The sequence below is a fragment of the Schistosoma mansoni genome (assembly GCF_000237925.1).
Source record: "Schistosoma mansoni, WGS project CABG00000000 data, supercontig 0097, strain Puerto Rico, whole genome shotgun sequence".
Classification (NCBI taxonomy): domain Eukaryota; kingdom Metazoa; phylum Platyhelminthes; class Trematoda; order Strigeidida; family Schistosomatidae; genus Schistosoma; species Schistosoma mansoni.
This window is the reverse complement of record NW_017386031.1, coordinates 855,845-916,792: the sequence shown is the minus strand read 5'-3', so window position 1 is coordinate 916,792 and position 60,948 is coordinate 855,845. Positions and strand designations below refer to the sequence as shown.

At 37.0% G+C, this 60,948-nt stretch overlaps 1 protein-coding gene across 1 annotated transcript; it reads left to right on the top strand.

Moving 5' to 3' along the window:
• Positions 1–310: 310 nt before the first annotated feature.
• Positions 311–32,794, top strand: Smp_128050 (importin-alpha re-exporter (chromosome segregation 1-like protein); the record flags this gene model as incomplete). The annotated part of the gene is made up of 18 exons (XM_018790462.1): positions 311–535; positions 1,485–1,738; positions 2,135–2,225; positions 4,282–4,395; positions 5,896–6,168; positions 7,083–7,212; positions 9,951–10,222; positions 13,432–13,516; positions 16,811–17,015; positions 17,879–17,979; positions 19,676–19,773; positions 20,342–20,492; positions 21,867–22,147; positions 25,161–25,350; positions 27,239–27,409; positions 28,153–28,440; positions 30,801–30,931; positions 32,108–32,794. 18 exons carry the CDS (start codon positions 311–313, stop codon positions 32,195–32,197), a joined length of 3,150 nt encoding a protein of 1,049 aa, XP_018646276.1. The 3' UTR covers positions 32,198–32,794.
• Positions 32,795–60,948: the final 28,154 nt, after the last annotated feature.

Below are 60,948 nucleotides of genomic sequence, written 5' to 3'. Positions count from 1 at the left end.
CATCTTATATTTGTATTCTTGAGTTGCAGAATGACGTTCATTACTCATTTGATTTCACAGCCTTTTTGTTAATATGAATGTCCATCTAACTCAGTAGGCCACACAATAATATTCTATACTGTCCACGTTAAAATCAGTAGTGACTAAAAATTTGAAGATTATTCAGATTAGAATACCAGGTGTAATACAAAAAATTCGAATGAGAAACTGCATATCTTCGCACAAACTTCCTATTGGACGTTGGACCTAGCGCAAAACATTCGAATTTGCTTTCAGGTGCTGCGCACGCTTCTCGATTTTGGGTTCTAGTATGGATCCATCGTTTATAAATGAATTGACTAACTGTTTACAACATACCGTTTCACCAGAAAGAGAAACCAGAAGATCAGCGGAGGCATATCTTAAAGCTGTGGAACAACGCCCATCTTATTGCTTATGCTTGCTCCATATTCTTCAGGATCCCAATATCCCTTCCCCAACTCGAATAGCTGCAGCTATCACCCTAAAAAACTTCATCAAGAATTACTGGCAAGTTGTAAGTACCAAATGCTTTTGTGTCTACCCGTGTGTAATCTCTGTTATTACATAGTCGTTCAAGTACGAAAACCAGCTACCTAGGTAAAAAAAAAGACTAAATAATTCCGTTTTATCTTTCACTGGCTTTTTCACTCTCTCGATGAGGTCGTGCTAACTTTTCCCCTACCTTTTTGTATAGTCAAACTATTGGTCAACACCACTTACAGAACTCCGAGGCCATAGCAAGAATGTTCACAAACCACGATCTGGTAATCTAAATGTGCGGTCCCGTTTTTTCTCATCGAGTGGCAAATGATTGGAACGCCTTACTCGAACGTGTATCAGCCTCATCAGTGAACATTTTCAAGGGGAAGCTGGACCTTCACTGGAAGGAAATCTGCCAGAATTAACATAGGTTCACCAACCTATTATTCTTATTACTGAAGGCTGATGGGATTGCGACAAAAAGATAACTGCCACCAAGTTTTTTCAGGCGATGATTTATACGTCGTTAAATGTTTGACTATCAGGTCTAGGAAGGAGATTTCGTATGCTCAAATCGTCTGTGGCATACTGGTTAGGTTGAGTTTCACCAGAGTCAAGCTTCATCTGGTCTTGCCTCTTTTTATCCAGTCACAGGCGTATAAATGATAATTCTTTTATTTTTTACTCTCGTACTTCGTATCATCTTAGCTTTTTTACACGAATCTATATCACTTAACCTGGATCGTTATATCCGAGTTTTGTATAACCGCGTCTTACGCATCATCTGTTAATTGGTATTTTGTAAGTTACATATTCTTACTATCATTTCCGGCCATGACGATTATTATAATGAGTAAATAAATAATGGATTTCGTGGGCGTGTACCCAGTGTTTAAGACCACCAGCTGTTTATATAACATAATGCCCTTATATGATAGTTACTGTATCACTCTTATGAAGATGTATCATAATTCATTTTCTAGGACTCAGATGAGACAGATCGTATACAGGCATCTGATCGTCAAGGATTACGTAATCAACTTATTGGAGCTATGCTTTCTGTAGCAGGGAATATCCAATCGCAACTTTCCGAAGCCATAAGTACAATTTGGCGAGAGGATTTCCCAGAAAAATGGCCGAATTTGATACCTGAATTAGTTCAGAGAATGGCACAACTTGGTGCAGATTTAAATATGGTCCATGGAGTTCTTTATACAGCTCATACATTGTTTAAAAGGTGAGTATCTATGGTTTTATATTTTATTTCAAACAGAACTCTAATCTGTTAACTGTCTACCATTTGTCTACTATTCATTTCTTTAATGATCAAAGCAACCATTTGTACTGGTTTGGCCACAAGCTTTCACTCAACAAACAGTATTAGACAGCTAAGTCACAGTTTCTCATTTATTTTAAATCATGTGTACAATGTTTTTGCTTTATTAAGTCATTATAACTAGTTAAATCTAATATTGGAGGGCTGATTTTCACCAACCCAAATATAGAATTATATATGTGAAATGGCACACAAGCACAACGTATCCTTCAAGATTATCTAGACCTTTTTTATGCTTTCGTTACATACATTGGGACGCAGTATTATTCTATTCTTCTCTTTGTTTAATCTTGCCAGATATCGTCACGAATGCGCTGGTCCAGATTTGTACAGAGAAATGAAACTTGTGATTGGTCAATTTGGTGCACCACTTACGGAACTTGCCAAGGTATATTTATGTCATCATTAACAGTGAGAGCTTTATATACGTGTTATTATGTGATTTTGTATTCACTAAAATTCAACTTGATCATGTAAATATTTATCGAGCTTGAAATTCTTTATGTATAACTCTTAGTTATTTCCCCGTAGCTTCGAACTTCAGAAATGTGAATAGGCCAAAATACCTTTTTCCCACATCAAGTTATATGTGTAATTTCTATCTGATGGTTAACTCGACAACGAATATTTATAGTCATCTTATCATTTTTAAATTGTCTTCTGTTTTTAAAGTTAATCTCTATTACATTTTTCTCGAGTATGTTTATTTGTCTACAGAATTTTACTGTATTCTGCTTCCCTATAGCAATTGTACATTGCTCTCAATTAACTTAGATGTTTATTTCTACTTACAAGTCATTATCTATAGTTCGAATTTAATCTTCCTAAGCTGTGGGGCGACCACTAAGCAATACCAAAGTGACTCTGAGAAAATTCAACCTACTAGGATCTAATGAGCTTTCTAAATTAGTGTGAAGAATCAGGATTTAGAGTTAAAAGTTAGGATTATTCTCTTTATTTATTTATTTGAACACAAATATTAGTACAAAACGGTATCGAATATAAATGCGCCACACAAGTCACTTGGTTTGTATGTGCTCCGTTATACTGCCCGAGTGCCCAGATCGAAGCAGGTGGTTTTCTTAGGGGGTCACGCCCGGAGCCTTCGATCTAAAGGTCTGATCTACAAGGCAGTGGAGCAACTGGAGTATAGCCCATGTCCCAGTACCTGGTAAATAGCTTTATAAATTAAATGTTTGAGTAAAATAAAATCCAAAACAATGAACATAGTTGAGTTTGATCTCTATAGTGGTCGTTTTATTCTAATTATTGGAAATTCTTTGAAAGGTTATAGTCTAATTATTCGATTTATAATGATTAGGATAATCCCGTTGTTTATATTTTAAGTGGTTTGGTTGGTCTTAATTAAGATGCGCGCATCCTGTGCGAATTCCCTCATGACGCAAGTTTATATAGAATAGATGAATTGTGGCTAGCAGCGGAATACAAGACGGGAGTTTTGTCATATTTAGGACTAGTCAACTAAATGTACCTGGACTTCAGAGTTAAGTCTTGGAGTTGACATCACCTCTGGGATGCACGGAAATCCAACTGATTAGTCCGGAATAGGGCAGAACGCGCGTCCTAGATTTTCCCTGCTAGCCACCTTCATCTATGATATGTAAATTTTTAGTCTATATTAACTGACTTAAACTCAGGTTAGATAAATATAAATGACGAATCTATATTGTAGTTGTTGGTCAATGTGATCACTTAGTATTTAGTACTATTACACACATGATATATAGGATGGACCCGAATAAATTGGCCAGTATTTGTCTATTGAGTCATTTTTACCTTCATACAAACTATTCTATAAGAAATCATGACTTTTGGCTCATATCCCTCTTACATTTCATGCTCTTGTAAGTCTACACTTACGCATTTCGTATGTACTTATGTGTGTCTGTATACCTATTTTTTATCCAATGCCTGTTTCCTTTCCTCATTATACATAATCTATTTTAATTTATACTTACTCTTGTAATAATTAGTATTTTAAGTAGACATGTATGCCCTCCACACTTCTTATTTCTTCGCCTGTCTGCTGAGATGAATGCATGAAATATGAACATCCGAAACACTTGTATTCAACTTTTTATATCCCCGATGTTAGTAACTGGATTTGTCAATAGTATATACCAAATAATTGGGATCTATTTTTCGTCTACATCACTAACAATCGTATTATAGTCAGGTAGATGATGGCTAGCAGTAGTATTCAGGACGCCCACTTCGTCCTGTTTGGAACTCGTCAGTTGGGTGTGCCTGCATCCCAGAGTTGGTATCCAGTCCGGGACTCGCTTTAAACGATCAATACAAGTGAATCCAGTCGTATTGTTTGAGAAAATTATTTCCGGAAATATTTCAAACTTCTATTGTATATAAATGCTGTTAATTAATCTTAATTTTTTTTAATTCCCTTAACTGCAATATGTATTCAGAATCTACTTGGCCTGGTTATTGGAACAAATCGAATCTCAGATGCTTCACGTTTAACTACAGTTCTTCAATGTTTACTACTAGTCTGTAAAATATTTCTTAGTCTTAATTGTCAAGTAAGTGACTTCTGTATTTATTTATTTATTTGAACACATAAATATTGGTACAAAGAGGCACCAAATATATATGCGCCAAACAAATCTCATTTGATATGTGTGGGGGTTGTGATACTGCCCGGGTGCCCAAACCAAAGCAAGTGGTTTTCTTAGGGAGCCACACCCGGAGCTTTTGACCTTAAGATGTGATCCACAAGGCAATAGAGCATCGTGAGGAGATGCAGTCCCATGGTAGCCGATGACCAACAATTGGTTCATAAGCCATTTGTTCTCTCAGGATCCTGGAGCCCATGTGCATGATTGATTTAGAATCAGGGTTTTTCAGCTCTCCTAGGTGGACTTTCCCTGTCCACCAACCCGGTTAAAGCACCGGACATTCTCTTTTCGTCCTCTCAATTCCGTAAACAACACCCCCTCAGTGTAAGAAGGCAGTGAGTAGGACTTGTGTGGCAGAGGCTATATACGCGTGGCCATATGAGAGCATTTGGAGAGGGAGAGCGGACTCTCCCCGCTCTCGACCGTACTAGGGCATTTGGGGGCGTGAATTTTGTAATAATCTATTGTTATTCTTTTCAGATTTATCCTTAAAAATTACTTAGACAGATTATGTAGAGATCAGTTTTTTACAACCTGTTCTAATAAGATTTCATTATCTATTCGATAATACTGAGACAGTTACAACGGAATAGATATTGCAAAGGTTGGAACTGGTTTTTCGAATTATTATGATGATTTTGTTGTATGACTATTAAGTAACTGTATTCCGGTTATCATAAGCTTCTGGTTGACATACTAACCATGGTTATATGATTTACTGTTCCTACCAAGACAGGGCATAGAGAAGGAGGAGCTTTGGTGCGTCTGCTCAAGGACAGTAGTGTTGTTAGGGCGTGTAATTGATCAACTTGGGAATATTAGGCTCTCGAGTAAATAGTAGACGCAAAATAAACCAAATTAAGATTGGGATTTTGATTGGTAACTTGGCATGTGACACTAATCTGAGGTTCCATGCCGTGTTACAGTGGACGATAATATGAAAGTGTATAACCAGTCATGCATAGTCAGCACTAAACCTGGTGTAAATCCATATCGATCTCTAAGTTGCCTCACACTTTACATTAACATACCAAGAGAGAAATTTGACAGAAGGAAAAACAATGAAATCGAAATAATATTTGTATCATGCGGTTATCTTTATTGTACTTTACCCAACCTACTGGTACACCAGTCATCACCTAAATTGGTGGACGTCTACTCGTCTTGATCAATAGATTTGGGGTTTCTATCGGAAAATCTACTCATAATCTTACCTAGTGTCTTCATACATCAGTATTTTTCGAGGATATCTGTGATCTAATACTATCGAATACCTATCCATATCCCAACACCATAAGCCATGAATAAATGAAAAGCGGACGGAGGCTTCAACCTATCACATCTCGTGTTTCTGTCTAGTACCCATTCATATCCTCTCTTATAATCTTTTTGTATATGTTCTAGGACTTGCCAGAATTTTTTGAAGATAATATGCAAGATTGGATGACATTTTTCCGTAGTTTATTACAAATAGATGCATCAACTTTAAACTTAACTGATGGAACTGATGAAAATAGTGGTACAGTTTTAGTTGAACAAATTAAATCACAAGTTTGTGATAATGCCAGTTTATATGCATCAAAATATGAACCGGAATTTGCTTCATATCTTCCTGGTTTTGTTACTGATGTATGGGAAATGTTACTAGGTATTAGTGCTCAAACAAAATATGACTTGGTAAGTATTGCTATTTTTATAATCGATTAACACTTTTTTTTCTTTGCAATATACTAATGGGATTATAATTGTGCATGGATTATTAGTTTATGTTAGTGATGAAAGCACTTGTGCTGTACTGTCCAAGGTCATTTACCAACTACTTATGAATGGTTTATTGCTTAGTACCCCAACCAAGTGGTCTGCACCTACCAACATGGTTCAAACCAAAAGTTAGCGGCTGGGACATTTATCACGTATGCCCGACCACCGCCTACCATGACGGTCGATGTTTTCTGGTGTGGGGATAAGTTGGAAGAAAGCTAGAGACAGCCCAACTAATACTAGGCATCAATCTATGATGTCATTGACAACTGGACTAAGTCATATTAATAGATGTAGACTATCTGATCGGGGTCCCCGTGATTATCGTAACCGATGGTCAGAGAATTTGAATGACATGGTTCAAGTCCGTTTGGAATGGTACAAGTGCATTCATTGCTTGTCTTCATCTAAGTTCTGAGCTTCAGAACTTCTCATAACTTTTCATGTTTTTATTCCACTAATTTATCCTGAATCTTCGATGCCTAGTCCATTCTATCACTACTGATACTGTTATTACCTCTACTGCTGTGTAATTCCTCCTAACAATTTCATCCTCCGTGGTAATGGGATATGACAATATAAACCGATGTAAATACACCCCAGATTCTACGTTGTAACTGACTGACTTATGTACGTACATGTAATTGTGAGTAAGACAGCGGCCTAGTCGACTGAGTCACTTGACTTCCAACCACTTTCAGTTGTACGGCTGAATACTATTAGTAAAATGACTGAAATTTACACACAAAATGAAGTTTACTTCAAAGCTGAATCTTTTGTTAAATATCTATGCTTCCTTTTTTTCATTCCTTCCTAAAATCATCATTTAGCTTATTGGAAATGCAATTGGATTTTTAAGCTGTGTCATATCTCGTCCACAGCATAGATATTTATTTGAAAATCCTGAAACATTACAGAAACTTTGTGAAAAAGTTATTCTTCCTAATATGCACTTTAGAGGTAAGCAAATAGCCTAATGGTCATTTAATGTGAAATATTTTTGAATTTATACCAGACAAAGTGATATATTATGTGAGTGTATGTATTTTACTCTTATCTGGTAATCATATCGCGGTAACGTTAAAGCTTTGATCGAGATCATAATAGTTATTCTGAATGTTATCAGAAGTAGACCTCCAAATGCCCTGGCACGGCCGAGAGTTGGGAGAGTCCGCTCTCCCTCTCCAAATGCTCTCATATGGCCACGAGTATATAGCCTCTGCCACACAAGTCCTACTTGCTGCCTTCTCGTCAAGGAAGTGTTCTCTACGAAATTGAGAGGACAAAAAGAGAATGTCCGGCACTTTAACCAGGTTGGTGGACACGGTGAGTCCACCTAGAGGAGTTGAAAAACCCTGATTCCAAACCAATGGTGCACATGGGCTCCAGTATCCTAAAGGAACAAATGGCGTATGAACTAATTGTTAGTCATCGGCTACCATGGGACTGCATCTCCTCACGATGCTCCACTGCCTTGTGGATCAGATCTTCGGGTCAAAGTCTCCGGGTGTGGCTCCCTAAGAAAACCACCTGCTTCGGTCTGGGCACCCGAGCAGTATCACAGCCCTCACACAAATCGAATGAGATTTGTGCGGCGCATATGTATCTGGTGCTTCCTTGTACCAATATTTATGCGTTTAAATAAATAATAATACATCAGAAGTAGAGACTGGACAACAATGAAATATGTTTGTTGAAGAAGAATGAATCGATAGCCATATGTGTATATATTGTTATATCAAATAAAAGGAGTCAAATGACATCCAACCGTAGCAAATAACTAAGTAATTTAGCGTACGTTAGTTTTCGACAGTTATAATGTAAAGCGGTGACTCCGCGGTAACGGGACTCGACTTTCAGCCACTACGTCACAGAACCGAACCTTCATTACCCTCACTTTGGTTTGACCAGTCAAGTAGTATCACTAGCCCAAAGTTGGACTCGCACAGAATGTGCTAGTCTATGTCTACGATTGACTGTTGAAGGATCATCCAAGCTTCTTCGAAATCAATTTTATGTTCCCCACATGTTCTCAAACTTTCTGAGCATTTCAAAATAAGTTTTCAACATTGTTGTTCATTCCTTCACTCTTCCATTCAATGGTCTAGATACCTCCTATGTATATATATACAACATTACATTCAGTATATTTGATTTGATAGATACGATTTATTTGTCCCTTTTTTTAGTGTCACATCCATGACTTTCTCTTAGATGAAACTAGAAGTATCATCTGTTTATAAGTAAACCCTTATATTATTTTGATTTCTGCCATATATTCCCATTACTCAGAATGTTTCGTATATTTTGTAAATCGATCCATGTTCTAATTAGTCAAACATTCAAGTTGCTACTCATTTTAAGATCTTTCTTCAGAAGTTTCAAAAACTTTTACCACCTGTTCTGTTCAACGTTTATTTTATTTGTTTATTTGAACACATAAATATTGATACAAAGGGGCACCAGATAAATATGCGCCACACAAATCTCATTTAATTTGTGTGAAGGCTGTGATACTGCTCAGGTGCCCAGACTGAAGCAAGTGGTTTTCTTAGGGGACCATACCCGGAGCCTCTGACCTACAGATCTGTTCCACAAGACAGCGAAGCATTGTGAGGAGGTGCAGTCCCATGGAACCGGTGACAGAAAATTGATTCATATGCCATTTGTTCCCTCAGGATACTGGAACCCATGTGCACCATTGATTTGGAATCAGGGTTTTCCACCTCCCCTAGTTGAACTTTCTGTATCCAAGAGTGATTTTAGGTTAGATACTAACTGGAAAGTCACCATCGTAAGTACTTAATGTACTAAACTCATCAAGAATCCGCATGAAAACAAATTGTTTTTTGTTGCTAATACGTAAAATGTATTTACTTTCTTGACTGCCAATGAATTAATAATTATGTAAAAAGTCAAACATACGTTTAGTAAAGTAAATGGTACTACATGTACTTACCAGAATATTTAATGCTAATGTCATTTGTTTTACTGTATTTGACCAACAATCTTGAGTTATTGTGGAAGGAACTGGGAGTTTAGTCCAAGCTAATACTTTGTATCCTTCAGTCTTGTTTATTATTATTATTATTATTATTATTATTATTATAACTCAGCGACCAGGTTCAGATTTGTATACTTGACTTTAATCCATACTGGTGATATTTGAAAGCTAGTGATACACTATCCGATTGTTCAAATCAAAGTAGGCTGAGTAGGATTCTAATGTGAGATCTATTGGTGGGAAGTTGAACCACTACTGAACTATCTTGATTATTCTTGTTTTCTAGTTCTAGTGAGAAGCAGTGACCAGTGGAGTTCAAACCACGTCTGTTGTGAGATATCAACTTACTGAAGATAATTGGTGAACGGTTGCTCAACTTCGTGGATTGGTTAAAGTTAGACATAAACGCCATCGGATGCCGACTCAGTAGTCTATCGGTTAAGTGCTCTGGCGCGAAACTGGTAGGTCCTGGGTTCGAATCTCGCGAGGCGAGGTCGTAAATGCGCACTACTGAGGAGTCCCGCAATAGGACGAAACGACCGTCTAGTGCTTTCAGGTTTTCCATGGTGGTCTAGCTTCAATTGACTCACGCTTTCAACTTTTCTTGTTTTGTTTACAATTATTATAACTAGACAATCTGGTCCATTAACTTAAGATTTTTATACATTATATCACAATTTTATTCTTTTTCAAGCATTAGATGAAGAATTATTCACTGAAAATCCTGATGAATATATTCGATTAGATTTAGAAGGTTCTAATGCACAAACACGTCGTAGAGCAGCATGTAATCTAGTTCATGTATTATGTGAAGCATTTGAAGGTGCTGTTGTAACAAATTTTGCTACATATATTGAACATTTATTAAATGAATATACAAATACACCAAATGGTGGAGCATGGACTTCAAAAGATGCAGCTTTATTATTAGTCACTTCAGTTGCTAGTCGTGGTAAAACAGAAAAGGTATGAGTATTTGTTTTTAAAAAAAAATGTAATTGAATGAAATAATATTGATTTATCATCTTTGTAAATGTCTCAACTGTTATCACTTACTGAGTACCTGGTAGCTTCATCTGTTTCACCTCAAGATTTCAAAACGTTTTATCCATGTTCAATGTTGGTGAAAATATGATAGGGTTTTTATAGGTTAAAGAAATCCCCAAAAACTTTTGATAGGGAGTGAAATAGTTGAGCGTGTTGATCGCTTCACTTATCTTAGGAGTCTCATCAGCCCTTGTGGTCTGGTGTGTGACGAAATCTCAGCACGGATATAGAAGGCTCGTCTAGCTTTCGCCAACTTGCGCAATTTATGGCGTGGACGAGATATCTGTCTAGCAACAAAAGGACGGGTTTACTGTGCAGCAGTTCGTTCCGTCCTACTTTATGGAAGTGAAACATGGCCGATAAGAGGAGAGGATATTCGTAGGCTACTAGTATTCGATCATAGGTGACTTCGAATCATTGCTCGTATATCCTGGGACCACCGGGTAAGTAATGCAGTTGTTAGGAAACGGGTACTAGGTAAGGATGGCTGGGACATGTGTTACGTATGCCCAACCACCGACTGCTCTGACGTGTAATGTTTTATGGTGCAGGAGTAGGTTGGAAGAAAGCTAAGGGTGGCCAGACCAAAACGTGGCACAAATCCATGAAGTCACTGACAATTGGACTGTACCATGCTGGTAGGTGTGGACTACCTGGTTGGGATTTGCGATATGATAGCAATCGATGGTTACAGACTTTGAATGATATGGCTCAAAATCGTTTGCAATGGCGAAGGTGCATCCACTCTTTGTGTTCTACCAAATTCTAATCTTCTGAATTCTTCATGTCCCTATATTTTTTCTCCTTCCAAATTTATTTCACTGTATTATACTCCTTCAATAACATCTTCAAATCCTAATCTTTCGGATTACTGCTTATACTCTTACTACTTCTACCACTATGGGATTTGAATCGACAACTGCATCTCTGTACTAATGTGGTATGGCAACTCGAACTGATGTACGTACGTACAAAGTTCTACGTTGTAACTGACTGACTGACTTGGTATTTTGTCAGTGATAACTACTAAAATAATCGAATAAGTAGTATTTAAGATCATAAAATAAGAATGAATAGTAAAGCTGTAAATCTTTGTTGTTAAAGACAGTTATTGCATATTGAACACACACACGCTCTCCTATGCATTATCTACTTTAATAGATAATAGTCGAATGAGAGATTTTAAAAAAATAACTAGTGACAACCAAATGTGAAATATCAAATCGATTGATAAAAATCATTCAAAGTATTAAACTGAGTTGTATCGATAGGTTCTCAGTTATTCTCGTTACTTTTCTGAGCGAAATAATACTGATCTCTAGTTTGAAGCCCGAGGTGACGTAACTCATTCGATTTGTATTACTTACTTACTCCTGTGGAGGAGCATAGACCGCTCACCAGCATTCTCCATCCAACTCTGTCCTGGGCGATTCTTTCCAGTTGTTATTTATCCTTTTCATATCTGCTTCTATTTCCCGGCTTAATGTGTTCTTTGGCCTTGCTCTTTCCCGCTTCCCTTCCGGATTCTAAGTTAGGGGTTGCCTCGTGATGCAGTTTGGTGATTTCCTTAATGTATGTGATTTGTATTACTAGTGTAGACTAATTTATTCCTTATCTCTTACGAAATCACTTAAGTTGTGTGATATAACTTTATCATTTGTTTTTATTCTTCAAATGAGATGCCATATATCCTTAATTTTCCATTGTCATCATTTCTACTATTTTTCGCTCTTTACACCTTATTAATTTTCCAATCTGATTGTGATAATATGATAGGCATGGAGACTATATGTGCCTTGAGAAGCCAGTTGATATCACTTTCTAAGTTTACCAATCGGAATTCCGATTAGAATTCTTTTCTATTCCGAGTCTGCTATTCCGTCTACATCCTAGCGTCATTAGCCTTGTTATTTATTTATTTATATAAACACATAAATATTGGTACAAGGAAGCACCAGATACATATGCGCCTCACAAATCTCATTTGATTTGTGTGAGGGCTGTGATACTGCCCAGGTGCCCAAACTGAAGCAGGTGGTTTTCTTAGAGGGCCACACCCGAAGCTCTGACCTAAAGATCTGATCCACAAGGCAGTGGAGTAACGTCAGGAGATGCAGTCACATGGTAGCCGGTGACCAACATTAGGTTCATACGCCATTCGTTCCATCAGGATCCTGGAGCCCATGTGCACCATTGGTTTGAAATCAGGGTTTTCCAACTCCCCTAGGTGAACTTTCTGTGTCCACCAACCCGGTTAAAGCACCGGACATTCGCTTTTCGTCCTCTCACTTTCGTAAACAACAGTAACGCCACGAGAAGGCAGTGAGTAGGACTTGTGTGGCAGAGGCTATATATTCGCGTGGCCATGTTAGAGCATTTGGAGAGGGAGAGCGGACTCTCCCCGCTCTCGGCCGTACCAGGGCATTTGGGGACATTAGCCTTGACCATTGATACTCTCTGACAGATACAATTAACCTTAACTTAAACTGAAGTAAACTTCACTCCTAAGTGTCCGTCAATACACAATATCTTCTATCCTCAGTCTTGAGTCCGAAGAGAATATCATAACCAAGCTCAGTACCTATCTTAAAGTCATGGGTTTATATACATGATACACTGGACTATATTACTTCATAAGATAGGAAATCATAGTTATACATAAACAGGTCAAAACGGGCAGTGAAACTGGGCAAGTTGAATTAACAATGAAGTAGGAATAATTGATATGTTTTAATTATGACAAAATATCATGAATCCAATGTGGTATAGCAACTCGAACTGATGTACGTACGTACGAAGTTCTACGTTGTGACTGACTGATCATGCATCCAATTACCCAGTACATACACATAAATAAATAAATATCTTATTTAATGGTTTCTTTTGAAAATTTTCAAGTTTACCTTCATTATCTCATTAATCTATTTATTCATTAATGAGTGTATTCATTTTCTTATATATACATTAGTCTAAATACTTACTTACTTACTTACGCCTGTTACCTCTCGTGGAGGAGCATAGGCCGCCCACAATAGTCTAAATAGAAATTTAATAAATGACTACTTATTCTGTTTTCATTCCTGTTATTATGATTATTCATGTTTCTACTTCTACTACTAATATTTCAGCATGGTGTTACAGTCTCCACTGAACTAGTTAATCTAACAACATTTTTTGAAAATCATGTTCTACCTGAATTACAAAGTCCTAATGGTAAGTTGATTGATTTATTTTTTCTGTACTACTTACTTACTTACTTACGCCTGTTACTCCTCGTCGAGGAGCATAGGCCGCTCACCAGCATTCTCCATCCAACTCTGTCCTGGGCAATTCTGTACTACAGTTATCGTAATATTGGATAACAGCGATGAGTCTCCACCAACTTGCTGTCACATTATTCATTCTAAGTTAACCAATTGAGTGGTAGTACAGTCCCCATATATTCATAAGTGTCTATGACTTAAAACTTAGTCAGTTAAACTAATATGTATCTTTCGGATTACTGCTTATACTCTTACTACTTCTACCATTATGGGATTTGAATTGACAACTGCATCTCTGTGTTAATGTGGTATGGCAACTCGGACTGATGTACGTACATACGAAGTTCTACGTTGTGACTGACTGACCTCAATGTTCCATAGACTTTATATACAGGTATTTATTTTATCTTCTCACATGCTAATGATAGAATTCAATTATATAGATATATCCACTCTCCCCATTCTTGTTTAACTTTGTCATTGACATACTTTTAGAGATAGCACTTTCATCAGCTAAACCTCCAGGAGTTGAACTTTTACCGGGAGGCTCACTTGTTGACTTAGAATACGCCGACGACATAGTTTTACTCGGTGAAGACGCTGACAACATGCAGAGTCTTCTGACCACTATAAGCAACTATGCAGGCATGTTCGGAATGCGATTCTCTCCCTCGAAGTGCAAAATAATACTTCAGGATTGGGTTGCAGCGACACCTGAACTAATGATAGGGAGTGAAGTAGTTGAGCGTGTAGACCACTTCACTTATCTTGGGAGTCTCATCAGCCCTTGTGGTCTGGTATGTGACGAAATCTCAGCACGGATACAGAAGACTCGTCTAGCTTTCGCCAACTTGCGTCATTTATGGCGTAGGCGAGATATCTGTCTAGCAACCAAAGGACGGGTTTACTGTGCAGCAGTTCGCTCCGTCCTACTTTATGGCAGTGAAACATGGCCAATAAGAGTAGAGGATATTCGTAGGCTACTAGTATTCGATCATAGGTGTCTTCGAATCATTGCTCGTATATCCTGGGACCACCGGGTAAGTAATGCAGTTGTTAGGAAACGAGTACTAGGTAGGGATGGCAAATCGATTGACGAAGTAGTGAAACTTCATCAGTTGAGATGTCTGGGACATGTGTTACGTATGCCCGACCACCGACTGCCCCGACGTGCAATGTTTCATGGTGTAGGAGTAGGTTGGAAGAAAGCTAGGGGTGGCCAGACCAAAACGTGGCACAAATCAATGAAGTCACTGACAAGTGGACTGAGCCATGTTGGTAGGTGTAGACTACCTGGTTGGGATTCGCGAGATGATAGCAACCGATGGTTAGAGACCTTGAATGACATGGCTCAAAACCGCTTGCAATGGCGAAGGTGCATCCACTCTTTGTGTTCTACCAAATTCTAATCTTCTGAATTCCTCATGTCTTTATCTTTTTCTCTTTCCAAATTTACTTCACTGTACTATACTCCTTCAATAATTTCTTCAAACCCTAATCTTTTGGATTTCTGATTATACTCCTACTACTTCTACCACTATGGGATTTGAATCGACAACTGCATCTCTGTACTAATGTGGTATGGCAACTCGAACTGATGTACGTACGTACAAAGTTCTACGTTGTGACTGACTGACTGAATGAATGAAAATAATTGAATAGAATAACCAGTGCCAATATGTTAATTTTCTTACTTGTTTATTTGGTATCCGTAGTTAGTCGGTCATAAGCAACATAGAACCCTACATAAATACTATGCATCGAGGTGAAAGTACTAAGATCAATATCGGAGTAGTAGAAAGCATAATTTGATAAGAAGTAATAAATATGTATAACAAAGAGTTTAAAATGATGGGAAGACAAAAAGTGTATACATTCAATCTATTACAGTCGATTCTGAACCATGTCACTTAACCTTCCCAACAGTTGGTTACAATAATCGCACGTATGTTAACCAAGTAATCTACGCGCCTATTTACGCAACTCAATCAGACAATTAATAACTTCATGAACTAACTAATGCCTTGGAGATTAATTATGAATACAGTGACCTTGAGTGCTGTTAGAGGTATGAGGGCAGTTATCACTTCCCGGCTGCCCACGCCGTGGAAGGGTTCTTCCAGAGGTATCTGAAAAGGAAATTGGGTTAGAAGTGGTCTTAATGACCTGAGACCGTGATCACAGTGCCCAAGGGACAACTGCTTGAGGTCGGTCACACACGACGTTTTTGTGGGTAGCTTTTGTGTTAGCTCCGTACTTGTTGGGACCTTACCGCCGGAGACGGATATCCATGGGATAGGGCGAGATGTGCATTTTTAGGGTCGACCTTTTCTAACCCCACCCCTCCTTGTGGGAAGGCAGCATCGCTGCAGATGCTGGTTGTCTGAAGGAAATACCTTACTGCTGTCACACCTCTGTACAGTCAGCAGTACGACTTTGCCTTCGGACCTTGGGTTTGCTGCTTTTAGTCTTACCGCTTTTCAACCGACCTGTCTGGCATGGTAGGACCTTGAGGAACGATTGTTTCAGCCAGTATAGCTCGATTGGTTCATCACGATAGGCAAGCCCGACCACCACGTCAAGGTAACAGCAACGGTCGGGACTAACTAATGCCACATCTTGATCTAATCGCGTTCAACTTTCTTCCAGCTTGTTCTTCTTACACTAACTAACTTCAGCATTCTTCACTCGGCCTTCCAATGGTGAGATTAGACCCGGGGCACTAATATCCACATTTTATCACAATTCATGCTTACTCTATACCTATCATGGTATATGTTTTATGTGTTCATTTTTCACATATTATTTCTTGTTAGTAAATAGTAGTCAATCGATAAAAAGCTCTATATATTAATTTCGTTAATCCTAGAATAATTAACACCTTGCTTCGCGTTACTTAGCTTAATCTAATCTCTAGCTATTCGATCCCTTTATGTGTCTCTCCTTTGTTGTAATTCCTTGGACACTATACTTCAATTATCTCTCCCTAAATCAGAACAAGAATCGGCGAGGTATAATTTATATTCTAATGAATCTGAACTATAAAGAAACTGTTAAAAAAAAACACATTCGAGTTTCCATCTTAATATACGTCCGCCTGCGCTAATTGATTGGGTATGGATCAATTAACGTATTCTTTGATTCGATTCAGGAGTCTATCTGTTTAACATATTCATCTACTTTACCCTATTATTATTGTCATGAGCAATGCACTACTCTTTAATTGCTTTTTTGTATATTATAGTTAATTATTTGCCTGTAATCAAAGCGGATTGTTTACGTTATGCTATTGCATTTCGTTCACTACTTCCATCTGTGGCCTTAATCAATCTATTAAATATGACTCCAGTGTTACTCACTGCTTCAGCACCAGTTGTACAAAGTTATGTAGCTTCATTAATTGATAAATTATTGGCTATGAGACGATTAGATTCACCTACAGATCCTGTGTAAGTCTACCATTTTTTATCATTGATATATCTGTCTGTTAGCCGGTATACATCAGAGTGGCTTTAATAAAGTAGAGATAAGATCCATGCAGTTATCAATATGTATGATGGTACTAATCGACCTACTACTGCACCAACTATTTCTGAGTTCTTTTCCTGATTATTGTTGCAACTGTCGTCATTGTTTCTTGTGTAATCTTAATGAACTAAATTTCTTGTCCAAGATTAACTATATGCATCTAAATCCAATTAAACTGTGATGTGGTCAGTATGGTAAACTTTTCTGTGCAAAAAAAGACATTTTTATTATGAATAACCTAATGGCACATAATCATTTGAATAGTTATGCACGATTGTAAAACCTGGTGATCCAGTTACTAAGTCACTGAATTCTTTCACTCTCCACTGCATTTACTCTGACTTGAAGTAGTTCTGAGTACTAACATCTATTTGAACACTAGATAATGACCAATGTCATCGTTCTGTAGTTCTTAACGGCGGTAGAATTTTATCAATCAATTTGCGATTTGGATAATATTTCAGGGGACTTGGCATCATAGTCACTTCGTCCTGATGTAACACGGTTGAAGGTATTTATCAGGATGCTCTCAAACCTTAATCTCATGCTAATTTAACTTACGTCAACAAAATATACCTGAAGTCTTGAGGAAGTTGATACTCCACGTGGGATTCAAACCCACACACTACTTAGATATTACCACTGAATGGATATCAAACCATCTAAACTTATTTATACTTTGATTATTTATTGTGATTAATTGTATTAAATTCCAAATTAACAATGTTGATCCCTAACATTTAACAGATCTCATCATTTATTCTTGCTCAATGATTGATTTCAGAATACCAAAAGAACAAGTATCAGAACCTCAATTATTAATTGATAGATTATTGAATATTTTGAATAATCCTGAATATGGTGAAAGTGTTTATGTGATACGAGGTAAGTGGGGGTTGACAATCGTATTCTGTGTAATGTGATAACTAAATCAATCACATAACTTTGTTTGTGAAAACTATGCTTAGTAATCCATAGGGAGAAAATTATCTGTAAAAGATGATTAGTGCAAATGAGATTTAGGCCACGCGAATATATAGCCTCTGCCAGGGAAGTCCTACTCACAGCCTTCTCGTGACGGGGGTGTTGTTTACGAAATTGAGAGGACGAAAAGCGAATGTCCGGTGCTTTAACCGGGTTGGTGGACTGCATCTCCTCACGATGCTCCACTGCTTTATAGATCAGATCTTTAGGTCAAAGGCACGGGGTGTGGCTCCCAATGAAAACTACCTGCTTCGCTCTCGGCACCTGGGCAGTATCACGGCCCTCACACAAATCAAATGAGATTTGTGAGGCGCATATTTATCTGGTGCTTTCTTGTACCAATATTTATGTGTTTAAATAAATAAAAACCCATTCACTTACTAAAGCATAAGTTGTTCCAGTGTATACACAACTCGTGATGTTTGGCCACGTGTTACGTATTCCTGAACACCGATTACCACGACGCGCTATGCTGACCAGTATTGGCAATAGTTGGAAGAGAGTTAGGGACGGCCAAATTAAAACTTGGCATCAGAGCTTGAAGTCACTAACTTCTAATCTGAGCCATGTTGGTAGATGCAGACTACTTGGTTGGGGTCCTCGTGGCTATCGTAACCAATGGTTGGAGACTCTAGGTGATATGGCTCAGAATCGATCACGATGGCGTAGGTGTATACACTCTTTATCTTCCCTTATACCTTGAGATTAAAATTGCTTCATATCTGTCTTTCTTCCTATACTATATCCTTATATACAACCTATCTTTTATATATTACCACCATTAAATTAACTACTTCTATGAATCCGGTGATCATCTTATTGTGCTAACGAGGTATGGCAACTTGGACCGATGCATAAATGTGCCTGGTTCTACGTTGTAGCTGACTGACTGACAAGTAGAGAATATGTGTAGGTTGTTAGTATTTGATTGGAAATATTGTTCTCATATACGATTAAACCGCTTAGTGAATAATTCTAAATGTAAACGTCGTTTACTAGATGTAGAGACTAGAAGTCGGTCACTACAGTTACGAAATTTTATCGACCGATGTAGCTGAGTGGATGTTTCATACACTTATCCAGCCATTATCTAACATATAACATTCAATAATGGATAGTATACTGTAAATGTCTAAGAAGTGACCATGTCAAGAAAAAATATCAATAATTTTTAAAATGGTTAAACTTTGATGATCCGAATATTTTTTAAGCGTTTAATCTATCAACACATTTACCTAGGCCTGTCACTCCTCGTAGTGGAGTATAGGCCACCCACCATCTTGTATATACTTATCAACTACCAAGTATTTAATTTGATTGTTCGTTTTTACCGAATACGATTTATAATTCATGCATATGACTGTTGTTATTATAAATCGTATATTACTTTTGTATGGCAACTCGAACTGATGTACGTACGTACGAAGTTCTACGTTGTGACTGACTGATATGACTGTTGAGTGTTGATCATAATCATTTGTGCAGTGTTAAAATTTCATTATAAGTGTTTTATTTATGTAAAATAAGTTAATGTAAATTACATAATTGTTATTTTTCTAATTCTATTCTCTCCCTCTCTTGTTTGTTTTCTTTATAGCCTTAATGCGAGTTTGTTGTTGTTTGCAAGAACGTTGTCTACCATCAATGACATCACTTGTATCCACTTTGTTATCTCGTCTTACACAAGTTGCAAAGGTTTGTTTAATAAGATAGTTTTTCATCTTCATTGTATGTAAACTCTTTTTGTTCTTATCAATCTATACCGTTTTTCTTTACTCTACCATCATCATCATTATCATACTCAGTCAGCTACAACGTAGGACCAGGCACATTTATGCATCGGTCCAAGTTGCCATACCTCATTAGCACGACAAGATGAACACCGGATTCATAGTAGTTAATTAAGTGATGGTAGTATATAAAGGATAGGTTGTATATAAGGATATAGTATAGGAAGGAAGAAAGTTATGAAGCAACTTTAATCTCAAGGTTTAAAGGAAGATAGGGAGTGTATACACCTACGCCATCGTGATCGATTCTGAGCCATGCCACACAGAGTCTCCAATCATGGGTACGGTAGTCGCGCGGACCCCAACCAAGTAGTCTACATCCACCAATATGGCTCAGACTAGAAGTTAGTGACTTCAAGCACTGATGCCACGTTTTGGTTTGGTCGCCCCTATATTATCATACAAATAATAACATCATACTATTATTTGTTGTTTTTATCCAATTTCTGTTTTTTCATCATTTTTTTTTATAGAACCCATCTAAACCAGATTTTAATCATTTTCTATTTGAAACAATCTGTTTATGTATTCGTTTAACTTGTGCTACAGAACCAGTTTTAGTGTTACATTTTGAAGCAGCTTTCCTTCCAATCTTTCAAGATATTTTACAACAAGATGTTATTGGTAAGTTGTCCATTTTGTTTGATAATCTTAGATTTCCACTTCTAAATTTATCATGTACACTGTATCCTTATTTATTTATTTGAACACATAAATATTAGTACAAGGGGGCACCAGATATATATGCGCTACACAAATCTCATTTGACTTGTGTGAGGGCTGTGATACTGTCCAGGTGCATAAACCGAGGCAGATGGTTTCCTTAGGGGGGGGTCTTTGGCCTAAAGATCTGATCTACAAGACAGTGGATCATCGTAAGGAGACGCGGTCCAGCCGGTGACCAGTAATTGGTTCACACGCCATTTTTCCCTCAGGATACCAGAGCCCATGTGAACCATTGGTTTGAAATCAGGGTTTTCCAACTCCCCTAGGTGGTCTTTCCGTGTCCACCAACCCGGTTAAAGCGCCGGATATTCGCTTTCCGTCCTCTCAATTTCATGAGGAATACCTCCGCCTTGAGAAGACAGTGAGTAGGACTTCTCTGGCAGAGGCTTTATACGCGTGGCCATGTGAGAGCATTTCGAGAGAGCGGGACCTCCCCACTCTCGGCCGTACCAGAGCATTTGGGGACACACTGTATCTTCTAGAAAGTGTACACAAATTTTACTAGGTTTCAATTCATTAACACGCTGATTTATTTATGTAAATAATCAGAATTAATAAGCTCAATTGTTTTCAACCTTATTACCTACCCCCTACGATAATTTGCCTATCACTAGCTTCCATATGCTTTATCTTGATGCATAAAACATGTGAATCTGTCTTTCCTTACTGTATGTCATTTATGAAATAAATTTAGCTGCCGTAATCGAATTAAATTAACGTCCAACTTTCTAGCTAATTTAGTTAAAGGGATTTTGTGGAGTTTGGTTCAATTTATAGGTTATATATGTCATAGACTGAAACTCATGAAATACTGGGAGGTTGTTTCGTCCCGTCATGGGGCTCTTCAACAACACCCACCCGTGATCCAACCAGGGGTTGAATCTAGGGTCTCCAGGTCTCACAGTGAACGCTTAGCTATAAAAACCATTGAGTTGGTATTCAACTTCAATCAAATCACGATATAGTTCGATAATTATCCAATGCCATTAGTGATAACTGTTTCACTCTTGACATAGATTAACCTCCATCAGTTATGACTTCTCATGTGAACTTCGGAAACATCTTTAAGTAAGTCACTGAAAAGCTGATTATCATAATGTAGTCAGAGGTGTAGGATTATGGGTAGGTACTGGTGAAGAGTCTCATGCTGGAATAAAACAACTGTCCAGTGCTCCCAATCCTCTATTGGTAACAACTGTCACACTTTCTTGGTGTTTATTTTCAGTTACTTGAGATTAATATATGTGTTGTTTAATTTTTTCTCTTTTCCAGAATTTGTACCATATGTATTTCAATTGATCAGTGTTATGCTAGAACAGTATCCATTATCTCAAACTGTTCTAACCAATTGTAAATTACCACCACCTGTTATCAATGGTTTGACAGCAGGAAATTCTGCTAATAACTTTCGACCTTCACAGGCTTATTCAGCTTTACTTCAACGAATTCTTGTTCCGTCTCTATGGGAACCCAATAGAAATGTTCCATCGCTTGTTCGTTTATTACAAGCTTACCTTTTACATAATATGGATGATGTGTTAGCAGCTAATAAGGTAATTCACTTATAGGATATACCTGTAAACGATAATATTTTTGATTTGATTTCTTGAATTGTTCTTCTGCACTGAAGTTATTCACAAAAAGCAATTGGTTCACGATTTTGAGGATATACATTTAATCATTGAATCGTATCGTCTTTACTTATTGGCATATTATCTTGAATCACAAGCAATATAAACAGAGATGGATTGTGGCTAGCGGTGGAATCTAGGACGCTCATTTTGTCCTATTTGAGACTCTTCAGTTGGACTCAGTAGCTAAATGGACAAAGTGATATCGTTTAAAGCGAACGGTCCTGGGTTGGAGTCTTGGAATGAGCATGAACCCTGAGTTGCAAGTTCAGTTAACTGACGAATCCAAAATAAGATGGAATGCGTGTCCTCGACTCCACTGCTAACCACCATCTATCTCTGTCTTCCAGACTGTTCATTTTATTAAAATTCACTCTTCATGTTTGTATGTATGGGTTTTTTTATTTGTATTTTTCCCATTGTCCAAGCAAAACATACCGGGATCTGAGTCTCAGTGTATGAACATCACAATATCAAAATATGGAGATGTACATCCAGTTGATGATGATGATAACTTTTTAATAGGGCGTAATCCATATCCTGTTAGAGAGATTTCACTGTTAACTAAAATTTAACTCGATCATCACTGATCTTTCATTATGTTGAGCATAGTTCTATGTAGTATAAAAGACACTTGGATTTAGAATCATACTATTCTCTTCTCCAAATGTTTTTTTTCTGTCTCTCACAAGAATATTTAATGATTCACTTTTGTTTAAATCCATTCAGGTTCATTCCTTGGTAAGCAAATTCAAAATCTATTTATCATTATCATTAATTCACTCGTTTACAAAACGTAAATTCGTAGTATTGGACTTTGTGTTGATGACAAGTAATTATATTACTTCGTTGCTCAAACAGCGGAAGTACATATATAGGCCTAGTTCAAATGTAGTCGAATTCTCAGCTCCGTACAATATAGCTAACTGTCTTGACATTCGTGTTGAAGATTGTGACTTTGATGTTGGTTGAGAGTTGTTTTGAGTTACATATGTTTTTCAACTGTAGGAATGCGAGCCTTACTTTGTCAATCCTTATCTTAACATCTGCATCAGATCCTTCTTCAACGATGATGCTGTGCGGGTGTGTGAAACTTTCCATCTCTCGTAGAGTGTCTCCATCAAGTGTGATTGGGTTAATGTTCTCCGTATTGTGTTTGAACATCTTGCTTTTTCCTTTATGTATGTCGAAGCATACTGACGTAGATGCTTCTGCTACATTAGTCTTTATCCTTGTGAAACCTAGCTTCCAAGTTGGGGATGCTAGACAACTCTGTGTTTTTTCATCGTTGTCTCCGACGCATTGTTGACATCCTATGACAACATTATATTAGCATTTTGGAAGTTCAGCAATTTGTTCAGACTTTGTGATGGTAACCTAACTTGTGGCACAGTCTTGAAACACCGGCTCCGGTAGCTTAGACATTTATTACAAATGTCATCTCCGAGGCTTCCAAATCATGCATTGCTTGTCAACTCTAGTACTAGTTACGGTTCCTAGATATAATGCATGTAACTCAATGGTTTGAGATGTTATCAGATATAGCTGGGAATAGGAACTGTTGACGGTTCTCGCGTAGTTTTGGTTTTTATCCATCAGAAATTGAAGAGAAGTCTTTCTTAAGTGCGAAGAGTCTTTCTTGAGTATGTTATTAGCCAAAATATATCTCATGGAACAATCTGCTCTCGTTTAGTTATTTTTATTCACTTATTCATTTCAGTACCCGTTTTGTACTCAGATTTATATTTTGTTTTAGATAAATAAGGTATGTCTTGAACTGATTATTCCTGTCGGATTCGAACTGAAGTGTCACAGTCACCGTTGTTGAACTACTTTCAAAGTATAAATGGCTTCTTAAATGTTTGAATTAACATTGTTTTTAGAAAGTCTTAAACGTTAAACATGTTAAGCAATGATATATAGTGGTTAACAGTAGTTTGCAAGACGCGTGTTTCGTCCTATTTAGAACTCATCATCTGGATGTACTCCCCATCAAAGTGTTGATTTTCTTACAGGGACTCGAATCCCAATACTTTTTCGCTCCAGACCCCCAACAATCTAGATAACCACTAGCTTTTGTAACATAGATGAGTTTTATTATTTGGCATCTTTTTTTCCCATGACCATTGATAAAAAAATACTTTCCTATTATTGATTTTCGAATAATTTATTATGCTAATTATTGGTGATCTTAACTTCTAAAAACATTGTAAATGTATTTTCATTCGTGCCAATTTCTTATCGGGTCAGTGTTATTCTAATAGCTGAAACCGATATTCTAGTTTAGGAGTTGACAATAAGATGAAATCCACAAAATAATAAAAAGACTAAACATTGATGACATGGTTTAAGAGAAAGGATTGAAAGTGTATGTATGTGAAGGAATACCAAAACTTTCAACAAATAGAACATTGAAGAGTAGAAGTATCTGCCTCCTGCATCGTGATTGATTTGAATCTATTATCATCCAACTTCTCTAATAACAGTGATATCGGTTATCGCGCAGACACTAACCGCGTATTGTTCACCTATCAATAGTTAGTGATTTCATGGACTATTGCTACATTTTTGTTTGGCCTCCTCTCAGATTTCATCTAACGTACTTCTACAATGGCTGGCATCGCGTATCGATGGTACACGATAGTTAGGCATACATTATGCATATCGGAGCAACTTTAGTTACTGAAGATTGAGAGATGAAGTGAAGTATTCAACACTTTAAGCTACTCCATTCCTTGCGATCAATCAAAGTATTCGTCAGAGATTTCTAAAAGTTGTCAATATTTATTGTACTATGGTATTCGGTGTTTTACTGATTTCAGTGTAATAATTATCTCCCACATATTCTATTTCTTTGTGTTATTCATTTATGATTATCTATTTTGTTTTTTTCCTCATTCTCTTTGATATCATCACTTCGCCGCCACCTTCGTAGATTACACCAATACTGGGAGTATTTCAAAAATTAGTCAATTCCTCCATAAATGATGTATATGCATTTGCTTTATTAAATGCTATCCTATTATCTGGTCCAAAAGATATTTTAATGCCAACATATTTTCGTCAAATATTCATGATCATATTTCGTCGATTACAAACGTGTAAAAAAGAGAAATTTATGAAAGGTATGTTCATAAGGCTTTTTTTGTTATTATCCAAATCCATTTCTCCTACCTTTGTATTGTTAACAGACACATATCATTTGGCTTATAAATTTCGTGGATTGGTTGAAGTTAGACATTAACACCGTTGGATGTCGGCTCAGTAATCTATCGGTCAAGTGCTCTGGCGCGAGACTGGTATGTCCTAGGTTTGAATCTCGTGAGTGCGGGATCGTGGATGCGCACTACTGAGGAGTCCAATAATAGGACGAAACGGCCGTCTAGTGCTTCTAGGTTTTCCATGGTTGTTTAACTTCAATTGACTCACGATTTCAATTATGAAAATACTCAAATCTCCACAAAACCCTTTCTGAAAAATGGAATACATATTTTTTCGGTTGGTAACATTCAATTCTGGGTATTTTTAAATTAAGTTAATCGAATCTGTAAATCTTCATTGACTAACCGACACATCATATTAGGTAATATAGAAATTAATTAGAAGGAAGCTGTATTGCAACATGATTTTATTTACTAGTTGAAAGCGTGAGTCAATTGAAGCTAAACAACCATGGAAAACCTGGAAGCACTGGACGGCCGTTTCGTCCTATTATGGGACTCCTCAGCAGTGCGCATCCACGATCCCGCACTCGCGAGATTCAAACCTAGGACATACCAGTCTCACGCCAGAACACTTGACCGGCATCCGATGGTGTTTATGTCCAACTCCAACCAATCCACGAAGTTGAGCAACCGTTTACCAATTGTCTTTAGTGAGTTGATATCTCACAACAGACGTGGTTTGAATTCCACTGGTCACTGCTTCTCACTAGAACTCCTGGATTTACCTCTCGAAGAACATTATTTGGAGGTTGATAATAAATTTGAAATAATAAGACATATGACAACGATTAATGAATCAAATGGAAGCTTAGAAACTGTGGATACTATTAAAAAAAATACAACAATCCAAGAGTCTTCTAATTATTACAATAAAAATATAAACAATAATTCTTCATATGTTAGTCCTACTGTGGTGTGGGTTACTGATATTCACATAAGTAGTATGTGATGATGGTTGGGCATTGAATATATTTGAGTAGAAGATCGATAAGGAGAAAACGGGAACGGCACGCAATTTGTATGAAAATGCATGAACAAAATGATAATCAGAGACTATGGATGGATGTTTGCAGAAGAAACAGTCAAATTGAGACCATCGATTGATAGTTTGCAAGTTAACTATTCAATATATGGTTCTCATATTGTAATGAGATACTCTGTAATGTGGTGGTAAAATACATTGGATTGTCCTCACTTGTGTTCTTGTTCACTACACTACAAAAGTTCACTATTCACCTTATATTATCATATCGTTTAGCTTCTCAATTATCAAATTATCTTGTTATATACACTATCGGTTCATCTATTTCATTCATTCTTCCCTAAATCTCTTTATATGAGATGGTGGTTATATCGAAAGTAACGTTTTTCAATCTGTCAACTACTTGAATACAAATGAATACTTCATTCTATATATAACTAAATTGGTTTAGACATTTGGACGTTTAGAATTTTGATGATTATTACTTCTATCTGATCTTCATGCTACTACTACTACTACTTCTGTGGTGAATGAGAACCTAGGTGGACCAAAACTAAACGTTAATTACATCATTTGCACATCTTCCTTGAATTATCCTTTGTTCCAATCGCTCTCTCTCTCTTTCCCTTCGTTTTCTCACTTCAATTCAATTTTCCTTTGGCAAACATTCCATTTCCGTTTGGTGCTTCATACTACTTATATCTGTCAATATAAGTAGCATACACCACATTACTACTACACTCTTTTATTACCTGAAACAATAAAGGATATCCATTTTACTCGTGTTTCATTTTGTTTTATTTATAGCTTTTGCATCACTCATTGCTCATATGGTATTAATCTATTCACCGGATGAATTAATCACACTTGTTGATGGTATTCAATCTAATCTATTTGCTCGTGTCCTTGAAAAAGTTCTTATTCCATACGCTGATATTATCATCGCCACGCCATTGATTTCAACCAGTGGTTTTACAAGTAAGGCTGTTTTTTTTATTTGTTCTCTTTTATGTTGTGCTTACAAAGAATATGGCTTTGTATCTAAACAGGCCATCAATTGTTCATCACTCCTTCTCTCATGGTATTCTTATCAATCGACATACTTCGACTTCATATATATATAACCAGCATATATGTTTATACATTCGAGATTGGCTGAAATTTCTTCAGTTTAGCATGTTATATTATATAGATAGCTATTGTTCATATCTTACATATGCTATTTTCTTGGTCTTACCACTGCCTCTTCAACTTGTTTGGTATGATACGACTTTAAAGAACAATTGGAGGTAGTCATAGCGTATGATTCTATTTTGATGCTTCAAGATTTTATCTACTATTGAACTTGTAATTAAGTTATTAGCAGAGATGAATTGTCGCTAGTAGTAGAGTATAGAACTTGTGTTTCGTTCTATTTGGGACTCATCAGCTGGATGTACCTGCATCACAGAGTTGATGTTTATTCCTAGACCCGAACTCACTACTGTTCGCTTCAAACGCCGTCTCGTTTTTCACGTTGCTACTAAGTCCGGATAACCACTGACTTGTGCAATGTGATGAAGCTTAATTTATCTTGTATTGGTTGCTTAAATCTTCCTTTTTAATGAAATAGTTTATGTTGATTATATAATGCTATACTTTCAGTTTCATAACTAGACATTATAACAAGAAAGAAATTCACTTCTCTCTCTCCTTGTGTGTATGTATTTGTTCAATTTCAGAAAGTGCTGAAGTATCTAGTCTACCGTCTACTTCTGTCTGTACAGAATGGCGTATGAATAGTATTGGATTAATCCGATTTATTGGTGAAGCACAAGCTTTACTTACTGATGGATCTACTTATCGTGAATCATGGCTTCCTTTATTAATGAAAATTATTACCGGTTTAGCTACTGGTCCAGGACGTGGTGGAGAAGTTGCAAGCGATTTAGCTGTATCAATTGCAATGAATTCTATGGTAGATGGTTTTCAGAAAGATGAACGTTTCATTGAAATAGATTCAGATCCTTGTGAGTTTATTGTTTTTTGCTTCATCCATTCCATTTTATGTACTTACTCTGTTACACACTACATTATAAGACAATAATGTGAGTAGTGTAAGTCTCTTCGGTTTTCCATAGATCTTCCAATAGTTCACTATTAAAGGTGAATTACCACAGCAATTCGTTTTAATTTAACATTTTTTAGAGAGAGTACTCTACACCTTAAGTATACTATACTGTTACTGCTGGACACTTGTTGCAGAATATCTTCAAACTAGTTCTATACTTCGTGTCAGTCAGTCAGCTACAACGTAGGACCAGGCACATTTATGCATCGGTCCAAGTTGCCATACCTCGTTAAAACAACAAGATCAACACCAGATTGATAGAAGTAGTTAATCTAGTGGTGGTAAGATATAAAAGATAGGTTGTATGTGAGGATATAGTATAGGAAGGAAGACAGATATGAAGCAATTTTGATCTCAAGGTTTAAGGGGAGATAAAAAGTGTATACGCCTACGCTATTGTAATCGATTCTGAGCCATGCCACACAAAGTCTCCAACCATTGGTTACGATAGTCGCGCGGACCCCAACCAAGTAGTCTACATCTACCAACATGGCTCAGACTAGAAGTTAGTGACTTTGTGGACTGATGCCACGTTTTGGTTTGGCCGCCCCTAACTTTCTTCCAACCATTACCAATACTAGTCAGCATAGCGCGTCGTGGTAATCGGTGTTCAAGCATATATACGTGGCTATACTTCGTGTATTAACTAATCTAACGGCGTGCAAATTTCCAGAAGGCGAAATGAAATTGTAGTGATACCTTATGTTTATTTATTATTTATTTAAACACAGAAATATTGGTACAGGGAAGCACCAGATATATATGCGCCGCACAAATCTCATTCGATTTGTGTGGGGGTTGTGATACTGCCCGGGTGCCCAAACCAAAGCAAGTGGTTTTCTTAGGGAGCCACACCCGGAGCCTTTGACCTAAATGTCTAATCCACAAGGCAGTGGAGCATCGTGAGGAGATGCAGTCCCATGGTAGTCGGTGACCAACAGTTGGTTCATACGCCATTCGTTCCTTCAGGATCCTGGAACCCATGTGCACCATTGGTTTGGAATGAGGGTTTTCCAACTCCCCTAGGTGGATCCTCCACATCCACCAACCCGGTTAAAGCACCGGACATTCGCTTTTCGTCCTCTCACTTTTGTGAAAAAGACCCCCGCCACGAGAAGGCAGTGAGTAGGACTTGTGTGGCAGAGGCTATATATTCGCTGGCCATATGAGAGCATTTGGAGAGGGAGAGCGGACTCTCCCCACTCTCGGCCGTAACAGGGCATGTGGGGACCGAGAAGCGATACCTTATGTAATCCACAGTATAAATCAAACGATCAGCAAACACACAATAAAGGAGGCAAATTAAGTAATGGGTCATGAAACATTTTAAGCGAGTCAGATTGTTACATACAATCAATCATTGCCATTTATACACGTATGTGGAGGAGATACTTACATATATATACAAAGATATAGGCAATTTATTGACGACTAACATAACACTTTATTTTTCAAAGTTGAAATCATGAATCAATTAAAGCTAAACCACCATGAAAAACCTGGAAGCACTGGACGGCCGTTTCGTCCTATTATGGGACTCCTCAGCAGTGCGCATCCACGATCCCGCACTCGCGTATATCGGTTGAAATTAGACATTAACACCGCTGGATGCCGGCTCAGTGGTTTATCGGTTAAGGGCTCTGGCTCGAGACTGTTAGGTCCTGGGTTAGAATCTCGTGAGGCGGGATCGTGGATGCGCACTGCTGAAGAGTCCTATAATTCGACGAAACGGCCGTCCAGTGCTTGAAGGTTTTCCATGGTAGTCTAGGTTCAATTGACTCATGATTTCAACTTTGAAGAATACTAAAATCTCCAAAAAACCCCTTCTGAACACTTTATTTGCTTAATAGGCCTAATAAGTGTTCTAGTACTGCATATAAAAGTGTAATTTTTATCTCAAGTTGTCTACATATGTCTTCTTTGAACGTTACACTGTAGTTGGATCCATACTTACCAGATAAAAAAGGCAAATACAATCAAAGTTAGGGCTTGAAATGAAATCCTCAGTGTAAATTGTGCTCTTATAAACAGTGTTCATTCAGTAAATGAGCGGGGGGAAATGCTTTGCTGAACACGCACACACACTGTATAGTGAAGAGTTGTCGCTCTAAAAGATCACAGATACACATCCTATCTCATTTACATTCATTATTTATTTGTAATCGCTGTTTATCATTGGTTTAATGGTTGGAAAGTAACCAGTCAACTCATACTTTTCTACAATTTATTGTGTTTGTTTTCTATTTGCTTTTTCTACAGCTGGTCAATCAGCTTACTCTCAATTGACATTTGCCATTCAAAAGTTACCGGATTTATATGCTTCAATTACGGATCCACGTGTTTACTTGGCCAAAACACTGCATGATTTATCCAATGCATCTCCTGGCAAGGTAATGAACTAATCAATTTATATCAGAATAGGGTTTTTGGAGATTGTAATAATTTATTAGTTGAATTCATGAGTCCATTTAAACTAGACTACCATGGAAAACCTAGAACCAATGAACGACCTTTTCGTCCTATTATAGGACTTCTAAGTATTGTGCATTGACGATCCTGCATGTGGGACTAGAATCCAGAACCTTTGACCTCGTGCGTTAACGCTTTACCTCTAGACCACTGAGAAGTCCCAGACTAGGACAAAACGGCCATTCAGTGCTTCCAGGTTTTCCATGGTGGTCCAGCTATTCGAGCACCTGGACAGTAACTTACTCAACACGCTCATGTGACGCATATCGCTTAATAGTCACTAGCAAATACTCTAATTTACAAATTATTTTTACTTACTAACTTATAACGATAAAAAAAAATCAAACGTCATACGATACTTATCCATGACTCTATTTATTAGTAAACAGTCAGCATAGAGTAAAAATATATTATGCAAAACCAAGTAATTAAAGTGGATACACTTCTTCTATATGGTCCAAAAACTTGTTAGTGTTAGAAAATTTATTTATTTATTTAAACACATAAATATTGGTACAAGGAAGCACCAGATACATATGCGCCACACAAATCTCATTTGATTTGTGTGAGGACTGTGATACTGCCCGAGTGCCCAAACTGAAGCAGGTGGTTTTCTTAAGGGGGCCAAACCCGGAGCCTTTGACCTAAAGGTCTGATCCACAAGGCAATGGAGTGACGTCAGTAGATACAGTCCCATGGTAATCAATGACCAACGATTGATTCATATGCCATTTGTTCCTTCAAGATCCTGGAGCCCATATGCACTATTGGTTTGGAATCAGGGTTTTCCAACTCCCCTAGATGAACTTTCCGTGTCCACCAACCCGGTTAAAGCATCGGACATTCACTTTTCGTCCTCTCAATTTCCTAAACGACAGTAATGTCACGAGAAGGCAGTGAGTAGGACTTCCCTGTCAGAGGCTATATACTTGTGATCATGTGAGAGCAATTCGAGAAGGAGAGCTGACTTTCCCCACTCTCGGCCGTACCAGGACATTTGGGGGACATAATATACATAGATTTACAATATTTACTTATATCATTCATTTATTATTATTATTATTTTCATTTATTTATGTGATTTCTTCATTATCTAGTTACCTGTATTATTGAATTCCATCACAGAACAATCTATAACTATCTATTTAAAATCATTAATGGAACGTAGTCAATTATGTATTAATTAGTGTATACAATAGAATAGAATAGGATGAACAAACAAAATAGAAGAAGACGAAATTGTACTATTCTGTTTATTATTATTGTATGTATGTATGTATGAGTTGAGATATTAAAAAAACTTATACTACTAATTTCTTGTCATTCCTCTTTACTCTCTTTCTCTCTCTCTCTCTCTGTGGGTATCTTTACCTATTTCATTATCTTTAATTCCATTCATCATGTGTAATGATAATTGGTATGTTTGTTTATTCCTTCTTTCTTTCTTCTTTTTTGTGTGTGGTTGATTAAGTCAAATTCAAAGATGTAACCATTCAATATTATATAAAGAATACTACTACTATTTAAATCATAATGATTATTATTATTATTCATACTAATCAGTCTTATTGTCTTTTGTTGTTGCTTTTATTTTATATATATAAACCTCATTATTATTTCCAATTCCTTAGATTCATTCACCTTTTCTTTTTTTTGAGATTTTCACTAATTGATGAGTCTCTCTATGGTCATTGTTGTTGTTGTTGTTATCCTTTTTTTGTTTGTTTGTTTTTTCAGCTTTTTTTAATTTTTTTTCTCCCCCCTCTCTCTCTCTCTCTCTCGCTATAAGTTTCATATATTTCACTAATTGAGTTTCTCCATGGTTATTATTGTTGTTGTCGTCCTCTTTTTTTTGTTTTGTTATTTTCTTTTTCATTCTCTCTCCACCCTCTCTCTCTCTTTCGCTATAAGTTTCATATATTTCACTTTGTTTTTTTTTAAAAAAAACTTTTTCTTTATTATTTTTCAAATTATTCATCTTTTTTTCATCATGTGTATGTATGTATGTATATTTTTGTTTGAATTTTCATAGAAAGATAGATAATCAAATGAACCATAACAACAAAAAACTTTGTTTTTTTTTGCTACTCAAATAATAAAATAACATATAGGTGCATTTACTGAATATATAAATATATATGTGTGTTCGGTTACTTTGTTGTGTACTATCCTTATACATTAAGGATATAAAAAGTTGAGAGAGAGAGAACAGTTCCATCCCTTGATTTCCATAAAGATGTGTGTGTTTTTTTTCCTCATTGTTGTCTTAGCTGTAGCTATGTTGGAGCGTTGGTCACCGGGTATTATGGGACTACATCTCCTTACGATGCTCCACTACCTTGTGGATCAGATCTTTAGGTCAGAGGCTCCGGTTGTGGCCTCCTAAGAGAACCATTTGGTTCAGTTTGGGCACCTGGACAGTATCACAGCACTCACACAAATCAAATGAGATTTGTGTGTCGCATATATATCTGGTTCCCCATTTGTACCAATATTTATGTGCTCCGATAAATACGTTGGAGCTTAACTTTAAAGCCAAACGAACAACTGTTTGGGGTCGGTTACACATGATCTTTTTTGGGAAAATGTTTTTGATATGTTAACTCCGTGCCCTCAAATGCCCTGGTACGGCCGAGAGTGGAGAGACCCCACTCTCCCTCTCGAAATGCTCTCACATGGCCAGCGAATATATAGCCTCTGCCACGGAAGTCCTACTCACTGCCTTCTCGTGGCAGGGGTGTTGTTCACAAAAGTGAGAGGACGAAAAGCGAATGTCCGGCGCTTTAACCGGGTTGGTGGATGTGGAGGGTCCACCTAGGGGAGTTGGAAAACCCTGATTCCAAACCAATGGTGCACATGGGCTCCAGTATCCTCAGGGAACAAATGGCGTACGGATCAATCATTGATCACCGGCTACGATGGGACTGCATCTCCTCACGATGCTCCACTGCCTTGTGGATCCGACCTTTAGGTCAAAGGATCGAGGTGCGGCCCCCTAAGAAAACCACCTGCTTCAGTTTGGGCAGTATCTCAGCCCTCACACAAATCGAATGAGATTTGTGAGGCGCATATTTATCTGCTGCTTTTTCGTACCAATATTTATGTGTTTAAATAAGTAAATAAAATCCATGCTTTAGAAAAATTAATCATTGGAAGTGGAAATCCGTGGGGTAAGGTGCGGAGATGTAACATTTTCAGGGTCAAGCTTTTCTAACCTCTCCCATATCTCTATAAGTAGCCAGTATCGCTACATCTGATAGTTATCTGAGAGAAACACTTCAAAAAATGTTCAGTAGACTCTCAAACCAATATTTTTGTTACTTACTCCATATAAATAAGTTGAAATGATCATTAGAAACTCCAATCTTATAAAGACCTAATTGTAGGGCTTATTATCACTACTAGCGAAGTGAAAAATTGTTCTACAAACCAACATAATGTTTTCAGTTTTGCCGCAAAATATTCAGCATCACAAAGGGGATGTATTTTCTGAGTATGCAGTTTACCACAAGATGGACATTTACCAAATCTGCGGCTACCTTCATATGTTGTATTAAAGCTGTAGAAGCCAGTGGATATCTATACTGAAGAGCTAAGGGGATGGTGCGATAATGTTGACAGTGAATAGTACTGACTTTCAGTACCATAGTGATTATCAATTCTGTGATGCAGGTACATCCAGTTGACGAGTGAAGTGACGCATGTTTTGAATTCCACTACTAGCCACCATCCGTATATATTACTTGTGACAATATGCGGGCAACTCGCACACTATACACATACAAGATGAAAAGACTGGTCATACTCAGTCTTAAACATCAACAGGGAGATCCAAACAATAGAAACGAATCTTTGTAAAATCCGATTATTAAACAAGTGTTCTAAAATAAAGTGATTATTTGACACAAACAAAGCTGTGTGTTCGCCAGAATATTTACCAAAGCTACGACCGAACTGTTTCTAGTTTATTAGATCAAAAACTTTCGGCATACGTAATCAAGGATCTAGATAAATCTCTCTGGAGTGATAATCAGGATCATGTCAAACACACATGAGTTGTTCTAGCTTCCAGACCGATTTATTCATTCTTCTTGAGTCACATTTTGACGTTGACAATTACTCGTTTATTAACCTTGACTTTTTATATGAGCGTGTGTGTTAATCCTTCACCCTACTCACCACATATCTGTAACCTATTTTTGGTCTGACTATAAATATCGATTAACGCTTGAGTAAATTTAGTTGGCTCACATGTCTTCTCCGATCAGTTTCACTTCACTTTCTCGTCGTTTCCCTGATTGTCTGTTTGGATCAATGACTGTACGAAATAAACGTATTCCGTTATTCACTAATTCGAGTTAAGTGGATAATAATGTACGAGTATTTGTGGCATGTATATCGATGACAAGCGCTCTTACGATCGAACTGGATTCAGATGCACAGCAACAAAAGTGATGAGCCCGACGATGAACCTAACACAGCAAATTACGTCAATGAAAAACCCTCCACATTCTATACTTTTTATTAACAAGGCAGCTTACTCAATCATCTCACCACTACTGGAGTCAGATACAGGGTCACTAAATAACTAATCTACTTAAGTTTATCATTCAGCTTTCACTAAATAGTTAATAATCAAGTGACGAATATTAGAATTGTTTAATTAAATGTCGTTACGGTATTCCGATAGCTCACTTTAAAACAATGACCGTCATAATGAATGGTAACCGTTAGGAAGTACTTATGGTCTAATATTATACATATATTCTTATTGTACCGTGGATGAGCACTGTTGAGGAGTCCCCTGATGGGAAGAAACGGTCGTCCAGTGCTTCCAGGTTTACATGGTGGTCCAGCTTCAATTAACTCGTGAATCCAACTATTAAAGCTACATTAGTTATTACATGAACAATCATATAAATGGTACACAGTTCCGTGAAGAAAATTTCAAATAAATAACAAAATATAAAGTTTTCCAATGAAATACTTAATAGAGACTTGGTAAGACAATTTGTAAGACGTTTCTGAGAATCATGAATTATTTATCTTTTGTAGAACCATAGCCATATGATACAGCCAATGCATACCATAAAGAAAAGGACGACCAATAGTATCACAATATATAAGTACTGAAGTGTTTTGTTATGTTAAGTTATTTGTGTAGTCATATTCTGTAGAGAAACGAAACAATAACTATTATTATTAAATACCAAATATTTACCGAATGAAGTCCAGGTATCGCAGTAGTTTCTGTATGTCTTCTTTAACGTAAAATTCGGTGATCCCTGAAGTTGTTACACCGTGTTTAGTGGGTATTAACCTACTCAAATCATTAACATTTGAACACTTTTGATATAAAGAAACAGTAGAAGTCATTGCTATATATCAAATTATTCATTAAACATCATCGTCGTTATTGATGATAGAAGAGAATTCAACAAATAGTTACACAATTTGCATTTGTACAATCATTTAGAATATCTACTACCGATTTGACAATCAGTATGTTAAGTATACACTATCCTATAGAGTATTTCTATGATGAAATTTGTGTTCCGGATGTCAGATCTAACCACAATTCAAATATAAATCAATAAACTTATAACTGACGGCTTTATTGAAGCAATCCATCGAGGATACATGTTTATCAACAGACAATTCGAAATCCATGTTTTGGACTTCATCAGTGAGAGTCTACAAACTCTCATTAATCATCCAAACATGATACACAATTTCCGACAGATTACGCTTGATCATTCAAACTAGTTTCATCGGTATTTTATAACAATTTACATAGATATACGGTTTTATATTGGATTTCTGAAATCACCACATAATCGATGGACTGAAAAAAATGATTATGTTTGGAAGCATTAGTGTTAAGCGACGCTTCTGTTTATTGTTTATTATTATTGGCGGCGAGACTAAACTACATGGACGACCTTTGAACGAATCTTAAATGACCTTGAGAAATATCAGCCAATCAGAAGACAGTTAGTATACAGTAAAAATATATTATACAAAACTCAAAAATTAAAGGGGATACTATTCTTTTACATGACTCAAAAACTTCTGAAGGTTAGATATAGGTTCAAAAGTTCTAAAATCATAGTGCATCCGGTACAGGAACACATCCATATGGCTCCATAGTAGTCGACCTCTGGAACCATGATAAGGTCTCAAAAATTCTCTTAGCCTCGACCACATCCCTTCAATGTTGTTGGTATGTTGGTATGGTTTTGGGTTTAGGGTTAGAGTTAAGGTTTAGGGTTAAGGATGAAACTATAAATTATGGACGACCTTTGAGCGACGCTAGAGTGACTCTGAGAGTGTCAACATAATAACTAAGACTAAATGAGGGTTATAAACCTGTGTGAAGAATTTAAATTATGATTTACAGTTCATGATTAAGGTTAGGAATTATACTTAGGGCTTTCATCACGAACTGACATCAGTTATAATGCCAAAACTCTATTTATTCAAATGGGTAATTGTATTTCACACCAAAATCTTATGATCACTTCTATTGTAGACGCTAAATTATCACGTCTTCTCTAAAATCCGTTGTAAACCGACCGTACGTAAGCATCAGGTACCGAACTTAGCGCCGTGACTTTGAAAACCCGCGAAAGCTTCTGATTGGCTCGTCCATATAGTTTAATCTCGCCGTCAATCAATAATGTACATTCTTTTCGCTGTAGATTGCCTGCAAGAAACCATGATATTTGTAATTCGACTTTTTGTAACCTTAACAGCGAAAGGTTGTACACTTTTCAGAAACGCATCTGAATAGTTTGTGTGATTAAGAGCCATAATGATGTATTAAAACAAACAACATTAAATAGCTTGTTGAAGTATCTAGAAAGTAGGAACAGGTTGCCCAAATGTTTAAGTAGACCTTTAGTCTAGTGTAAGAAAGCATTGTATTCATATCTGATTTAATATAGTCAACAAATAAATAGCCTTTATCAGTACTTAATCCTAATAAATTCCTTTACAATGTGGAATATAGTGATATTGAAGACGACCTGTGACGCTTAACAAGTGTTTACTTTAACACAACAATCATTTATGAGTATTCTTATCATTACTATAAATGCCATTTGTTAGATTTTTCACACCAACTACATTGTAGGGCCGGTGAAATGTCACTGAACCCTAGCCAAATCATCTGGCAGTTGGGTCACTAAATATCGAACAGATCATCGATCCCTGTCAAGGTCAAGGACAATCAACGCGCATAAGTTAATCATATGCCATGGACTGGCCCATGCTGCAGTGATTCAACTTCGCTTGTATCTATGTTAACTAATATATTCCTGTAAATACGTCCTTTGTGTTGTACAGTCTTCAAGGCATCCATAGTCCCTTGATACGTCGATGGGGCGATCCACGTAAGGTGCTGATTGCGAGGTGTGACTTCGAAGTTAGCTTGTTCGTTTCACCGTTCATGTCTAACTCGAGTAGGCCTCCAATCATTCGACATAGATCATCAATGTTGATGGTTTACAACATCTTATACTCGATGTTGTTGTGTTTCGTCATGTTTCAATCGAATTGTGTTCCGGACAATTTTCTATGAAAAGAATAAGATAATTTCATTTCAAGTTATGGAACAAAAGATAAGTGAATTGTAAAACGTTTAACTATAAGTCATTAGTATTATGATGATTTCAGAGATAATTGACTAGTTCATTCATTGGTAAATTTTCATCACATTGCGTAATAAGTTATATTCATTACACTTTCAATGTCATTCACATTTCACGGCAACATGTTCGAATTGAACAAAAGTACGTTGAAAGTTGTAGTAGGGTCGAGTCGAGGACGGACTATGATCACCACTACTATTCGATTACGCGCCCAAAAACGACTTGGTTCCTTTGCTAACTCGTAAATCAGAAGGCTTTAATTAGTCCAGATCAAGTATATTTATTGGCGATCTCGTGGTATTGATAGAATACCGAGACGTACCAACGGGTACAGGCAAAATGGGCAGAGCGTAAGGAAGTTCGAACCAAACAAGGCGGATAGCGGAACAAGAAATGAGTCTGATACAGTTAAACAAATACAGTAAAACATTCACTGGTACAATTGGTTACAATAAGAATAGTTGTTTCTTTTATTCCAATCATGTTCTGGTCGGTCACTACAAAGTCAAGTATGAAAGATGAACTTTGACAGGAGAATTTGACTGATCTCAATAACTGTTTACATTGAAACTTGTACACACTATGTTATCATTGAGTTCATCAAAGCATGCTGGATTGAATTTTTTAATGATTGTAGAGTTTCTTTCCAAGAAATAAGTGGAAGAAAATCAGTTGTTCTTATACTGAAAATTCACCTAATTCATCTATGATAAATACTGTTTTTGTTATATCTGATGAGTGAGTTCTTGCCCAGTTGATATATATGAGTGATAAGACCATCAGTTGTTATATCGATTGCGTGAGTACGTACGTGCCCTGTTTGATATATTAACGTGCTGAATCCCGTCAATCAGATAGGAGTAAGTTTATTGATTGCCCAATGATACACAAAAGCCGTATAAACAGTCTTGAGTACTTATTAGTCCTGCTTTCTGTCTAGCCCAAACCAGTTAAGTCCAAAACACCAATAACAGCCTCTGCAATATGAATTATTATTCTCAAACATACTGAGTTTATATACCAAACAGACTGACGACATAGTACCAATAAAATGAAAAATAATATTTGTACAAGATTTGACCAAATGTGGCTGTGAATAGGGGGGCAGTAATTAATGAACTAGAGATAACTTAAGAATGGTAATGTTATATCTGGCCGGTTGTTAACGCTATATTTGCTTCCCTAAGCTAGTTCCGTAACCCCCGAGCTAGAACTACTCAGCGCGACTGGAAGACCAGAGAAAAGGCACAAAGTGTGAGGGAAGCACTTTGCTATAGGATTCATTTATGTACAGAAAATACAGGGATTTTATAGTAATTTAAGAGACCTTGAGTTTTACCGAAAGTTCTAGAATACTGCTAAACATAGTAGCAGTGTGTTAATCAGCCAATCAGGATCTCGTTATTTTAGTAACATAACTTCACACAACTTCTAATTAATCGCTGATTGTTTGGGGCTCTTTATGAGCCTCTGGAGGCTCTGTTAGAGTTCTCCGGAAGCCGATTCAACAGTTAAATCGTATAATTATAGTCTATAGTTCAAAATGAAGCTTATAATAGAAGGGATAAGAATATGGATACTTTAGTCACTTAACAATAATACAATAAGAAATATACATATCATATTGGTCCATAAATAGTCTTCAAAGTGGGGACTTTTATAGTTCTTTAAAATGTATCTTAAACCTTCCTAACTACTCAACAGCGAATCTATGTATAGTTATTAGTGGTAAGTAAAACATCAATTGAACAGATAGATGGATATCATTTAATAACTGACTAAAATTACATATGGAATTTACAGTTTGATGAAACTAAAGTGATCTATTCAAGGTTCAAACTTCACTGATGTAACACTTTCAATTGACTCATGATTTCAACTGTGAAAATACTAAATTCTCCACAAAACCCCCTCTGATCTGTAATCATATGCTCACTAGTGACTGACTTCAAGAGATATTTCCTTGAGTTCTAGTGGGAAGCAGTGGCCAGTGGAGTTCTACCAAGTCTGTTGTAGAGATATCAGCTCACTGAAGACAATTGGTGAACGGTTGCTCAAACTTCGTGGATTGGTTGAAGTTCGACATTAACACCGTTGGGTGCCGGCTCAGTGGTCTATCGGCTAGGGGCTTCGGCTCGATACTGGTAGGTCCTGGGTTCGAGTCTCGCGAGTGCGGGATCGTGGATGCGCACTGCTGAGGAGTCCCGTAATAGGACGAAATGGCCGTCCAGTGCTTTCAGGTTTTCGATGGTGTCTAGCTTCAATTGACTCATGATTTCAACTGTGAAAATACTTTTTGATCTATTTTCCAGGAACAGTTATTTCAGGGGAATCTCTTATCGGTGGGATTAAACTATACTGCCGAGCCAATCAGAAGCTTTCGCGGGTTTTCAAGGTCACGGCGCTAAGTTCGGTACCTGATGCTTACGTACGGTCGGTTTACAACGGATTTTAGAGAAGACGTGATAATTTAGCGTCTACAATAGAAGTGATCATAAGATTTTGGCGCGAAATTCAATTATCCATTTGGATAAATAGAGTTTTGGCATTATAGCTGATGTCAGTTCGTGATGAAAGCCCTAAGTATAATTCCTAACCTTAATCATGAACTGTAAATCATAATTTAAATTCTTCACACAGGTTTATAACCCTCATTTAGTCTTAGTTATTATGTTGACACTCTCAGAGTCACTCTAGCGTCGCTCAAAGGTCGTCCATAATTTATAGTTTCATCCTTAACCCTAAACCTTAACTCTAACCCTAAACCCAAAACCATACCAACATACCAACAACATTGAAGCGATGTGGTCGAGGCTAAGAGAATTTTTGAGACCTTATCATGGTTCCAGAGGTCGACTACTATGGAGCTACATGGATGTGTTCCTGTACCGTATGCACTATGATTTTAGAACTTCTGAACCTATATCTAACCTTCAGAAGTTTTTGAGTCATGTAAAAGAATAGTATCCCCTTTAATTTTTGAGTTTTGTATAATATATTTTTACTGTATACTAACTGTCTTCTGATTGGCTAATATTTCTCAAGGTCATTTAAGATTCGTTCAAAGGTCGGCAGTATAGTTTAATCCTACCCTCTTATCTTACGTAATAAAGTGTACAAAAAAGACTGTTCGTTTGCATCATTTGAAGAGCGATCAATATATATATATATATATATATATATATATATATATATATATATACTTACATTCCTAAGTTGATGTTCACTCTGGGACACCAACTCAGTACTGTTCACTTCAAATAGGTCCCGTTACTCGCTCAGCTACCGAGTTTAGATAAACACTAGTCTGAGCAATTGGTGACGTTTTAATTCATTTTTTTTTGTATTATTTATTGAATCTTCCAGTTGATGTTTATCAATTTAATTGATTCCACTGCTAGTCACTATCCATCTTTGCTTATAATGTTTGTGAATTAAGACAATATCGAGGCAATCAGCACATGATCCACATATGCCAATAACAGATTGATCAATTGTAGTCCAAAACACTAATGGGAGGATTCAAACAAATTGAAAAAGAAATTTATTACTAAAAGACTTAATAGAACATTTCAACCGATCAAGATATACTTCTTGATCAACTATTTAGTTCATTTTTTCCATATTCAATCATAAAACATTATATCCTACCTAATCACTTCCACTTAATGCTTGTCTTGAAACTCAGCATGATCTCTCAATAACACATGATCATGTCACTGTAGCATGATGATTGGACATTTATGATATAAATATCAGTTTCAAGTACTACTGTTTCCTTTCTGTTCTATATAAAACAGTTATATTCGTATTGAGTAGTGATATGATTGAGAATTGAATGTTTGACTGATTGTACTGTGAGTGAATGTAGCACAGAAAACTGAAATAACATAATTGTGATTTCGTCACAACTCAAATCTTTCTTATGGCATTAACAACGATGACAGTCCTTAAATTGAATTGATTTCAATTCAGTTAATTGCAGTGGTCCGTTGTTCAAAACAATTAGTCAGTAATATTAGATACTTTCATGATTAGGTTGCACTGTGATTCTTTATCAAGTGTGATACTGCCATTTTGGTTCAAGAATTGTAAACATATAATTGCCTTTGAATATTTTAATGTTCAGCAACATGTGGACAGTGTATTCAAATTCATATTTTTAATTGATGTTACTAATGCAATATTTTAATTGAGTTGGTTAATGCTCAGTGTTTGTAGACTGTAGACAGCAAACAGAAAATCTAGGTTTCTTGGTGGTTAATTAATATGCTTGATGCTATTACGAGTTCGCCTAACGGAACGAAGGTCAAAGACACCATGACACGATAGGCTATTCTAATCCATTGTTCCCGGCCCTGTCAACTAGATTAAGAAGTCTTGATGAGGTGTAGAGAATATATTCTACAAGCACCCAGAAATACGAGGTCACTGAGCATACAAATCAAGCTTATTTATACAATGATAAAAACGCCCTTGAGAGAGCCACAAAATAGCGTACTAAAAGAATCCGTCAACCAATGACAGTCAAGCATTTTCGAGTGGGAAATGTAAGCTGTAGGTCAACTAAGCATCTCTTGGCGCCAAAACACAAAATTCAAATTTTCAGAATAAAATTACGAAATAAGGACCTTTTCCAAGTGAGTTCTAAGGATCTAACGTCCTCAACATTATTACAAGTCAGTAAGGAGTACCCTCAATTCTGAGGATACTAATTCTCCACGTATGGTTCAAACTCATATCACTCAAATTTGTTGTATGAGAATTAACTACTACGTTACTCAAACCACGACTGACCTCTTGCAGAACAGAGATGTTCATATTTCTTAATCAAATCACAGTTAATGATATCATATTTGTCTAGTAATTGAGTACTTAAAAAAATCTTGTCAATCAGGTATTTCATCTATACTACTTATCAGTGCTGGTTTTAAAATTACTAGTTAATAAATTTATATTACTTATAAGTAGTCAAGTAGTATAATTGTTTCACCTTTCATAAGTTCCTTTTTTTCTCACTTACGCCTGTTACCCCTCGTGGAGGAGCATAGTCCGCTCACCAACATTCTCCATCCAACTCTGTCCTGAGCCTTCCTTTCCAGTTCTTTCCAGTTGCTATTCATCCTTTTCATATCGGCTTCTATTTCCCGACGTAGTGTGTTCTTTGGCCTTCCTCTTTTCCGCTTCCCTTCCGGATTCCAAGTTAGGGATTGAGTGTTGATGCACGTTGGTGATTTCCTCAATGTATGTCCGATCCACTTCCAACGTCTTTTCCTAATTTCCTCTTCAACTGGAAGCTGGTTTGTTCTCTCCCATAAAACGCTGTTGCTGATAGTATCCGGCCAATGGATGTTGAGTATTTTGCGTAGACAACTATTTATAAATACTTGTACCTTCCTGATGATGGTCGTAGTAGTTCTCCACGTTTCAGCTTCATACAGTAGGACTGTTTTGACGTTCGTATTAAAGATTCTGACCTTGAAATTGGTTGAGAGTTGTTTTGAGTTCAATATGTTCTTCAATTGTAAAAATGCTGCCCTTGCTTTGCCAATCCTCGCCTTTACATCTGCATCCGATCCTCTTTGTTTATCAACGATGCTCCCCAGGTACTTGAATGTTTCCACCTCTTCCAGAGTTTCGCCATCAAGTGTGATTGGGTTGGTGTTCTCTGTGTTGCATTTGAGAATTTTGCTTTTTCCTTTGTGAATGTGGAGGCCTATCGATGCAGAGGCTGCTGCTACATTTGCGGTCTTCATCTGCATTTGTTCGTGTATATGAGAGAGGAGGGCTAGGTCATCTGCGAAGTCCAAATCATCTAATTGATTTTGAGCTGTCCATTGTATTCCGTATTTCCCCTCAGATGTCGAATTCTTCATAATCCAGTCAATCACTAGAAGGAAGAGAAATGGGGAGAGTAGACAGCCTTGTCTGACTCCGGTCCCTACTGGAAATGCAACTGTCAGCTGTCCTCCATGCACCACTTTGCACTGTAGTCCATCGTATGAGTTTTGGATAATGATGACAATCTTTTCAGGAACTCCATAGTGTCGAAGAAGATTCCATAATGTTCTCCTGTTCACGCTGTCAAACGCCTTCTCATAGTCAACGAAGTTGATGTATAGTGATGAGTTCCACTCAACTGATTGTTCAACGATGATCCGTAGTGTCGCAATCTGGTCTGTGCACGACCGATCCTTACGGAATCCAGCCTGATGATCCCTAAGTTCGGCGTCTACTGCGTCTTTCATCCGATTCAGCAGCACTCTGTTGAAAACTTTTCCTGGTACTGATAACAAACTGATGCCTCTGTAGTTCTCACATTGACTCAGATCTCCTTTCTTTGGTATCTTGATGAGATATCCTTCTTTCCAGTCCATTGGCACTTGTTCCTCTTTCCAAATCTTCTTGAATAGAAGGTGAAGCATATTTGCAGTTATTTCAATGTCTGACTTCAGTGCTTCTGCTGGTATATTGTCAGGTCCTGCCGCCTTCCCACTTTTGATTTGTCTGATGGCCATCTTGACTTCTTCGATCGTTGGTGGAGTGACATCTATTGGAAGGTCAGTGTGGGCTGCTTCGATGTTCGGTGGATTCAATGGGGCTGGTCTATTTAACAGTTCCTCGAAGTATTCTGCCCATCTTTTCCTCTGTTCTTGAATCTCAGTGATTGTCTTTCCTTCTTTGTCCTTGACTGGTCTCTCTGGTTTGCTATATCTCCCTGCCAATTTCTTCGTTGTATCATATAGTTGTCTCATATTCCCTTCTCTCGCAGCTTTTTCCGCCGTCGTTGCTAGTTCTCCCATGTATTTCTGCTTGTCGGCTTTAATGCTTTTCTTCACTTCCCTGTTTGCTTCTGCGTAGTCTGCTTGTGCTTTGACTTTCTCTGCTCGTGTTCGGCTGTTGTTAATTGCTAGTTTCTTGTTCTTCCTTTCTTGAATTTTGTCCAGGGTTCCCATAGAGATCCATTCCTTATGGTGATGTCTCTTTAGGCCCAGAACCTCCTGACACGTCGAAGTTAGTGCTTCTTTTATCCCTTTCCAGTTGTCCTCCAAAGTAGTTTCTTGTTCATTCAGTAGATCCTGTAGAGCTTGGAACCTGTTGTTGAGAGTTATCTTGAATTCATTGAGCTTGTCAATATCTCGAAGGAAGGCTGTATTGAACCTTTGTAGTGCTGTTTGTCCAGTTGCCCAGTGTTTCTTTAGCTTCAGTCTCATCTTGGCCACAACCAGGTGGTGATCTTAAGCTATGTCAGCTCCTCTCCGGGTTCTCACATCTTCCATTGATCTCCGGAATTTTTTGTTGATACAGATGTGATCTATCTGATTCTCTGTGGTTTGGTCCGGTGAGATCCATGTAGCTTTGTGTATGCGTTTGTGTGGGAATGTTGTGCCGCCTATAACCAATTTGTTGGATGCACATAGGTTTGCAAGTCTCTCCCCATTTTCATTTCTCTCTCCTAGTCCATGTCGTCCAATTACATCTTCATATCCTGTGTTGTCCACTCCAACTTTAGCATTTAGATCTCCCATCAGGATGGTGAGGTCCTTTCGTGAGCACTTCTCTATAATTGATTGCAGCCATTCATAGAACTGATCTTTATCATCGTCGTTGCTATCATTGGTGGGTGCATAACATTGGATAACGTTCATTGTGATCCCTTGCTTCTTTGTTCTGAAAGATGCTTTGATTATCCTGGGTCCATGAGATTCCCATCCCACAAGTGCATTTCGTGCTTCTTTGGACAGCATTAGAGCAACTCCCTGAGTGTATGGAGCATTTTCCCCTTCGTGACCGGAGTACAGCAGCATCTCTCCTGTACCTAGCCTTTGTTGTCCAGTTTGTGTCCAATGGGTTTCGCTGATTCCGAGTACTGCCAAGTTGTATCTCCTCATTTCCATTGCTATTTGACTGGTCTTTCCTGTCTCCCACATTGTCCGGACGTTCCATGTACCTATAAAGAGTGTTGCTCTGGTTGTTAGAAGGTGCATCGGTCTCGTGACTTCCGGAGAATTTCGGCTTTCATCATGAGACGTCATAATTATTCCTTCAACTCCCAGGGCAGAGTTTAAATGGTTTGAATTATTTTTTCTGGTTAGCATTTTTTTAGCGAGTTAGCTTTTCTACGGGATGGGGTCGCTAACCCCATGCCCAACCCTCCTCCTTTACCCGAGCTTGGGACCGGCAGTAACTCTAGAAGAGCTACAGGCGGAGTTCCTTTTTTTCGCTCTATTCAAATTCATAAAGGGAACCGATTGAGTGAATTTTCTGAAGAGTCACTGAGCCATCCCATCCCACTGAGTTGAATGAATGTTCCCGCTTTCTCTATTGTTAACCTTCTCTTTGTGTCAGTTGTTAAATATATACCTTTCCAGTAATTGTATGTTCGGTTTCAAAGATTGTATGTTTAGGGTTCAATGCCACTACACACTGAACCTCTGGTTCAGTTGATGTCAGACGTATATCTTTCTGTTATTCATCCTAGTAAATCACACATCCAACCAGTACCGAAGGCAAAAACCTGACATTATTTCAGAGATCATGATATTTCACAATAAAATTCCCAGTTGCTTTACCTTTTGTGTGTATCATCGAAAAGGGCATTTTGTGGATCTGGTATAATGTGTAATAAATATTTTGGTTCTCATTGTATCTGCCATCACGACTATAAATGCGTCAAATCACGGCAGTAAACTATAAATCCTTCAAGTAACTGGTCATGAGAAAATTTTTAAAACTCTCTTGTAACTGTTATAATAATATTCAATAGCTGTTATAATTATATCGGTCAAATATACCGAGTTAGTTCGTACTATAGGTGGAATTCGCGACTACTAAGGATTAATATGGTTTCATTAGTGATCACCTCCAAGATGAATTTCCTAGAGTTCTAGTGAAAAACCGTGACTGATGGAGTCTAATCGGTGTCGGATGAAGACATTTATCCATCTCAGACATCGGATGAAAGGTTTTACAACATGATGAATCAATTGGAGTTAGACATCAACACCGTTGGGTGCCAGCTGAATGGTCTAGAGGCTAATCGGTTCGACTGGAAGACTTAAGATCCCGGGTTCGAGTCCTCTTGATGTGTGATCGTGGATGTGAACTAATGGGGAGTCACATACTAGGGCGATACGGTCGTTCAGTGATTTCATGTTTTCAATGCTGGTCTAGCTTAGATCGACTTGCGAATTCGACTTCGGAAATACTACAATCTCCACAAGCCCTAAAATAGATAATTATCATTGTAATTGTTTATTACATTCATATACGCAGATATATATCATTATCATGTATAAAACATGAATTTGGTTGTTACCTTGTCCATCAATCTCTCCTGTGTGTTTGTACATATGTATATACCCCCCAAATACCCTGGTACAGCCGAAAGTGGGGAGAGTTCGCTCTCCCTCTCCAAATGATCTCATATGGCCATGCGTATATAGCCTCCACCACGGAAGTCCCACTCACTGACTTCTAGTGGCAGGGGTGTTGTTCACGAAAGTGAGAGGACGAAAAGCGAATGTCCGACGCTTCAACCGGGTTAGTGGACACGGAAAGTCCGCCTAGTGGAGTTGGAAAACCCTGTTTCTAAACCAATGGTGCACATGGGCTCCAGGATCGTGAAGGAACAAATGGCGTATGAATCAATCGTTGGTCACTGGCTACCATGGGACTGCATCTCCTCACGATGCTCCACTGCCTTGTTGGCCAGATCCTTAGGTCAAAGGCTCGGGGTGTGGCCCCCTAAGAAAGCCACCTGCTTCTATTTGGGCACCTGGGTAGTATCACAGCCTTCACACAAATAAATGAAATGATGATTTCTACTGACAATCCTATTATTATTAATAATAAAACATATGTATATGGATAGTTGTACTTGATTAATCTTTAGTTGTTGCTAAAATTTCATACTATCAAAGAGAGAAAGTGAGTAAAAGATGGAGAGAGAGAGAGAGGTGCAAGGGGGAAAGATGACAAGCGAATTTAAACTAATAATTATATCTGATAAACTAATAATTATTATAATCATAGGGGGTTTTGTGGAGATTTCAATATTTTCATAGTTGAAATCATGAGTCAATTGAAGCTAGACCACCGTGGAAAACCTGGAAGCACTGGACGGTCGTTTTGTCCTATTGTGGGACTCCTCAGTGTCAGTGTGCATCCACGATCCCGCCTCGCGAGATTCAAGCCCAGGACCTACCAGTCTCGCGCCAGAGCGCTTAACTACTAGACCACAATAGGACGAAACGGCCATCCAGTGCTTCCAGGTTTTCCACGGTGGTCTAGCTTCAACTGACTCATGATTTGAACTATGAAAATATATCAAACAGATCCATTCGATTATACAGAATATCATTTATTCTAAACAAGATGATTACATCATCATTAATAAATATAGTTTAGATTAACTCATTACTAAGTTATGCAATCATTATTACATAACTCAGCATCCATCCATACTCCGATTGAGTATATGGGTCACAATGAAACATAATAACTCGACAAGAAGTGTGAGTACATAGGTATATACAACAAATGGTAAATCATTTATTGATTGATAGAACATTATGTAATACGAATCAACATAGTGATTCACATGTAAGTTGTAAGTTATGAGAATGTTATCATAATGAGATAATCATCATCGACTTCATCGACATATTCTACACGACGATTCATATTTTCAAATATGAACGTACTCTCTAATGAATTTGATAGCCATAAAGATAACTATGACTATTTATGTAAGTAATTCGGGGTGTTGCATAATGATTATGAAGGTGTGAATGATGCATGGGTGCTTATGTGTGTGTGTGTGTGTGTGTGACCCATGTATTTGTAAAGATCACAAAACAACAATAAACATCAGAGGAAATGAATGAAGATGTAGATGTCTACTGAGAATATACTACAGTCGTTAGTTATGTAATCATACTACACTCATTCATTCCCTATCCTACAAAATATAATCGATTATTAGACGTGGTGATTAAAATGTGTGTTGATCTGTTCCTCTACCATAGGTATACACACTGAAATGTACCCATATAGTGTACAGGTTGATTACATCACATTCCCCAATGATACTATTATTATTATGATCATTCTTAAATGAAAGGGTTTATAAAATCATCTTGTGAACTTTTATAATTCAATTCCATAAATGGTGAGAATGTTCATTCGCACATATATTGGGAAGTATACTGATTGTATACGTTGACTAGAACAGATTGGTTACAAGATTGATATACATCAATAGTAGCTTTGCCAAGATGAGTTAGTCGGCTTTCGGTTCCATCGCAAATCAATGTGTGTCTTAATGTCACTGCAGATTGATGTGCTTGAAATGTTCTATTGGAATGATTGATTTATGGATGAAATCTGAGTAGTAGAATTATGTCATGTAACTATTGAACTGATCAACTGTCTAACTGATTACGTTTTATTACAGTAGCTTATCAATTAACAATCAAGGATGAAATAAATCAAGGGTGAAATCGAACTCATAACTTCTTGTGGGGTTCACAGGAGTTGTGGGATTCGTCTAATGAACTAACATGACCGATGAATGGAGATCAGAATAATCCATCACTTTATCAACAAATACACGGACGAACATCAGGGACGTCCAATTCAGATGATTTATAAGTGATCAGTATTATTTGATCTTGAACATAGTCACACATTGTCATCAACCAGAAAAATGAATCACTGCTTGAAACTACTGAGTGCGGAACAAATATTTCATTCTAGTATAAGACCATTTAATTGTGTAGATACAAGACTCCATTGGCAATGGAACCATTTGAGCTGGGAGATGAACTTGAAACACTGGAGATGATCTTGTAATTTTAATTAGAAAGCGAGTCATAGCTGTTCACTAATGAGCAGACTCATTATTAAACAGAACAATTGTCACGTTCACTACGATTTTCAACAGTAATCAAAATGAGATATATACATGTCGAATGTAACCTACATATTATTTCGACCTCCACTAAAACCCGTCAACGAAACTTCTTATGTGACCATATAAATGTCATCAAGCTGTTCACCTTACAAATATTCTACTATATTCAACAAGTGAGTGAACACTTATTTGATATTATTCATAACAACCCCTGATTATCTGATTTCAATCAACTACCATAAACACACATACACACACACATGAATACTCCGTTCCTAATCACCACATGAACAAACATCCTCCTCTAACTCCTCCTCTTCTCAATCTGTCAACTCACATTCTCCAGTTAATTATCCAACATCCCATATTCAATGACGTGTCCAATTAACCAACATTACTGTTCACTTAATTAATCAAGTCATTCTTCTCATTTAATTCATCAATTCATCAGTGTCAACGATCATTTTCAACATGTTGATTATAACAGATTTCAACAGATTCTTCTTCCCTTCCACTGTTATCATCATCATCATCATCATCAACTTTCATCACCTCAACAGTTTTCCTGCAACTACTCATTAACAACAACAGCACAACCCAACATGATCATATTCCATGTTGAACGTGATCATAATTCCATTGATACACATGATGGATTTGTGACTACCTTCACTATGAATGGATTAATAATTGTGTTTGAGTAAGTGTCATAGTGTAAACATAAGTGATTAATTTGTTTATTAGGTTCAATAAGATTACGTAATCCATGTTCATCATGATCATTCATTATAAGTAGTATGTCAACTTGAGAGAGTAACAACTTGATTTGATACAATGAATTAATGACTTGAATAGGTTGGTGGTTTTCTCATTTCTTCAAATAACACATACTCTAATATGTTGTGTTTAGTGGAACTTCTCCACCCAACGGTCATCATAACCATAGAAACACACACGCACATACGGTGAGAGAGACGGGGAGATTACCACACACCAACACACACGAAGGAGGACATTCGCACACACACACACACACATCCACTAGTATAATTTAGGCAAAAACGAAACATGGGAATCATTTGAAATGCTGAATTTGTTTCCGTGTATAAAGATTAAAAATTCAAAAGTATCCAATGATCAGATCAGATCAAATTAGATCAGATCACAACATGTCACACGCCATTAATAACGTGTGTTGATATACATGAATGAAGGAGAATATTGAGATTTAAATATACTCACATTACCAGCAGTGATGATGATTTTCTTTGAATTAAGTGATATGAAATCCAATCTGGCTTACTTTAAAGAGATTATGTGGTCATTAGTAGAGCATATCATTGACTGTATAATTGTCTCTGTGGGTATTTTCATAGTTGAAATCATGAGTCAATTGAAGCTAGACCACTATTGAAAACCTGGAAGCATTGGATGGCCGTTTCGCCCTATTGTGGGACTCCTCAGCAGCGCGCATCTATCCATTCCGCGTCGTGATATTCGATCACAGGACCTACCATTCTCGCGCCAGAGCACTTAGTCGGTAGACCAGTGAGCCGGTTGACATCCAACGGTGTTAATGTCGAACTTCAACCAATCCACGAAGTTTGAGCAACCGTTAATCAATTGTCTTCAGTGAGTTGTTATCTCACGAGAATGGTAGGTCCTGGGCTCGAATCTCATGAAGCGTAATCGTGGATGCGCACTGCTGAGGGGTACCATAATAGGACGAAACGGCCATCCAGTGGTTTCAGGTTTTCCATGGTGGTCTAGCTTCAATTGACTCATGATTTCAACTACGAAAATACTGAAATCTCCACCAAAACCTTTTTTGTCTTTGTGAGCTTAATATGGAGATAATGAATAATGCAAGTCAAATCATTATTCGAATGTGATGGGAGAAACCAGCCAGTGGTGAATTCAGTAAGTGTGAAGTCATGAGAATTAACCATATTCCATCTAACCCATAGTGTCATTTGTGCAAAAGATGTTAGTGGTTGTATAACGGAATATATGTAAGTGGTTGAATTGATTCAGCTTTGTATGGGAAATAAGTATCAGTAACACCGACAATTGTTCATTATGAATTCAGGCATAAATACAACTTTAAGTTGTAAAATTAATTGCACATCGTTCAACTATTAGCATTGGTAAATTACTCATACCGAATATTTCAGTAGTATAAATAAAAGAAAATTGTTAAAGGTTTAGGTGTGGAAATGTCAGTTATATCATGAGGTAAATAGTCGAAGCCAATGATTCCCCTCTCATAATTTTACCATACATATTATCTGACACTTTCACCCCCTTTACTCTATACCCATAACAATAATAATATTCACTTCCCTCAACAACATACAATACAATGAATATGATGAATGTATATAATATTACACATCCACCCTATATCCATCATAATGCGCATAAACATAATACTACCCTATCTCATTACATACATGCACAGTAATGTTCCATATAGTCACGTTGAAATGTAGATAGATAGATAGATAGATAGATAGGTAGGTAAGTAGGTAGGTAGATGGATAGATACAGATTCCCAATAATTGTATAGTTCTATACTGTTCATTTCTACTAGACTGACTGGCTGACTGCCTCACTGACTGCCTGCCTAACTGACTATCAGACAATGAATATGAATAATAATTCATCCATTCATAATATTTCGCAGCATTGACTATAACTATGAATTGACCAATAATCAAATGGAGATTTAATTCTGATGTAGTTTATCATAATCAGTCTTCAATATGAATACAACACCCAATTGATTGGTTGTTGTTGGTGATTTGTAGGTGTGATGATGGTGAATATCAGCAGTATATTCCTTGAAATAATTGACAGAATATGATTGAATATGTTAGGAGAGATGTACAGTGAATGGTTGATGGTATCATGCAATGAATAAATAAATATGTTTGGATTTGGTTGGTTAGACAGGTGGATATATTAAGTGAATGAACACATTGATTCGAAGTGATTTGGCAGTGGTCGATCACATCACGGATCGAATACAGGGACCTCCAGTTGGATATAGTATAAAGGGCCTCTGTAGACCTGTTGTAATGTAAATCAAGTTGTTTAATGAAAGAACCGAAATGACTAGTTATTCCGACACAATGATGACAAGTTTACTTTTAGTCCGATTATTTCCAAGTCAACAAACAAAGTGTGTGTGTGTATGTGTTATGGATAGTTATCAGTTCAGTGTAGCTAACTAATGGTAATGTTATTTGATAGATCTATTAGAAATCACTCCACTTTATCTGTATGAATATACAGTTGAATGATTTAAACTCTCTTGTTTGGTGAGTAGTTTGATTGTCTATCATTTAGTAGTTCACTTCACAGAATAACTATACCAAGAAATTCATTAGAAACTGGGAAGTACTCGACTACTGTTTCTTACTATTGTGAGACTCCTAAGCAGTGTGCTTTCATGGCCCCTCCAGGAATCGGAAATATTGACTTCAAATCTCTCAACAAGCGATTAACATTAATACCTTATGTTCACTCACGAATATTCTGATGACTTCATTAACACTCACTAGTTTCTGAAATCACTAAGCTGTTGAAATTGATCTTATCAGAAAGTAGTTCGTCGATCAGTGATAAACAACCTACAGTCCGACATACATATGTGCACCAATCGCATTTGACAAAGCATCTCAACGCATTAAGATGAAATTATCATCAACAATGTCAGAGTAGTTGAATTGGTAATGGCATCATTTGCAGTGAGATAGATTAGACATAGACAATGAGAATTCTAAACACAACCTCTACACTGATAGAATTGATATTGATATTTCCATTAATGTTGCTTACTAACCCTCTCTCTGGTTAATTTCATCACTGACGTTTTCCTAGAACAGCACCTTTTCCACTTAATAGTCTTTCTGAGATTGACTTACATTCAGGAGATTCACTTTTCGATTTTTAATAAGCAACTTGCTTAATCTTGTTTGATAAAGATACTGACATAATATAGAGAATACTGATCTCCATGAGTAATAATGCATACAAATAAACTAATGATACCGGGTAAAACAGTTCGTTATGTCGACTAGTTTACTTATCTCGGAGGTCACATCAGTCCTGATGTGCTGGTGTTTGAGGGAATCTCGATATGCATTGAGAAACCTACTATGACTTTTTCCCACTAACGTCGCTCATCGCTCAGTCATGTTATTCATCTGGCAAGTGAGGAACACGTATAATGTAAGGCAATGCACCCTATTTTACGTTATGTCTCTGAAACATAGTCTGTTAGAGTGAAAGATTAAAGGAATTTGGTCAATGATATCTCGTATGTCGTGGAGTGACCAGGTTATCAATGTTGGCATTCGTTATGAAGTACTAGGCAAAGACGATAAACCGTTTGTTCAGGCTGGAACAAAAGCATAGATAGTAAGTAAATCATAGAAGTGGTATTAATTCATGAAATTAATGACTGTTGATATCAGCCACACAGGTGAATGCAGATTGCTTGGTTATGATCAATGCAATAAATGTGATCATTAGCTATAGACTTTTGGTGGTATGGATCAGAATTGATCACAGTAGTGCAGATGAATTCATTATCTATCCTCCCCATGTTCCAACAGATCTTGAGTTCTGGTATTCCATCATGCATATCTTGTCAATCTGTCCATTTGAACAATATTTTCAATATTCACTCTTTATCAACATCGTTGGTAGTACAGTATTTCGATCACTTTGCTATTCGGACTGTAGTCACACATCATAATGTAAAACAAGGTGTTATCGTTTAGGATACTACAAGAAGCAACAGCTCCACCTCCTCCTAGAATAGGGGTACCGCTTAATCACGAACATCAAATAACATGAAACCTGTGTCCAATATTACGGTATATCCTCTCGACCAATTTCAACAATCTACCATCAAAATACAGTACACACAATGACAAATCACTTGAACTAGTGACTATATTTTAAGTTGATTAATAGCACTCATAAAACACCAAACACATGACAAGTGTACCATCGATCATTACTCAGTGGTCAGTCGACATACAGTCGTAGACATTATTTAGAGGTTCTACAACACAACCACTTCATGTTCATACTTTATATAACTAGAATTATCACTATTGTAAGCAAAGATGGATAGTGGCTAGCAGTGGAATCCAGGACGCGCGTTTCGTCAGCTGGATGTACCTGCATCTCAGACTTGTTGATGTTCACTCTAGGACTCGAACCCAGTACCGTTCGCTTCAAATGACATCTCGTTATCCATTCAGCCAACCGAGTCCTAATAGCAACTTGATTGTGTAATGGGGTGAAGTTTAAATTCACTTAGTATTACTTGTTTGAATCTTCACTATTATTATTATTATTATTATTATTATTATTATTATATACATGACCCAATCCCAAACACACACACATCTACACACTCTCTTTCTCTCTCTCACACACACTTTCGACTATATTCGTATTGTTTGCACCAATAAAATCATTGATGCATTAATCGGAATGAATCAAATTAGGGTGTTTAACCTGAGTACAATGGTAACTAATTGATTTCCGAATACCATAACAACAACAACCACACGGATACCAATCCTCACCATTCAAAGAGGGAATAATTTGGGTTGATTATAAACTCTATGGATAATTCGTTAATCCTACACTTTCCTATCTCTTCATTAATAATCAATTAGATACTTTGATTCACATATTCAATCACCTTAACATTATTCAATCATTTATCAATTCATACTACTTATTCACTCCTTACTGACTTCACTTCACTTCTCCATATGATGATGATGATGAGGTTGATATGAGTAGTATATATCCATTCATTATAAAATACAAAACAGGTTACTCTCTTTCATCTCACCTAAATAAGTGAAAGGATAAACAAAGTGTTGCTATTTGTATGTTCATAATTGAAAAAAGAAGATTGTCAACCAGTCAGTTGATGATGATGAAGAAGCCAACTGTATTGAAGATGGTGAAGATGAGGAAGAAGAAGAAGAAGAAGAAGAAGAAGGAGAAGAAGGGGGAATCACTTCATGATTCATTTAGTTATTGATGCAGAAATTAAATTAAAAAATTCATTTCAACATTCATTTGGATTATTGTCCTTACTATTCTCAATATTGATTATTATTATTATTAATGTTATGGTAATTATCATCATCACCCCCATCAGCCCCATCGCCCCCCATCATCATCATGGAAGCCTCTTTTTTTTTAAAAAAAAATGAAAATTGAATATTTGATGAGTAGATAATTGAACTTTTAATCCCCATACGTATAGAGTTAGTCAGTTTATTTGTTTGCTCCCTTGTTGGTGTTATGTATGTACACACACACACAGAGGGACACTCTACATATACATGTGCACATATCTACAAAGAAAGAAGTCGGTATACATTCAACTTGTCTTATTGAATCACTTTTCTTTTATTCAAATGACTTTTGCCAAAATAATTTGCTTCAAATTATCTATTCAATAATAGATGCTTACATGGTTATCATTATAGCAATTTGATAAATGAACGATTAATAGTATTTCTTGGAGTTCTAGTGAGAAGTAGTGAGTAATGGAGTTCAACAGGATCTGTTGTGAGATGGTAACTCATTGAAGGCAATGTTGGACGATGGCGAGATTTCGTGGATTGGCTGAAGTTAGACATTAACACCGTTGGATGCCGACCAGCTCAGTGGTTTAAAAGGTTAGGCGCTCGCGTGTAAAACTGATAGGTAATGTGTTCGAACCTCGCAGAGCAGGATCGTAGTTGCGCACCGTCGGGGAGTCCTATACTAGAACATAATGGCAATCCATTGCTTTCAGGTATTCAATGGTGGTCTAGCTTCAAATGACTCACCATAATATCCAGAAAAACTGTTCCTCATAAAAATTAATGGATAGATAGAAATGCAACATAACTGAGTAACCGATGTTACTACTACTACCACCAATGATGATAATGATATAATATTATACTTAGCTTTTCTTTAATGATCATATCATGAGACAATACCAGTTATTATTTCAAATAAATTAAAAGGCCTTATTATTGATTAAAAGGATAGTTAATATTACAACGTATTGCAAAGATGTTAGTCACTATGATAAATTATTTAACAGTTGAATTCATGTGTCAATTCAAGGAAGACCATCATCGGTACTCTTCAGCAGTCGTATACAGGATCCTGCATATGAGACCTATAAATCGAACTGTTAAAATTAATAAAATTTCCAAAAATAACCCATTCTTATAATAATGATAATCATCATGTTGAAGAGACCACCGGTATTGTAGTTTAACAATACTTTACCAGTAACATCTTGTATAATCGAATCGCGCCCACCCAGATAAATCGAAAGTCAGAAGTGAAGAGGTTGGAAGATACATTTGATAGGTTATCAATAACTGATCTAATCTGGCGAATGATCGCACACGCCGTTCTAAAACTTGATCTAGTGTGGATGCATGAGTGAGCGCCTTTAGCGAAATGAGTCCAACAAAACTAATGTGGTCAGCATCAAATGTTGAACACTTACAGAGCTATTGATTTTGGGGATTTATTTACAGCTACAATGTGCACACTACTGATTAGATTTAGGATGGGTTTCCTAGAGCTCTAGTAAAAGCTGTGACCATTTAAGTTCAATCCGTGTCCGGTAGAGATAGGTAACTAGCTCAGACAATAGATGAAGGGTTGAGTAATATGATGAATTGATTGAAGTTAGACATTAACACCGTTAGATGTCGGCTCAGTAGTCTGCACTTCAAACCTCCGCAGGCGAGAACGAAGGCATTGGGTTCAAAACTCTAACATGTGGGATCGTGGATGTGCACTAACGAAGAGTTCCATGTTAAAAAAAAGGACATCCAGTACTTTCAGGTTTTCAATGGTGGTCTAGTATCACTTGACTCATGAATTCAACTATTAGCTAACTCAAATCTCCATAAAACCACACTCTTATTAATAACTTTCATAAGAAAACGATGTAACTCTATTCACATTTTGTGAAAGTTTTTCAATCACTTTCACACTATTTATATCAATGACAAATTTCTTATTAGTAGTATATACTTAATAAGTAGTTTCAATTATCTCATCAGTCTTATTTGTTTTCAACTATCATAAAACACGTTAATTATCACTGTGATTAATGGTTGTATTCACAATATATACAGTATACATGTATCATCATTAACCATAGAGAGATGAAACATTCTGTAAGTTCCACGTAGCTCAAAATCTCCTTGCGAGTGTGTGTGTGTGTGTGTAGGAGTGGCAAAGTAGTAAGGAGTAACACATTCACATTATCAGATAGATAGATATTTAGATGGATGGATGGGTTGAGGGATGGAGGAGTGTAGTGACACGCGAATTCAAACTGTTGATTATATTAGATACATTGATAATTATTACTTGTAATAATCATAATGTGTGTAGGTACATTGTTAAAAGTGATTATCTTTACATGATTTAAAGGCAGTTATTATTAATCTATCATCAATATAGGGTTGTGGAGACGTTAGACCATCATTGAATATGTGGAAGCATTGGACGGCCGTTTCGTGCAAGTATATGATACATCAGTAGTACTCACCAACGATTCCCCATGCGGAACTCGAGCCCATGACATTCGATCGTGTGTAGATGTTTAAACTCTGGACCACTGAGTCAGCATGCAGTGATTTTAAAGCATGAAATAAAACAATCCACAATATTATCCGACCATCTGTCTTTGTCTGTGATAGATAACTGTCTGACACTGGTCTATAGATTAAGCGTCTGCACGACAACAAATGTCCAAACTACGAGTATCCAGTGTGGGGTCGTGCATAGATATTGTCAAGTAGTCACATACAAAGACTGAAAGCAAATCCAGTGTCTACTTGTTTCCAGTTGTGGTTCAGTATTTATCAGTTCGCGATCTCAATTCGTATATCAGTTAAATGTTAATTAAATACTTGACTTTTTCCCAAAATCACCATCATCACTGTCTTCGTCATCGTGTGCTCATGATTCTTTTTGATACAGTCGTCTAAGATCTGTCAAATGATCCATCTCGGAAATCACTCACATCTCATATTCAGTCATCTACATGTCTCCATATATAAATTAGTGAAATTCTCATTTCAGTGTTATAAACTCATCCATATCATCCAAGAATGCATTTCTCCAAATATCTTCCTCAATGAGTCGAGATGATGCAGGAAGAACTCCAATATGTCTTTACATTCAGTTTAATGTATTTCTATAAATTACTCTGAAACACCATAACATCTAACAATCACTTATCGTTACTACATGTGCATCTATCTTTCATTACCCTCTTGTTGAACACCACATCACTAAGTTGTGACTGAGTAGTACTGCTTAGTTCATTAATAATTGACTGCTGACACCATTCCACACATCATCTCATACACTGTGGACACACAGTTGACGATTGTCTACAAACAGTTTCATAGAATTTACAATGTCTAATTTAACCATTCCTAAAATTACATTCTCATTCTCAGAAATAACGTCATCGGTATTCAAGGATTATCACACTGTTATATAGTCAGGGAATGAACACATTTCGTCCTGTACACACTCAAATGACAATCAGTAACAAGTTCACTTCACAGTTAAATTGTGCAATTGGACATTGGATGTCAATAGTCTATTTTAAATGACATTCGCATATCGTAAAGTAGAACGGATGGATGGATGTATGGGTGAAGAAATGTTGGTTTGTGCTGTGTGTTCATCTAAAAGTGTATTCCTCTATTCCTACTGTCAGTATGTACATACCGCATATTCAAGGTTGAATTAACTAAGCAACACCAAGTGATACGGTCGAATATTCACCAACACAGTTAAACATTCATCATTGCAATCCTATCCACTAGTTGTGTATAAAGTTGAAGGATTGTCAACATTGATTTCCATGGGGAATTATTTCATACTTACTATCTATAACCACAAACTCTAATACAAATTCAATCATAACTATTTCCATAATTATCAGAAGAGGATTTTTATGGAGATTTTACTGAGTTTATAGTTGAAATCATGAGTCAATTGAGGCTATATCACTATGAAAAACCTGGAAGCTTTTGAAAGCCGTACCGTCCTATTGTGGGACTCCTCAGCCAGGTCTGTTGTGAGATATCAACTCACTGAAGACAATTGTGAACGGTTTCTTACTTTCGTGGATTGGTTGAAGTTAGACCTTAGAAATGTTGGATGATAACCGGCTCAGTAGTCTAGAGGTTAAGTATTCGCGTGAGAGAATGATAGGTCGTGGGTTACAATCTCATGCGACGGGATAGTGGGTGCACGCTTCTGAGGAGTCCTACAATAGGAC